General features: G+C 38.3%; 6 protein-coding genes across 10 annotated transcripts; 5 read left to right on the forward strand and 1 right to left on the reverse strand.

The window, feature by feature from the left end:
* Positions 1-17,407: 17,407 nt before the first annotated feature.
* On the forward strand, positions 17,408-21,349 carry LOC142964791 (uncharacterized). The gene is made up of 8 exons (XM_076105307.1): positions 17,408-17,480; positions 17,737-17,838; positions 17,988-18,538; positions 18,770-18,915; positions 19,393-19,637; positions 19,749-19,891; positions 20,484-20,593; positions 21,214-21,349. Exons 1-8 carry the CDS (start codon positions 17,408-17,410, stop codon positions 21,347-21,349), a joined length of 1,506 nt encoding a protein of 501 aa, XP_075961422.1.
* A 5,380-nt stretch (positions 21,350-26,729) lies between these two features.
* LOC142964790 (uncharacterized) lies at positions 26,730-31,550 on the forward strand. The gene is made up of 6 exons (XM_076105306.1): positions 26,730-26,802; positions 27,059-27,160; positions 27,310-29,232; positions 29,344-29,486; positions 30,073-30,188; positions 30,729-31,550. Exons 1-6 carry the CDS (start codon positions 26,730-26,732, stop codon positions 30,862-30,864), a joined length of 2,493 nt encoding a protein of 830 aa, XP_075961421.1. The 3' UTR covers positions 30,865-31,550.
* Positions 31,551-36,319: 4,769 nt separating this feature from the next.
* On the forward strand, positions 36,320-41,067 carry LOC142964792 (uncharacterized). The gene is made up of 9 exons (XM_076105309.1): positions 36,320-36,387; positions 36,804-36,897; positions 37,154-37,255; positions 37,405-37,819; positions 38,591-38,844; positions 38,956-39,098; positions 39,689-39,798; positions 40,104-40,194; positions 40,440-41,067. Exons 2-9 carry the CDS (start codon positions 36,825-36,827, stop codon positions 40,527-40,529), a joined length of 1,278 nt encoding a protein of 425 aa, XP_075961424.1. The 5' UTR covers positions 36,320-36,387; positions 36,804-36,824; the 3' UTR covers positions 40,530-41,067.
* Positions 41,068-46,390: 5,323 nt separating this feature from the next.
* Positions 46,391-51,032, forward strand: LOC142964708 (uncharacterized). Its single transcript, XM_076105193.1, has 7 exons — positions 46,391-46,463; positions 46,720-46,821; positions 46,970-47,530; positions 47,594-48,640; positions 48,752-48,894; positions 49,606-49,715; positions 50,354-51,032. The coding sequence occupies exons 1-7, from the start codon at positions 46,391-46,393 to the stop codon at positions 50,487-50,489; spliced, it is 2,172 nt and encodes a 723-aa protein (XP_075961308.1). The 3' UTR covers positions 50,490-51,032.
* A 3,170-nt stretch (positions 51,033-54,202) lies between these two features.
* Positions 54,203-58,856, forward strand: LOC142964795 (uncharacterized). Of its 2 annotated transcripts, XM_076105314.1 has the most exons (7): positions 54,203-54,268; positions 54,705-54,798; positions 55,055-55,156; positions 55,306-56,472; positions 56,584-56,726; positions 57,319-57,428; positions 58,064-58,856. In XM_076105314.1, the coding sequence occupies exons 2-7, from the start codon at positions 54,726-54,728 to the stop codon at positions 58,197-58,199; spliced, it is 1,731 nt and encodes a 576-aa protein (XP_075961429.1). In that variant the 5' UTR covers positions 54,203-54,268; positions 54,705-54,725; the 3' UTR covers positions 58,200-58,856. The 2 variants fall into 2 exon arrangements, with proteins under 2 accessions (XP_075961429.1, XP_075961427.1); XM_076105312.1 differs by having other exon boundaries at positions 54,217-54,798.
* A 1,987-nt stretch (positions 58,857-60,843) lies between these two features.
* Positions 60,844-68,761, reverse strand: LOC142964803 (uncharacterized). Of its 4 annotated transcripts, XM_076105328.1 has the most exons (8): positions 66,001-66,061; positions 65,443-65,520; positions 64,945-65,038; positions 64,587-64,688; positions 63,523-64,437; positions 63,269-63,411; positions 62,599-62,708; positions 60,844-61,918 (listed from the first exon to the last, which is right to left on the reverse strand). In XM_076105328.1, exons 3-8 carry the CDS (start codon positions 65,015-65,017, stop codon positions 61,783-61,785), a joined length of 1,479 nt encoding a protein of 492 aa, XP_075961443.1. In that variant the 5' UTR covers positions 65,018-65,038; positions 65,443-65,520; positions 66,001-66,061; the 3' UTR covers positions 60,844-61,782. The 4 variants fall into 4 exon arrangements, 3 of the variants coding, with proteins under 3 accessions (XP_075961443.1, XP_075961442.1, XP_075961440.1); XR_012957572.1 differs by lacking the exons at positions 60,844-61,918; positions 62,599-62,708; positions 63,269-63,411; positions 63,523-64,437; positions 64,587-64,688 and adding exons at positions 66,671-66,813; positions 66,925-67,839; positions 67,989-68,090; positions 68,347-68,761 and having other exon boundaries at positions 64,990-65,038; positions 66,001-66,110; XM_076105327.1 differs by lacking the exons at positions 62,599-62,708; positions 63,269-63,411; positions 63,523-64,437; ... (1 more) ...; positions 64,945-65,038; positions 65,443-65,520 and adding exons at positions 66,671-66,813; positions 66,925-67,839; positions 67,989-68,090; positions 68,347-68,761 and having other exon boundaries at positions 66,001-66,110.
* Between the last annotated feature and the right edge of the window lie 1,851 nt (positions 68,762-70,612).

The following is a 70,612-nucleotide window of genomic DNA, read 5'->3' on the forward strand; positions in this document are numbered from 1 at the left end:
TTCCCAGAATGCCTTGCAGCCGTGCCACAGAGCGCCGTCGAAGCCCCTAAATCTCCGGCTGCTCTCTGCTGACGAGCCAAACATGTCCGTCTCCCACAGACACAAGTAATTAGGTTTTCACCCGGGCCTTACACAGCAAACTGGGAGAATACTCTGCTGCTCCCTGGCCCTCACCAGCTCCCAGTCTTCCTTTCTTTCGCCTCCAATCAAACTACCTCCAGCTCTCACAGCGATGAGGCTTGTGTGTGTGTCTGTTTGTGAGACACAAGAGAGACAACAAGGAAAAAGACGACACAGAAAGCTGCACAGAATGAACGGCAGCGATGCACGAAACTCCCACAGCTAATAATGATTTGTTACAGTAACGGCCAAAACATCTCATCGAGCAAACGAGTGTGGGAGTGGAGCCCTTAATGCGGTTATATAATGAATAAAATGCAGCACTACAAGGCCAGCGCTAATCAAACTGCTGAGCGTTGAGCACTAAGAACAATCAGTCTGGAGTTTCTAATAATTCTAGTAAATGAGATCAGAAGGGAAGTTTGTTTTGTGTCACCTGAGTTTATATAATTTCAAATCTGAGGGACGCTTCAACTTCCATGAACCAGTCGTGATCAGCAACCGAGTCATTTGGTGTTTTTGTCAACTTTTACAGAGGAGCAAAAGAACGCATCCTGACTGGAAACATTATAAAATGGCATGGGATGTGCACGGGCCCAGGACAGGAGGGCTCTACAGCGGGGGATCAAAATTGGCTAGAACATCATTGATGCCCATCTACCCATCTATCGGTGGTGTTGGTGACAAGAGGTGCCTGCAAAGAGCCGAAAGGATGTTAAAAAGACAATACCCACCCGAGTCACATATCAGTATCAGCCGCTGTACCACCAGGCGTCGGACTACAAACAGCATTTTGATTCGCAACCCTGTTTTGTACAATGACAATGAATGAAACCTTGAATTTGAACCTTGAAGGGACGGACCAAAAAACTGACCAGTCACAGCAGGTCCAGGTGTTGTATATATGTATAGATATGATTTTTGTACTGCAAATGTTACAGAGCCTACATACAGAAGACAAGACTAGTTTAAGCCGCTCGCTTAGATGAAGCTACAGAAGAAAAGTGTACTGAGTTGGACATTATGGATCCTGGAGAGCCGTTTGTATTCTGACATACTTGGATTGAGAAAACAAACATGTGAGTTCTGCCCCTTCGTCTTTTCAGGCCATTCGTCATAAGAAGGGCAAAAGGAGGTTACACAGCACTTTTCAAAAGGATGTTTGAAACGCACACACTTTCTGGCCAGACGTGATGTTTTTGGTTCTGTCGCTGAAAAATGTGAAATGTTGCATCTCGCCGTGTGTATTTTCTAGGCCAGGACTGTACGCCACATCCACAGCGAGTCCCGCCACGAAGTGGGAACCAATTTATCTTGGCACTTACGTCCTGGCCACAGCAGAACAAGTCTTCACTGCATCCTCTAGCTGTCGACTAGTTTCTGCAAGATGACAAAAATACTAGATGTTATCTAGCATGGAGTTAGACATAGTCTGTTTTGTGTGCGTGTGTGTGTGTGTGTGTGTGTGTGTGTGTGTGTTAGTGTGAATATGTGAAAGAAGTGAAGAAAAACTGAAAACTGTCAGTTGAGGTGCGCGTTCTTCCAAACTTGTGAACAAACTTGTTTTATTGCCATAAACAAATGGCTAAAAAAGTTTCCATTCACTCAAATTGTGTGTTACACACCGACAGGTGTTCTTTTATTTTGTCAGTTTTCTGAACCCAAAGTTGCCACCTGGTCAGGTTAGTCTGCTGTTTGGTGCAAATATACACAGAAAAAAAAATTACCCCACACTCGGATTTGCATGACTAAAGTTTGCTTTGGGTTCTGCTTGACCAAACCTTTTGCTACAGATAAGATTATTTATTAAAGGAAAAACATAAGTGGAGAAACATAACAAATGCAGATGATGGCATTCAGGTCACAATAATAATATGCTATATAGTCACCAGCATACATCGGGAGATTTTAAATGTATGTTACACAGTGCTCTACACCACCGCCACCATCAAAATATTATAAAAATAAAGATTAATTAATCATAACATGAGCCTGGTATTCTTTAATCCTGAAAACTGACTTTGTGGAGAGACATAAGGCGTTTACAGCAGCAGCCACAAACAGACGAGTGAGTGGAGAAATAATGTGGAAAGCGAGGGGAGGGGCTGAGAAAAAGATCTGCCAGCTGACAGCCTCCATTAGAGAGAGACTGGGCTGCAGACCGGGGTTAACTGGTGCAGATCCAGCTGATAAGGCACACCTGCTGCTTTCTCATCCGCCGTCTGCTCTGTGCAGCGCTGCTCCACCAGGCTCTTTACTGTTAGAATGAGACTATATGCATGTCTAAAGACAAACCGTTGGTACCACTCTGTGTAGAGTCATACATCAGCTGAAGCAAGTCTCAGCTACATCTTTGGTGCTCATGCTCGTGATTTCATTAATTAAAAAGCATGTTTTATTTAGTGTGTAGTCACTTTGAAAACAACATTTGTTGTGTTTTTGCTTGTGTGTGCAGGTCATGTTCTGCAAAGGAGGAACAAACTTTCTCCTGCTCGTGTTTTCAGTTTTCAGCAAATACCTGAAAGAGGAAAATGTAAATGACTTGGTGTTTACATGAAGGTGTAACTGAGCAGCAGTGACCCTGATATATCATGGCATTTTATTTCTGCTTCCCGTCCCACCTTTTTTTTTAATGAATGAATTATTTGAGCAAACTAAAGCTGGATACAGGTCGAGATCAAAAGGAATATTTTATCATACATTACAGGTGGGCGTGTTAGAGGCTGTGACATTGAATCCCCCGCACTCGACTTGGGAGGTTGCAGTTATGTACAACCCCCGACATCTCCACTCTTTTTATTCCTCTCTGTTGGAGTGGAGGCTTGTACGGTGTACATGGTGAACACTGTGTCTTCAGTGGAAGAAGCAGAAGAAGGTGTCACAATGTCAAGGTGTAGCACATGTGAACACATTTGTCATGCCAACTTGTCAACCTCAGCTAGGTGCGAACATTTGTTGTGATATTTCAGCTTTTCCCACATTTCAGTTATTTCCATGTGTTTAAAGCTAGGGTTGGTAATCGTGACAAACTAGCAAGAGTACGTAAGAATTAAAAAAATATTTAACCGAAAACCCAGTCCGTTGTTGCCAACTCTTTTTCCAATGAAAGTAGCTAGCAGCAGTAGCTCCAAAAGTCGCTAATCTACCAAGAAAGTCGTCAAGTCAGCAATATTGACAGCCCGTCCTTCCTTGGACGGACTTCGTACAGTCCTGCGACAGACACAGATGGCTGATAGTTTTTCTTTTTTTCAGATGCATACGATTCATTTATTGATGTCAAGATGTAATGTGAAGGTCAACAAAAATATCAAAAAATGTTTTTAAAGAAGATTACCAACCATGCCTTTACCTGCAGAGATAAAGCTGCACTCAACCGCTTAGCACCCTTTAGTGTCTGTGTGACACGCACCGGGCTTTCAAATGTAAACCCATCCGCGGCAATATTAGACTCTCAGAGCAGCTCCTCCAGAAGTCAGATGATGTAAAGAGCCACAGAGGCAGGAGGTCGGGGTGAATGGATCAAACACACACGGTGCCTTCACCCAAGAGACTGATGTTTGTGTCGTGAAACCAAAAGTAATCATCGATTTATTTTAAGTATCTTTTACTAAAATAGTTGTGAGTATATAATGCTAGCGGGTACCACGTGTGTTAAAAACATCTGTACATGTTAGGCTCACACTGTGTCTACCCAGTTCTCTAATCTAGTCCAAACTAAATGCTTTTTCTCTTCTTCTGCAGCTGTTGACTTCCGAGCTAAATCAGTCACATTATCAAGCCGTTTCTGCCAAGGTTGGATGCTGCAAAGGGAAATTCAGCTACATTTAAACTAGACCTTGGTAGGCATTTGAGCGTAGTGTGAGTGTGTATGTGTGTGAGTGTGTATGTGTGAGTGTGTGAGCCATTACTCTTTCATGTGTATTCATGCAGATTGTAATCGGTCTCACCCATTTCTGTGATTCATATTTCAGGGGCCTTAGATAGAATCATTTCAGGCTATGCTGTTTCTATTTTCGAGGCCTCCTCCGACTGTGAAGGCCCAAAGACAATATGTGAAACCCCGTTTGAACCGCTGAAGCAAGAGTGGATGGAGAATAGAAAGAAAACGTAGAAAATGCAACTAATAGTTATTTTACTTTACTGGAAAGAATCGGCCAGGTTACATTGATCAACGTGACCAACGAGTTGCTGATTTGTGAACCAAACCTTAGTCTCATATTTAATTCCACAGCATGCAGCGACACCAGTTATTTCAAGATTCACCACCTCAGGATCATTTTCTGCAGCTTTCAGTGAAACACGAGCACATGTGGTGGAAAAGACTCCCACAGAGTGAAGAGAACAAAGCTCAGTTTTTATATTAAATAGCTCTCTGATGGAAAATCTGTGTCGAAATAAAACCGTACAATCCACAGTGGTCAGAAATATCTCTTTAAGACAAACCTCTGACGTCCATCTGTAATTCTTTCCCTGACTGTTTTTGGAACTGAAGCAATGAAATACTGAACTTTTTTTTTAAACTTTTATTTTATTACTATGTCTATTTTTCTGCAGCTCAGAATAAGCTTGTATTTGTCTGAACTTTCTGTTTGATGGTTTAGTTCAGCCGTGATGAAACAGGCAAGACTCCGAGGTCCGTTGATCCTCTGACTGTGCTGAGACCTGCTGAGACCTGCATAGAAAAGCAGAACAGTGACTAACTTTAGCCCAGAGCTGCTAATTACGTTAGCATTAGCAACCCTGGTAAGCACCGGTGAAAAAAACAATGTACATTTGAGATTTACTAGTTCAGTGCCCATTTGGGGCATGGCTGTTTGGGGCGCACGCCAGTTCTGAGTGTGCTGATTGCTTGATTTGGCCCCCGGAAGTGCTGCTGGCTGAATTATTGAGAACTGCTCATCACTCATTGAAGAGTTCAGTTGTAATGTTAATATATCCAGACATCCAGCAGCAAAACGTGATTTGCAGTTAATAAGATTTGTGTATACTCGCGCTTGGCACCGTAGCACGAGCCACCGCTGATGGCGCGCGAGCTCAGAGCATGCGCGAAGACGATTATGCTGAATACGCTGTTGGTTGCATTATTCTCCAAAATGCCAAAGGGCATACAAATAAATATACTGTGAATAAGCAAGAAGACAATGTAACCAACACAACGTCATAAACCAACCTCCACAATGCAGAGGAGCGATTGTAATTATCAGGAAACTCATATCTCATATTCATGGACTACTTTATTGCCTTTGTACAAGCCCTGTAAAATAAATAAGTCAAGTATTAAATGCATTGTAAAGAAGCAAAGGTTGAATATCCTGTAAACTATTTGATTTGGCTGCAAAATACTTAGTATGCTTTTGTCATTGAACTGTTGGTGACTGTGTGAAAAGGTCTGATCGTGCTTATTAAATGCGCCCCAAGATAAAAAAATGAAAAGGTGCACGACCAAGCGCCGCAACCACTTGCGGACCGTGTAAGCACGACACACCGGCCTTAATTACGTCATTATCTGGCGTGCGTGCCTCGCGCCGCCTTCACTACGGCGACCATTAACTCAGCCTAAAGGCCCGCTGCAAACAACATGGGCAATGCACTCAACAGAGCCCTGAAGCCCCGGCTGCTGCACAGAGCACCATCGTTTGTTTATTCCAAGTTTATTAATATTGCACTAACTTGAGATCTTTAAACCCTCACGCGCACTTGGTGGACACAAGGCCAAGTCTCCTACAGTCGTTGCTCCCTCACTTCTCTGTTGCATTTTTTAAATATGCTGCAAGGATGTTCTAGCAGAATGTGAGGCTGTAGTTACCCTTTAAAACAAAACAAAAAAACCCAACCACCAGACAACAGGAGCTGCTGCGACTTGCAGCTCGTGCGGCGCCATTTTTTCATGCACCGAGTGAAGGCAATGACATGACATGTCGAGGGCAGATATGTCAAACGTCTGTTGTGATGATTCACATCTCCTCCCTTTCCCCTTCAACCTTGGATCGGGTCCTCGCTGTATATTTGTTTTGACTACAGCGGATCAGATTCTATCTGTAAGGAGAGACAACTCTTTCCACATCTGCTAACCTCAGAGAGAGAGTTCACGTGTGGGGCCACCTCTCAAATAACAGTCTACAGTTGTAGTCAACACTTAGCGATAAAATAAGAAACACCAAAGTAGCTGTGTGTCATGAACAGCAAGGGTTTCGAAAGAGCTTGCTTGATGGGCCTCTCACCCACACAGAACTAAAAAGATGATTTGATTTTACAGCAGGAATTGCTTCACAAAAATATAAAGCTCAAAAAAGCTCAAAGCGTTAAAATATTCTATGTATGTTTCTATTCACTACAGCAGGAAGAATTATGAGTTACACCTCAAACTAATTCCTCAAATCATGCAAAATCTACTCAAAACTGACTGAAATAATACTTTCACACCTAATTTGAGTTTGTTTATGTTTTCATCAGTCTTCCCTCTGACATGTGGAGATTGCAGTTTTTTTCTTGTGGTTGACAGAGCATCTGTTCTCGCTATGCTGTGCCGGGCTTTTGTTCCAATCAATAATGATTTTTTTTTCGCCCACATACTGTTCATTGAATTGAAACACTAAGGTGACTAATCAACCATCCAGACGGTCCGAATGAACGTCTTTCTTCTTCATGTCGACCTTACTTAAGATATAACTCAGCCAGGATCGCATGGTCGAACACGGTCAGAGCTTCTGAACTAACTTGTTTTCTGATGTGGGTAAAAAAAACGTGGGTGGATTTTAGCCACTTTAGTGTGTGATTAAGGGTGAGCAGTATCCTGTCCAAGACCACAAGCATAAAGACAGATGCTATGTGCAATAAGGCAAACCAACAGTTGCTTTTTAAAGGAAGTTGTGAAGTTTTAATGTGGGCATGACACTGGTGAAAATGATTGTGTCTTATGTTGTGTGCACATTTATAAGCTGACCTGAACTAACCTTTGTCAGTTATATGCAAATAAATCTCACCATGTGTTGTAGCTGCCCCGGCAGGTGGGAGTGGCCACATGAATCAGAAACTCAGACACTTTTCCTGTTATTGTCTTAACTTCCTGGTGCTCTTTGTATTATGCTCCGTGGTCGATCCCACCCATCCATTATGGAGGTTAAAACTAACAAGAATCACTTTACTCTTTTGTTCAAATATTTTTTTGTGAACGCACACTGTTCACCAAGGATGTCAGAAGTGTCACAATGATTCAGAAACATCTCAGGTTTGACTCCAGACTCATTCTTGTTTTAGAACGAGCTTTCTTCGCTTGGCCTCGCTATATTTGCGTTACTCAGTGCTGCGTGTAGCATTTTCGTAGCTTCCTCTTGGCTGTCTGCTCACGATCTGGCACCTGGTTGCTACGTTTTTATAAAGGTTGATGCCCAAAAGCATCCCAGCAAAATAAGAAACTACAGGCAGAGGGCAGGGTCTCTGCACCATCATGCAGTTCTCGTGTGTCATAAAATGATTGAGATGAATCCTTTTTGTATGACACATTGTTTGTTAGGAAAAAAGGTTTAAAACACCACCCAACAACCACTAGTTGGACAACCGGTTATAGAAAGTTGCATAAATAGCACGACATTTCCCAATATTTTCTGTCATTAATACTCATTTTAGGCTTTCCACATGTCACTTAACGCCACGTAAAGCAAATGTGACGGCGGCTGTTATGTTTAGGCAAAAAGAACACTGAGTTAGCTTTAAGAAAAACATCATGGTTAGGCTTAAAATAAGACAACACAAAGATTGTAAGAGGAAAACACATCATAAACGTCACTAATATAACTTAAAAAAAATAAAAAGTAGGACACAAGTCTCAAACAATGGTCTCCTGGTTGCGAGCCTTGCAGGTTGACCTCAGGGCCAAGGCGGGGAACCGACGCCACACATCGCTCACAACACCGTAATCACACGGAGAAAAACACGTCAAGCAAAGGAAGGTGAGAGTTCACTCAATAAAAACTGACACATGCAGCAAAGACACATCCCATCAGGCATCACATGCTGTAAGAAGTTTCAGAATAAATCAACCTAAAAATGCATTTAAAAGATAGCAAATGGCAAAGTATTTACCTCTAGGTAGAATTAAAAGTTAATGTTTACTCATCCCGTACAGGATGAGCCCCAGCCCTCTAAATCCTCTGTACAAACAGAGAAAGAGCCTTTAACAAAGCATGAAACCAAATACAATGAGCCCATTTTCACGGCAGACACTTTGACTTGTCGTAGCAAGAAAAGCACAGGTGGAACCAATGGCATTCATTTAAACGTACTAGTAAGCCAGCACGTACACAGCCCCCGGAGGTGCACCTGAAGGGAATGTAGCCATTATTAATGTTGTTATGTACACCTGTGGCTTTCCTGCTATGACAGGTCAAAATGTCTGCTGTAAATAAATGCTTTTTATCTTTCAGAACTGGTCAAATACCTTTCATAAGGTTTGTGAAGGGGCCAGGCTATATCAAGCTTTACTTTAAGCTGGCAGTTTCCCCCTACTTCTAGTCTTCATGCTAAGCTAAGCTAGTTGCCTCCTGGCTCTAGCGCCATACTTAACACACAAACAAGTGATACAGATTTTCTCGCTTGACTCTTGCCAAAAAAAATGAATAAAATGAATTAATTAGCGATTCCTGAAAATGAAAAACCACTCATTTAAATCAGAACTCTGTTTTGCAGCAGCACTATTCCTTATGCTTTATCTTACCTGCATTTGGCCAGCACCAATTGCTTTGTTATGGATATTAAAAATGTAACTATCATAAGCATACCTCTTGGTGGCAAATGTAAACCTACCAATAAAAAGGACTGAGGCTGGGAACATGAAAAATTAAGCTCCACACACTCTCACCACTAACGAGCACTAACGAGCTCTAACGAGCTGCAGGTGAGAGATGCCACTTCCTGAGCCACAGGGAGAATGAAGTGGACAGTGTTCTGGGAAAGGGACAGGGATACTATCAAAGGCCAAACAATTAATGATAGTAAGTAGCATTTTTTTAATGAAATTTCCAGTCTATTAATAATTAAACATGTATGACATTGAAAGATTGCATTCTTCTTCAAAGCCCCTTGAAAGCCAGCTATTACTTTCAGCAAAGTAAAGGCTCGGTGCTCCAGAGGATAGACCCGCCCTGCTCCTGTAAATCAATCCTCGCTGATTGAACTCGACAGGTACTTAGGCATCGGACACGCGGCGGAGAATACACGTCTTCCACAGCGCGTTATCCCAGACAGGATCTGCCTGCTGCAAATCAGCAGATTGAATTCTGCTCTCCGTCCGCTGATGGAGTCCGGCAGTATTAATTGAGTTGTTTAGCGTCTTCACACTGGCAATCTAATCCTGGTGTTGGTGTCAAAGGCTGGAAGGGTGGAGGCGGGAGGCTGATTTTAATTCACAGGTTTAAAAACAGGGAAACTCAGCTGAGCGTTAATTACAAGTGATTATCATTCACAGGCTGCTGAATCCCTGGAGGCCGGAGTTATTGAATCTGTCTTTCAAAGGGGAGTTGAATTTTAGATTGACTGCACAATTTGATGGTGAAAAATAATAAATTATCTGTGAAAAAAAAACGTTTTTCGATCCAAGCACTTGAAATGGAAACAAAAGCAGTCACAGATCGCTGAAGATTGTCTTCAACTCCTATCAGACTGGCTTGATGAAGCCAAGATAGCTGAATTTCGGGAATATAGTAGCATAGAGACAAGTTTTGCAAGCAACCATGTGAAAAAAATCTAAAATATCTCACTCAAAATGTTTAATTTAAAGCTTGAAAACTTAAAGGTACAGTGTGTCGGATTGGGCAGCATCTATCGGTGTAGTTGCAGATTGCAGCCAACGGAATGGTTCTCCGCTCACTCCTCCCATTCCAAGACTGCATCAGCCGCCGACTGCAAAGCCGTGGTAAAGCCGTGGTAACGCCGAGAAGTGACGTAGAGACACGGTATATGGCTCTGGTAGAGGCAGCGACCTGTCAATCATAAAGTGGCCCCGCTCCTAAAGCATACCTTGCTTTATGGTCTATTTGACTCTAAATGGAACATAGTTTACTAAATGAACATCATGCTGTATTGAAGAAGACACTAGACACTAGAAACTAGAGATTGAGACCATAAACTCATGTTTACAATTTTTACTGAGGTAATAAATCAAGAGAGAAGTAGAGTCAGGAGTCGCCCCCTGATGGTCAGTAGAGAGAATGCAGGTTTAAGACACTTGAGCATTGGCTTCACTCGGCAGCTGCCTTGTAAAAACATGAAATGCTCTCTCTAGAGCCAGACTTTGGTTTGTCCGTTCTGGGCTACTGTAGAAACATGGCTAAACTAATGAATACACAACTATTCGATTTTACTCCAGTAAAACATTTGAGTTTAACAGTCAAAACTCATTTTATCTTCTGCATCAGGACTGTGTGAGTGTGGTTTGATCGGATTCGAGTGACATTCTGATTCAAATATTGCTCCATCATGATTAGCACACAGAAGTATGAGACACAATCCTGGTCACTCAAGGACTCTGCGATGTCAATCCCCGTGTCCCAGGGGAAATGTAGACAACAGCTCACATCATGCACATCAATAGACAAAGTATAATTTCATTAGTTTGATCCACCGTGAAATCACCTTTATTTCAATCTTGTAAAACACATTCAAAAGAGATGAAGCATACAGATTCGATGCAGACAACTTATAAAAAATATTGTATTTTAAATTGGAATTTTCTTTTTTTTATCTGTATAGTGACAGAAACATGGCAGCTTCCATCTGATTTGAATGTAACATGGGGCTTGAGAAAGAAGTTTACTTTGGTGTTTTTTTTTTTTTCTATCACTGGTGGTAAACCGACCTGTATTTGTAGTTTGAGAGTCTGATGACCATTTACAATGTACAGATAATACTTTAGAATCGTACTTTCCACGGTTGCACCACTAATTACACCCCAGAAAAGAAAACATACCCATAATTGATCTTGTCACGAAAAAGCAGCACTGAGGCTTTAATAATACAGCAGGGTTGCACATGAATTATGGTGCCGTTAATTTGATACAGAGTGATCCCTCTCCAATATGGATTCCCTTCGGCTCTCCAGCTCCCAAATTGGAGCCCACAGGGTGTTGTTGTTCATATAAATGTGGCCAGTCCAAACAGCAGGGACCTGATCCAGCTGTGATCTGACCACCGACACATCTGTCTAACCCCCCCCTCCCCCACTACCCCTTATTTTACCTCTATTCCTCTATAAGAACTGTCTTGTCTGAACATGTCTTCCATCTGTCTCCTTGCGTCGCTACATTCAAACTGCAGCTAAAAATGTCACATTTCTGATATTTTTCCCTTCACATGTGACGCAGACATGATGTTCTCTAATAAGTGTGAAGAGTGAAAGGCTGCACTGCGTCTCTTCTTTTAAATATGGCAAACAAAACCGCAGAATGACACGCTGAGACAGGACTCGACGTGTTTTTGTACCCCTGTGAACAGTGTTGTGATGGTACCTGAGACAGTTGTCATCGGTTTTGACACCAAGACGTTGTCAGCTTGTCTGAATCAGCATCAGCGTATAAAGAGCAGTGTTTCTCAAACTTTTATTTTCTGGGGACCCACTTTTTAAAAGTGACAAACTATCGCGACCCACTTCACAAAAGGCCTCGTCTATTAATCGTGAGGCGAGCGAATTTGTGCGTAAATGAACGTTGCTGACCATTTTTTATTGTCATATCCGCATCACCTTATATTATCTTCAATAGATAAACCAGCCATTCTCAAGGGATATACATTTTATGCATGTTATTGAATACATTTAAACATGTTAAATACTTTATAAATGAATGCATTTCAGCAGCATTAACAAGTTATATTCATTTCCTCTCATTGGTTCAACAAACTAGCTTTCCTAATAGATTCAACGTTGTAAGCTACAATTATCAGAACATCCAGGCTCCCTTGTGTGGCTCAAAAGTGTACTGCAGATATAAATGTTAAATAAAAGACTGAATAAAATCCCTTGACTGGCATGGAGGACAAAAATAGAGAAATAGTGACTTCTCTGTTTGACTGTTGAGACTATTCAAAGAATTCAAATTCATTCAATTTCTTCAATTCATTAAATAAATAGTTCAACATTTTAGGACATTTGTATTCTTGTTTAGAGTTGGCTGAGAAAATTGATATCACTTCTACTTGTGCTCAGAACAAATGCTGAGCTCCTTTATATCCACCCTGACCGGCAAGAAAGAGAATAAAGGTTTTCCCCCCAATATGTTTAATTTTAGTTAAATATTTTAAGTCACATTTGAAAGTAGTTTTCTGCTCTCACTCTGTGACATTCTGGAACCAGATGTGTGTCTCCCCAAAGACACCACACATTATTTTGAATGTCTTTTAATTAGCTGAATTTGTCTCAACGGCTTTGACAGAAAGCCAAGATGGAATATAAATGTAATGCTGTTTTTTCACCAAAACTTAATTTGGCTTTATATTGTGTTATTTGTACACTTTATGAAAAAACAATAAACCTCAAGCAAATAAATAAATTGTCTCTTCTGTGTTTTTTTAATCTCTTTTTCTTTTTCCTGTAAAACATTTTGTATTTTCTGTTTAGAAAACAATTCGCTTGCTTGCTTTTTACAGTATATTTCAAAAATGTTTTTGGATCTGGTTCATATTAAATTGTGGTATCATAATCAGAAGTTCATAAATATACGATGAACACAATCTCTTTAGTACTCACCCTTGCTCTCTCTCTCTCTTTCGCTCCCTCACTTCGGAGGCGTCTAATTGGCCACACTGTCAGGTTAGCTCGCCCTCCTCCATGACGCCTGCCTGGTGGGCATACATCAGCTCAGGATTAACGGCAGACGGAGGTCAGCACATAATCACCCCTGATGAATATGGAGGAGGGGCCTTTGGGTTTACATGGGACGATTGCCAAATATGATAACGACCCCTCCTCCAGTACCTCCTCTGGGATCCATACGCTCTCATCTCAAGGTTGTAACTAAAACAGTGGCGGTGCCTTTATAGGGGGGAGCGGCGTCGGAGCCTCTCTGCCTCTTAAGTCATGAGCTAATGTGATATAGACAAAAAAACGCCCTGGGTATGTTTTGAAATGTGATCTGTGCAGTAAAGGGTGAATGCAATAGCAGGAGACAAAGCCATTCAAAATTCATGCATGCAACATTTAACTGTATTCAAACATTTTAAAGAAAGGATACAGACATTTTGCAGCAAAAGAGAATTGTGCAGAGTTAAAATGTAATTTGTTTGATCAATTGTAGAATGCTAAGCCACATTTGTGACTGTTTTACCCCCATTTGTCACAAGGAGCAGCAATGAGCGTGTCAATTTGGACAGATTTAGGCTTTATCGGAGGCAAGTAGTGGCAGGGCAATTTTGCCGGCCACTCCACTAAAGCTCAATTTTCCAATTATTCCATCCACAACAAAACAATATACTGTCTTAAAACGGAGCAATATACCACTTTTAGTTGAAGCAAATGTGTTAAGAAATAATCCACTGACAATAGCAACTCACAGCCTGAAGGCATTAAAGGTCGGTCTGAAAAGGTTTGCAGCATTCTCCTTTTCTGAGAACAGCAGCTGAAGTCTGCAAGGCAGCTCCACTTGATGGAGCACTGAGGAGGATCTGGCTCAACCACCACCAGACTCTGGAGTACTGCCTCATGGGCCTACGCTTAGTGAAAATGTGTCAGGGTCGAATCACCAAAGTCCTTCTCTCTCCTCAAAAAACAACATTACACAATCATTTAATAATGCTGACAAACTGTTTTGGTTAAACATATGATTATGTGGCGTATACTCATCTGTCATTGTTGAATTCCATTTTTACTTGAATCCAAGCAGATTGCCGCTGCATGCTATCCTCCACGAGGGAGCAATCTAAAAACTTTTGGCATGGCAACATGGCAATGGAAAGCCGACAGCTCACAGCTAACGGTGCTAAGAGCGCTAACAGAGCAGACTACAGTGAAAGTGCTAACAGAGCTCACAGTGTTTACATGAGGGGGAACCGGACGATGGGTGCTACGCTCCCATGAAGAGGATGTCGGTCGGGACGGCGTTATCAGCTCAAACCAGTTGGGCACACTCACATGCACTAGCATTAGCAAACCAAACATTCAATTGAAACCATCAAAATTGTGCCAGCTTTAGCTAAAGCATATTTACTTGATGATTTAGGAAGCTAGTGTTAGCATTATAGTTATGAAGCTAATAATTAGTATAGTATACTGTATAGTTGTTTGCTAACTATGTCCTAAACATAAGAAACCACCATTTTAGGTAGCTAGCATTAGCAGGACTGCTAGCAAGCTAATAATTAAATTACATGGATTAAGGTAATTCGGCAGACAGTCAAAAGCTCCTTATTAAGCTAAATATGTTACGAATGTTACTAAAAAATAACCTTTTAAGAATCAAATAAAATTAAAAAATTAAAAAGTTATTTCTTGGGCTTATTATGATCTTAGTTTTGTCCATATCAACATGCTTGTGTCATATCAAAGAGGTAACACACACCACTGTGTTGTTTTTGTGTAGAGCTCTGACAAGTCGATAAGTCCTCTCCTCTTTTTTGAAGAGGGAAGTGGTGGTTTCAGAACAGCTCATGAGTTATCGAAGCTCATTAATATGGGTAGTGCAGGGTGTGACAGGCTGAAGGATGGCGTCCCTCAGCAATAGTCATTTCCCCTTATCTCCATCAGACACTCAGCAACTTCACCCTCCTCATTCACACCCTCCCTTTGGCTAAAATGGAAGACGGCTGCATGATAATGGTCACTGGGGTCACAAACTGCTGCATAAAAAAAACGAAAAACAATGATGATATGATTTGGAGCTATTTTCCACCACTGGCATGTTTTGGACGCTCTACCATTATGTTACTGATAATTTACTATTCAATATTCAGGCAGGAGTCCTGGAGGTGATTACAATTATATATTCAGACCAGCCTCTAAAAATAGACTTGTGTTTTCTGTCAGCTGAATTAGTATCATGCTTTCTGAGTGGCTGAGCTCAGTTACAGCCACAGCTTCTTCAAGCTGTCAAGAGAAAGAGACAAATCAAGAGAGCAAGGTGACTGATATTTACTCCCTAAAAGAGTAAACATACAATACATAAATTATATTAATATATGATCTGGTCATTCTCTGACTTTCCCTCTATAGTGCCATCAATGTGTTCTCATATCCAGTACAATATCTCAACACATACTGGATAGATTGCTGCGAAATTGTAGTACAAACATTCGTGTCAATGTAAATTGTAAGAACTTTGGTGATCCGTTACTGTAACCTTTCATCTGGCTCCATCATTAGGTCAACATTTTAGTTTTTCTGGGACTAAGAAAACATAAAGTTGAATCAGCTACAGATACAACAGAAACATGTCTGTTGTTTTCCAAAAAAACCTTTTGCCAATAAGAACAATTAAATTCTAGTTACAGAAAACTTCGACATATGGGAGCTTTAGATTTTAGCAGAGAAAAAATATTTGTATATATTTTAGTTTAAGCCTCCCGAGGATTTATAAGAAGTAATACACAAGTTAATAAATAGGTTATACCACGGTGTTGTCTAGTTGTAAACAGATATAAGGACATTTTTTTATTCTCTATAGATTTGTTAATATGATTTGTCAACAGTTTCGATGACGCATCCATTACTGGTGTACAAACAGTTAATAACAAACTAAGTTTTTTTGTGTAATTATATGTAGCCATTTTATACAGTGTTATCAAGCATTTGTTAACTGTTTGTCATTTCAGTTATGTATACTTGATAAAAATGATTTAAAGTAGTTTACAATAGTTTTAACAAAAACTACAACTACATTATGAAGTGTTTTAGTGCTATAGTGTTTATATACTGCTTAAAAATGTTAACTGAGGGGGGGGGGGGGGGTGTTAAAATTAAGTGTCACCAAGTCAGTTATTCTGTATCTTTATTCTAAACAAAACTGCATTTTAGATATTATTTGAAACAGAACTTGGATAAAAACAATCAACCTAAACTTGTGTCTTCAACCCAGCAGATAAATGTGAGTTGACCCGTATAAACAGACTGCTGGGGACGCCCATCACCTTCAATCTGGCTCCAAGGCTTTAGATCTTGTACCACTGCCAGGCTAAATCATTTGTCTGCAAGGGTAGATCAACGATAATCTATTTCACGCCATTCAGCAGCAACAGGGTGTGTGAACGGCATCAGTGACTGATAACGCTCTTACAAACAAAGCCCCTTTTTAGAGACGTGAATTCATCTTTACACAATGAAACGGAGCAAAAACTCATCTTAATTTCATTGCTGACAACTGATTTTTCCATGTGCATGTAATTCTGTCGACATAATCTATGTAGCTTCATTATTCATCCAACTCAAAATCAAGCACAACAAAGCTGAGTTTGCATTTTTGAAATTTGCAATATGACTTACCTTGTACCTCAGTCATGTGAAACACTGTCACTCGTTTGACCTCAGTGGGAATCTAATCTGTGGGAAAATAGAAGAGAAACCACAGAAGAAGAGAGTCCGGATCGAAAATGACCTGTAATCTAAGTTGAGAGTGTGGACACGACAGGTCAAGATCTGCTCTGACCAATCAGAGTTAAAGATTTTGATGACATGGGCAAAAAGAACATCCTGTTTTCTCCCTGATAAATAACGATGCATCAACTTTTATTTTCGCAGTTTGTTATAAATCAGGAGCATCTTAATGTGAATGCAGTCGTATTGATACTGACTTCATCTCACCGTCTCAGATGAAAGGTAAGTATTTACAACTCTAATTCATTTTCACTCTGTTTTATTTAAAGTGGTTGTGCAGATTATTATTCCATCAAATTCCTGTTCAATTTAATGATCGTTTTCAAATTTAAATACTTGGATTACCTCAAGCATTTAATTATTTTTTTAAAATTTAGATTACCTCAAGCAATCTTAATGTCTGTACACGCTAAAAAGGCAAATCACAAATGGGATTACAGATTTTTGTTCAATCCTTGCAGATGATTTAGAATCTTCTTTATGTTAAAAGCAATGTTTGTACTAATTAAACTGGATTTTCATGTAAATGTCACATCTGACTAGACTAAACACTAGTAAATGTAGTCAAGCACAAGTAAGCACAAATAATTAATCAGAGCGTACTTATGAATACTGATTTAAGAAGAGTGTCAAAAAGTTGTAAAAACTAACTTTGTTGGTCTACATAGTAAAAATAAATAAATGTCTCCTCAACAGGGAAAACAGACCATTATCAGAATGGATTCAATGGAAATTGATGACAGCTTTTATATAAATAAGAACCTCACAATGGAAGGCATCGTTACCAAAGGTACAGTATCAACCTGAAAACATATCAACAAACAGAATATTAAGAACATTAGATACAACTAGTAAACCATGTTAACAAAGTGCTACTAAACTGTTGATCAATTTGAATATTTAAAGAATAATCTTTTTCATATAAATTCCATTTGTGCTGCTTTGTATTAGTAGTTCATAAAAGCTTTTATATTTAGGTTTCCAGAAATCTATCAGTGTGAATCTGTGAGAAGTTACATTTAACTGTTCTTGTGATTTTGTTTTAGTGGATTTTCAGAGAAGAAAGCAGCCCTCTAGATGTGTGACCGTGTGTCTGGGGTTACTGTGTGCTGTCCTCTCGGCTGGTAACATAGGACAGTTTATCTACTGTAAGTGAACTATTTGTTGTCACTGAAAGTAGGAATAATGTATAACGCAACTGTCAACATGTAATGTTTGAGAAACCAGGTGACAGAAACGATCTTTTCAAAATCCAATGACCGAAGCAAATATTTTAAATTTCTTTTTGATTTCACAGATGAGATAATCAGCCGTCTCACGTCAGCAGACCCGACACAGGCCAGCCTCCAGTTTCAAGGAGACCGACTGCAGGACAGTTATGATGCTTCAACTGCAGAGAGAAAACAGTTAGAGGCCAAACTGAGTAACCTGACTGAAGAAAAAGGCCAGCTGCAGCAGAGTTACACAGCTTTGACTACTGAAAGGGATGAGTTCAAGGCCAGTTTCAACAATCTGACAAACGACAACGACCAGCTACAAGCAAGTTATTACACCTTAAAACGAGACAGTGATCAGTTACAGACGAGCTATAACAACATGCAGAAGAGTCTTGAGGGGCTACAGGCTAATCACAAAAATCTAAAAGCAACAAAAGACCAGCTACAGACCAATAACAGAAACCTGCAAAGAGAAAAAGATGAGTTACAGACTTTGTCTATTACGCTGAGAGCAAACAGAGATCAGTTAGAGAGCAATTGCTCTTCATTGAAGATGAACAAGGACCAGTTGCAAGCAAGTTACAACACCTTAAAACGAGAGAACGATCAGTTACAGACGAGCTATAACAACATGCAGAGGAGTCACAATAATCTGACAGCAACAAAAGACCAGCTACAGACCAATAACAGAAACCTGCAAAGAGAAAAAGATGAGTTACAGACTTTGTCTATTACGCTGAGAGCAAACAGAGATCAGTTAGAGAGCAATTGCTCTTCATTGAAGATCAACAAGGACCAGCTGCAAGCAAGTTATAACACCTTAAAACGAGAGAGCGATCAGTTACAGACGAGCTATAACAACATGCAGAAGAGTCTTGAGGGGCTACAGGCTAATCACAAAAATCTAAAAGCAACAAAAGACCAGCTACAGACCAATAACAGAAACCTGCAAAGAGAAAAAGATGAGTTCCAGACTTTGTCTATTACTCTGAGAGCAAACAGAGATCAGTTAGAGAGCAATTGCTCTTCATTGAAGATCAACAAGGACCAGTTGCAAGCAAGTTATAACACCTTAAAACGAGACAGTGATCAGTTACAGACGAGCTATAACAACATGCAGAAGAGTCTTGAGGGGCTACAGGCTAATCACACAAATCTAAAAGCAACAAAAGACCAGCTACAGACCAATAACAGAAACCTGCAAAGAGAAAAAGATGAGTTACAGACTTTGTCTATTACGCTGAGAGCAAACAGAGATCAGTTAGAGAGCAATTGCTCTTCATTGAAGATGAACAAGGACCAGTTGCAAGCAAGTTACAACACCTTAAAACGAGAGAACGATCAGTTACAGACGAGCTATAACAACATGCAGAGGAGTCACAATAATCTGACAGCAACAAAAGACCAGCTACAGACCAATAACAGAAACCTGCAAAGAGAAAAAGATGAGTTACAGACTTTGTCTATTACTCTGAGAGCAAACAGAGATCAGTTACAGAGCGATTACTCGTCATTGAAGAGGAACAAGGACCAGTTGCAAATAAGCTACAATACACTGAGTACACGTAAGGACGACCTTCAGATCAGGTACAATTCATTGACGAACGACAAAGATCGATTGCAATCCAGTTATAATTCTCTGCAGAATGACAAAGAGCAGTTACAGAACAAGTACAACAGTTTGGTCAAAGTTAAAGATGAGTTAGAGAAGGAGATCAACAAATTGAGAGGTGAGATATTTATTATAAAGGTTTGATTGATTTATTGTTCCGTTATAGCAGTCTGTGTTATCTTTAGCCCTTTTGTGATATGTTGTTCCTCTCCATGTTTCCAACTTGCAGGCAAACCCTGTCAGAGAGGCTGGAGTATGTTCGAGAAGAGCTTCTACTTTCTTTCAACTGAGAGGAAGAACTGGGTGTCGAGCAGAGAAGACTGCATCGCAAAAGGAGCAGATCTGGTCACCATAGACAGCAGGGAGGAACAGGTGAGAAGAAATGAAAGAAAGAATAAACTTGGAGAGATCAAAAAACATGTTGTTCACACAGGAGACTGCTAATAGTGCCGCATGCAGGATGAAACAACGTTGATTTATTTGTCACGTAACATCCATACTTAAGTAAAGTTACTTACGTAGTTATTTTGTCCCAAACAACAACCTTTTTTAAACCTAACTAAATAGTTTTGTTGCTTAAATCTGAGTAAATTGTTTCTTGTGAAGACGGAAGTTTATTTTGAAAGACTTCTGAAATTGACTTGTGTCGCTGGACTTTTGAGGATACGTTGCAGACACATGAATGAAGATAAAGAACAAACCAGAAGCACTGAGTGAAAGCTTGTGTTTTTTTTTGTCATAACAAAAGTACAGTAAGTGAGAAATGTAATAATGTGGTGGATAGTTTTGCATGGAGTAGAAACTAGAGAAGAAGAAACGTCGCTTACTGTTTGTTTTATAATAAATTTGTTGACATTTGTCAGGTGCTGTAACCAATAACATAATAGTTGAAAACAATGAAACAGTGACTCAAATAATTTCTTGGTTTGATCGTTCCTGTCTTCTCTCTGTGCTACACTAACAGGTGTTTGTCAAAGGGTTACTGACATCAGGTCAATTCGCTTGGATCGGTCTGACTGACAGTGTTACAGAGGGGACCTGGATGTGGGTGGATGGGACTCCAGTCACCACAACGTAAGCTTTAATGGCAGAGTGTGGATTTAAATATCTCATAGAATCATCATATTAGACAACACAACAATTGGACGTGTTTCTTAATTAATCATATTTTCCTTTATGAAGAACTCTGCATTGTTTTTACATTCCATTTATTTCACTGTTTATACCCTTTTATTGTTATACTACAGTTAAACTAAGGATCAGAGGTAAATTTAACCTTGTATCATGTTGAAGACAGAGGTCTGATGTGAACTGAACTCTAATTTCTGTCAAAATCTGTTTTGGCTTCGATCCGTCATGAAACAATGCAGAAGTAGAAAATGTGGAGGAAGGTTTTCAATGCATTACACCACGAAGTACAGCTCATTCAGTTCAAAGATCTATCAGGAGGTGATGTGCTGTCAAACTGATATATTAAACATTATCATGTGTGAATGTGTTTCACACATGCAGTGGTGGTGAAGGGGGCGCTTTAAAAAACTACATTCTGTTACTTCTTTGTAGATTTGACTTAAATCAAAAGACAAATTGGGTTACAATCTCCTCAGTCACAGTTTGGTTCAAAATCAAAGATCAGAGCAGTTGAGAAACAAAAACTGTGTGCTGTAAAAAAACATTCATGTCTCCATTATCAGGTACTGGATCACCGGCCAACCCGACAGCTACGGTGGGAACCAGGACTGTGGAGTAATTTGGCATTGGTCAATAGGAGTGGAAACGTGGGCCGATCAAAGCTGTTCTTATAATCGGATATTTATCTGTGAGCAATAAGATCACATTGATTTACGCAGTTAATGATGGTGTGTGGCTTTGGACTGTGGTTATACATAAATATATATATATTATATATATATGCTTAAAGACAGCCAAATCCTAACAATTGTTTATTTTTGCTTTTATGATTTCAGACAAGTAGATTTTGTTGTATAACATTGTTCGAATTTCAATGAATGTACTATTTAGTGGATGATTAGGGTTTGATGTTTGGGAATATGAATTTCTTGATTGCAAAACAACATATGTAGCTATAAATGTATAAATACTCTACTCCAGTTTTATTTAGCCGTTGGCATGGTCTTAGAAATGTTTGCAAATTGCATCAGTTTGATTCGTTCATATGTTTGAAAATGAATGTATATGACAAATAATGTCAAAGCACATACATAGAACCTTTGCATATGTCATTAATGATTTACTTCACTTTGTAATGATTACAAGCAACTGCACGCAAATAAAATTCCATCTTTGTATTTTTTGAAAACAAATCACTGTTTGTGTTTGAGGTGTTTGTTCATTGGCAAAATTAATCACGTATTGAGAGAAACAATCTTCTCATTTTACTTGTTTGTAGTAAATTCAATCAACAGAACTAAAGAAAGATTATGACATAATGTGCTGAAAATGTCTTTATTTTGTTTTTTCAGTGTGGCTTTGTAGCACAAAGTGTGCCAAAGCCACACTGTATATAATCCATCCGGCTTAATAATGTTTATCCAAAAGGTTTGCCGCGCTTCTCCTCACACAGCGTTGTCAACACCTGCGCAAAAAATACATACAAATGTGCAGTCTGATTGGGAATTGTGCGCTATCTATTTTCTAGAAAGATTCGCCCAGCGGTTTTCCCGAAAATCCCAAAAAACTAAGCAAAATTTCTCTATTTAGTTGAATGGGGTTTCGGCGTGAAGACAGCAAAAAAAACACTTAAAACCTCTTAAGCTCGCAGCCGTTTTTGAGGTCTCTGAGCGAAAAAGCATAGCCCTACAAAACTGACCATAGCTCTGTAACTACAAGGTCGATTTTAATAATTTTTGTTGATATAATCAGATCACAACACCTGTGACATAGTTTACATAGGTGATATTGTGAATATGTTGCTGGTTAATATAGAAAATAAGACATAACACAGCTGAAATTGAAAATATTCAGCCTCGCCTGGGAAAAATGCACTTTCAGTGATAAAAGGTTATTGAAATAATGCAGCTAGCCCCCTGAAACTTTCCCAAGTCATAGCATAACTGATCAGTAGTTATTAAAAAAAGGTTAAAGTGGAATAAAGTGGAATAAAGTTAAGAATAAGAGGTTTTAGTCAGGCGAGGACATCATTTTCGAACCAGCTGTTGCAGCTCTTACATTGTACTTTTATACACTATATAACTATATATTTCACTTTCTTTATCACTCATATGATTCAATACATCCAAATACAGATAATAGGAATCATATTCATATTCATAACATCATCAGAGCCAGTTTTGGCTGTCATCTGTAGGATTTTCTCATTTCATGTGTGTGTATGTGGCTGCATGGCAGCCTATCCTCGGTCGATTTCCAAAAACAACCCCTCCTTCGACGCGTCACAGTCTGAGGAAGACTCATGCCAAGATTGGTGGTGATCGTCAAAAGATTTCATACAATAAAGTTGCCAGAAGTGACGCGTGTACCCCGGCGGAAATTTCCGGTCGCAGGCAGTCTGACCACTCGCCCAAGCCTGCTTGACCGCTCTTATTCTGGAAACAAGTCGGAAGTCAACAGTATGCAGTTGGCAGCAATGACTACAGCTTTGGAACGGAAATTCCGCGACGTTATTATCCATATTTTCATAAAACTTGGGCGCATACCCACGATTTTTGTCGGCGAAGTTCAGCATGAAGGTACGTTTGATCGCCCACAACGGTTTAGTGTTTGTACGGATCGTAAAACAGAAGTTAGTTACGTGTTCCGCCACGTGTGCTAATGCTATTACATGCTTTGTATGACTGGGTAGCCGTTAGCATGAGGGTACAAACATTGATTTACTGTACTCATAGCGCCGATTTCTGGCCCGGATTTGGTGCGTTTATGCCACGATATTTATCTGCTTATGTGAGTACCCTATAGCTGTGTTGGGAGTGTGTCAGAAGTGACTTATATGATGTTGTTGTCCATACGTTGCTCTTTCATCGAAAAAAAAAATTAGCCACATACATGCTACTGGCTAATAATCATGCTATTTTCCGCATGTGAGTTTGAGGGGTTCTGAGCCCGAGTGCCCCCAAATTTGGGGGCGTCGAGCTTAAGAGGTTTTTGGGCCCATATTGACTAGGCATACATTAAGGTAGAAAAATTATTCAAAGTTTAAAACGTAGACAAAACGCTGCACTTTATTGAGCCAAATGGACATTTTGATAGCTAGCACTCTTTTCATTAAGTCAACGTTTAACTTTCAGGAAAATGTTGGGTCCGTTTCAGATTTTATAATGGTGTGTATTGCACGGAATGTTCAGCGCTAGATTGAGGACATAACTGTTAAGGTGGAGCAGAGCAGGAAAAAATTCTGTGATTTTTCCAAACTAAAATGCTCCAGGTCCCATTATTTTTACTCTTTATACACCATTTTTGGCCAAAAAGCTTGGAGATGTGCTGTCGCACACAGATGTCATTGGGATCCAACAGACTTACACATTTGGCTCAAAGAGCCGCAGAGCGACATGAACTCCAACCAACTGCTCCATTAGACTCCATGTTAAATCTGAAAGCAGACGGTACCAGTTTTGTATATTGCTCTAGAGCTCACATTTTTAACACCACAAAAATTTAAAACCACATCAGCGCGTTCGGCAGAGTCGTATCTTTCTCATGGTACCCATATTTTGGCACCCAGACTCCTGCTTTTTGTTAAAAGGAGGAAGGGGTTTTGTTCAAAATCACTGTTTACTGTAACGTTTCTTAATCAGTCTGCCTCTAACACCAGGTGCGTCCTCACCATGGCAACCAGTTACACACACGCACGCAGGCTCTCTCTATCTGTCTGTCTGTCCTTCTGTCTCTCTCTCAATGTGTGTGTCAAACATGATTCCTTCTCCTCTCCTCCTCTCTCACCCACCCAGTCCCACCCTTTCAAAATAAAAGCCCCTTGGAGTAAGCATATCTTAACATTAAGCTCAGAATTAGCTTAGTTGTTTTTGAATTTTTTTTCTATTAAAATGTGTACACTGCACTCTGGTCCTGCCTTGTATGAATTTGTGGTTACTTGTAAGCCCAAGTGGTTACTTGTAAGCGGATTGGGTGTAGTTATGCATGATACATTGATAATACATTTTAAAAAACATTCTTTCAGTGATTAATTTCCTGTTGCAATGGTAATTAAACAAGGCAATACAACCATTGTATTCTCTACATGTCTCTCACAGTGAAACACACAGAGCATGTGGTGTACCTTGAAAATACATGGTTAGTTACTTCCGGTAATATCGGCGTGTATATATATTGCGACGTCTTCAGGCAGTAGCAGCAACACTGTCAAAATTTCCTGCGGAATTTTCTAGTTTATATTGAAATCCAACGATAATGACGACATTCACACAGTATCTGTAGTAGTAGTAGAAGTTAACTTAAAGCTGTCGCTTTAGCTGTGCAAGAGTGAAAAATTAAATGTAATTGTAACAAAATAAACTTCCGTCTCCTCTGGATGTTTTGGGTTCAGGAAACAAAACCACTTACGTTTAGTGAAAGAGTGTGAGTGGACATCATAAAATGTGGGCGTAGGCTTTGTGACGGCTACGTTTGATTCGTGGACTGACGTATTAAAGCCTCGAGTTTGTCATTTTGGCAGTCGCCATCTTGACTTTTTGAAGCCAGTGAACGGAAGTGACCATATTTGGACTGCAGAGGAGTGACGTAGAGACACCGTAAACAGCTCTGGTAGGGCAGCGACCTGTCAATCACAGTAAGCCCCGCCCTAAAGCATACCCTGCTTTATGGTCTATTTGACTCTAAATGGACCATAATTTACTAAATGAACATCATGCTGTATTGAAGAAGACTTGAAACTAGAGATTGAGACAATAAACTCATGTTTACAATGTTTAAATAAATCAAGAGAGAAGTAGAGTCATTTTCTCATAGACTTCTATACAACCACAGGAGTCGCCCCCTGATGGCCATTAGAAATAATGCAAGTTGACACTTCCGCATTGGCTTCACTCTTCATAACTGGAGGTTGCCACCTGGTTTATGTTAACTTGACTTACTAACAACTCTCCTGACTAGCGAGTGACAAATGAGTCACGTGACTAGAGACTCACTTGAGTCAAGTGACTGATAACGCTCTTACAAACAAAGCCCCTCTTTAGAGACGTGAATTCATCTTTACACAATCAAACGGAGCAAAAATTCATCTTAATTTCATTGCTGACAACATATTTTTCCATGTGCATGTAATTCTGTCGACATAATCTATGTAGCTTCAATATTCTTCCAACTTCTGAGGGTTAATCTCAAATCAAGCACAACAAAGCTGAGTTTGCATTTTTGAAATTTGCAATATGACTTACCTTGTACCTCAGTCATGTCAAACACTGTCACTCGTTTGACCTCAGTGGGAATTTAATCTGTGGGAAAAGAGAAGAGAAACCACAGAAGAGGAGAGTCCAGATCCTGAGAGAGAACACGTGAAAACTAAACACATCTGGTGATTTCCAGTTTTTTCTTTTGAATAATTTTGCCGAAAATGACCCGTAATCTAATTTGAGAGTGTGGACACTACAGGTCAAGATCTGCTCTGACCAATCAGAGTTAAAGTTTTTGATGACATGGGCAAAAAGAACATCCTGTTTTCTCCCTGATAAATAACGATGCATCAACTTTCATTTTTGCAGTTTGTTATAAATCAGGAGCATCTTAATGTGAATGCAGTCGTATTGATACTGACTTCATCTCACCGTCTCAGATGAAAGGTAAGTGCTTTCAACTCTTAATCACTTTCACTCAAGTTTTATTTAAAGTGGTTGTGCAGATTATTATTCCATTTAATTATATATATTTTTAATTTAGATTACCTCAAGCAATCTTAATGTCTGTACACGCTAAAAAGGCAAATCACAAATGGGATTACAGATTTTTGTTCAATCCTTGCAGATGATTTAAAATCTTCTTTATGTTAAAAGCAATGTTTGTACTAATTAAACTGGATTTTCATGTAAATGTCACATCTGACTAGACTCAATACTAGTAAATGTAGTCAAGCACAAGTAAGCACAAATAATTAATCAGAGCGTACTTGTGAATACTGATTTAAGAAGAGTGTCAAAAAGTTGTAAAAACTAACTTTGTTGGTCTACATAGTAAAAATAAATAAATGTCTCCTCAACAGGGAAAACAGACCATTATCAGAATGGATTCAATGGAAATTGATGACAGCTTTTATATAAATAAGAACCTCACAATGGAAGGCATCGTTACCAAAGGTACAGTATCAACCTGAAAACATATGAACAAACAGAATATTAAGAACATTAGATACAACTAGTAAACCATGTTAACAAAGTGCTACTAAACTGTTGATCAATTTGAATATTTAAAGAATTATCTTTTTCATATAAATTCCATTTGTGCTGCTTTGTATTAGTAGTTCATAAAAGCTTTTATATTTAGGTTTCCAGAAATCTATGAGTGTGAATCTGTGAGAAGTTACATTTAACTGTTCTTGTAATTTTGTTTTAGTGGATTTCCAGAGAAGAAAGCAGCCCTCTAGATGTGTGACCGTGTGTCTGGGGTTACTGTGTGCTGTCCTGTTGGCTGGTAACATAGGACAGTTTATCTACTGTAAGTGAACTATTTGTTGTCACTGAAAGTAGGAATAATGTATAACGCAACTGTCAACATGTAATGTTTGAGAAACCAGGTGACAGAAACGATCTTTTCAAAATCCAATGACCGAAGCAAATATTTTAAATTTCTTTTTGATTTCACAGATGAGATAATCAGCCGTCTCACGTCAGCAGACCCAACACAGGCCAGCCTCCAGTTTCAAGGAGACCGACTGCAGGACGGTTATGATGCTTCAACTGCAGAGAGAAAACAGTTAGAGGCCAAACTGAGTAACCTGACTGAAGAAAAAGGCCAGCTGCAGCAGAGTTACACAGCTTTGACTACTGAAAGGGATGAGTTCAAGACCAGTTTCAACAATCTGACAAACGACAACGACCAGCTACAAGCAAGTTATTACACCTTAAAACGAGACAGTGATCAGTTACAGACGAGCTATAACAACATGCAGAAGAGTCACAATAATCTGACAGCAACAAAAGACCAGCTACAGACCAATAACAGAAACCTGCAAAGAGAAAAAGACGAGTTCCAGACTGTGTCTACTACTCTGAGAGCAAACAGAGATCAGTTACAGAGCAATTACTCTTCATTGAAGATGAACAAGGACCAATTGCAAATAAGTTATTACACCTTAAAACGAGAGAGCGATCAGTTACAGACCAGCTATAACAACATGCAGAAGAGTCTTGAGGAGCTACAGGCTAATCACACAAATCTAAAAGCAACAAAAGACCAGCTACAGACCAATAACAGAAACCTGCAAAGAGAAAAAGACGAGTTCCAGACTGTGTCTACTACTCTGAGAGCAAACAGAGATCAGTTACAGAGCAATTGCTCTTCATTGAAGATCAACAAGGACCAGTTGCAAGCAAGTTATAACACCTTAAAGCGAGAGAGCGATCAGTTACAGACGAGCTATAACAACATGCAGAAGAGTCATGAGGAGCTACAGGCTAATCACAATAATCTAAAAGCAACAAAAGACCAGCTACAGACCAATAACAGAAACCTGCAAAGAGAAAAAGACGAGTTCCAGACTTTGTCTATTACTCTGAGAGCAACCAGAGATCAGTTACAGAGCAATTGCTCTTCATTGAAGATCAACAAGGACCAGTTGCAAATAAGTTTCAACACCTTTAAACGAGAGAACGATCAGTTAAAGTTGAGCTGTAACAACATGCAGAAGAGTCTTGAGGAGCTACAGGCTAATCACACAAATCTAAAAGCAACAAAAGACCAGCTACAGACCAATAACAGAAACCTGCAAAGAGAAAAAAATGAGTTACAGACTTTGTCTATTACGCTGAGAGAGAACAGAGATCAGTTACAGAGCAATTACTCGTCATTGAAGATCAACAAGGACCAGTTGCAAGCAAGTTATAACACCTTAAAACGAGAGAACGATCAGTTACAGACGAGCTATAACAACATGCAGAAGAGTCTTGAGGAGCTACAGGCTAATCACAAAAATCTAAAAGCAACAAAAGACCAGCTACAGACCAATAACAGAAACCTGCAAAGAGAAAAAGATGAGTTCCAGACTTTGTCTATTACTCTGAGAGCAAACAGAGATCAGTTAGAGAGCAATTGCTCTTCATTGAAGAGGAACAAGGACCAGTTGCAAGCAAGTTATAACACCTTTAAACGAGAGAATGATCAGTTAAAGTTGAGCTATAACAACATGCAGAAGAGTCTTGAGGAGCTACAGGCTAATCACAAAAATCTAAAAGCAACAAAAGACCAGCTACAGACCAATAACAGAAACCTGCAAAGAGAAAAAGATGAGTTCCAGACTTTGTCTATTACTCTGAGAGCAAACAGAGATCAGTTACAGAGCGATTACACGTCATTGAAGAGGAACAAGGACCAGTTGCAAATAAGCTACAATACACTGAGTACACGTAAGGACGACCTTCAGATCAGGTACAATTCATTGACGAACGACAAAGATCGATTGCAATCCAGTTATAATTCTCTGCAGAATGACAAAGAGCAGTTACAGAACAAGTACAACAGTTTGGTCAAAGTTAAAGATGAGTTAGAGAAGAAGATCAACAAATTGAGAGGTGAGATATTTATTATAAAGGTTTGATTGATTTATTGTTCCGTTATAGCAGTCTGTGTTATCTTTAGCCCGTTTGTGATATGTTGTTCCTCTCCATGTTTACAACTTGCAGGCAAACCCTGTCAGAGAGGCTGGAGGAAGTTCGACATGAGCTGCTACTTTGTTTCAACTGAGAAGAAGAACTGGGTGTCGAGCAGAGCAGACTGCATCGCAAAAGGAGCAGATCTGGTCATCATAGACAGCAGGGAGGAACAGGTGAGAAGAAATGAAAGAAAGAGTAAACTTGGAGAGATCAAAAAACATGTTGTTCACACAGGAGACTGCTAATAGTGCCGAGTGTGGGACGAAACAACGTTGATTTATTTGTCACGTAGCATCCATACTTAAGTAACGTTACTTACATAGTTATTACTTCCCAAACCACGACCTTTTTTTAACCTAACTAAATAGTTTTGTTGCTTAAATCTGAGATCTGAGAATCTTGATTTTGAAAGACTTCTGAAATTGACTTGTGTCGCTGGACTTTTGAGGATACGTTACAGACACATGAATGAAGATAAAGAACAAACCAGAAGCACTGAGTGAAAGCTTTTGGGTTGACATGTTGTTTTTTTGTCATAACAAAAGTACAGTAAGTGACAAATGTAATAATGTGGTGGATAGTTTTGCATGGAGTAGAGACTAGAGAATAAGAGATGTCTGTTATTGTGTGTTTTTTAATACATTTGCTGACATTTGTCAGGTGCTGTAACCAATAACATAAAAGTCGAAAACAATGAAACTGACTTGAATAATTTATTGTCTTAATCGTTCCTGTCTTCTCTCTGTGCTACACTAACAGGCGTTTGTCAACGGGTTACTGCCACCACGCAAAAGCGAGGAATTTTGGATCGGTCTGACTGACAGTGTTACAGAGGGGACCTGGATGTGGGTGGATGGGACTCCAGTCACCACAACGTAAGCTTTAATGGCAGAGTGTATGAAAAAAAATATCTCATAGGATCATGATATTAGACGACACAACAATTGGACGTGTTTCTTAATTAATCATATTTTCCTTTACTATAGGAACTCTGCATTCTTTTTACATTCCATTTCTTTCACTGTTTACACCCTTTTATTGTTAGACTACAGTTAAACTAAGGATCAGAGGTAAATTTAACCTTGTATCATGTTGAAGACAGAGGTAACGTGATAACAATCTGATGTGAACTGAACTCTAATTTCTGTCAAAATCTGTTTTGGTTTCGATCCGTTATGAAACAATGCAGAAGTAGAAAATGTGGATTAAGATTTTTAATGCATTACACCACGAAATACAGCTCATTCAGTTCAAAGATCTATCAGGAGGCGATGTGCTGTAAATTTGACTTAAATCAAAAGTAAAATTGGGTTACAATCTCCTCAGTCACAGTTTGGGCTAAAAACCAAAGATCAGAGTAGTTGAGAAACAAAAACTGTGTGCTGTAAAAAAAACATTCATGTCTCCATTATCAGGTACTGGGAGGCCGGCAAGCCCGACAGCTATGGTGGGAACCAGGACTGTGGAGAAACTGTGCAAAGGTCATCGGGAGTGGGAGAGTGGAACGATGAACGCTGTAATTATAATCAGAACTTTATCTGCGAGCAATAAGATCACATTAATTTACGCAGTTAATGATTGCGTGTGGCTTTGGACTCTGGTATATATATATATATATATACTGTATATATCTTTAATGAAATGATTCTGCTATCAAAGAACACTGGAGTTTATTTTGAGTCACATATTCATCCGACAGCTGGAAATATTCACTAGACTACATATTGTGTATTAATCAACAGATGAAAATAGTCCCCAACTAATACACTATTCACTCCAGTTTGAGTAACATTTGCTAAAATCTACAATGACTCTCTGAGATGTCTGCTTAAAGACAGATAAATCCTAATATTTGTTTTATTTTTGCTTTAATGATTTTAGATATGTAGATTTTGTTGTATAACATTGTTAGAATTTCAATGAATGTACTATTTAGTGGATGATTAGGGTTTGATGTTTGGGAATATGAATTTCTTGATTGCAAAACAACTATGTAGCTATAAATGTATAAATACTCTACTCCAGTTTTATTTAACCGTTGGCATGGTCTTAGAAATGTTTGCAAATTGCATCAGTTTGATTAGTTAATGTGTTTGAAAATGAATGTATATGACAAATAATGCCAAAGCACATACATAGAACCTTTGCATATGTCATTAATGATTTAATTCACTTTGTAATGATTACAAGCAACTGCACGCAAATAAAATTCCATCTTTGTATTTTTTGAAAACAAATCACTGTTTGTGTTTGAGGTGTTTGTTCATTGGCAAAATAAATCACTTATTGAGAGAAACAATCTTCTCATTTTACTTGTTTGTAGTAAATTAAATTAAAAGAACTAAAGAAATATTATGAAATAATGTACTGAAAATGTCTTTATTTTGTTTTTTCAGTGTGGCTTTGTAGCACAAAGGCAGTAAAACTGCCTGTGCCAAAGCACGCTGTGTATAATCCATCGGGCTTAATCATTTTTATCCAAAAAGTTTGCCGCGCTTCTCCTCACACAGCGTTGCCAACACCTGCACAAAAAAATACATACAAACGTGCAGTCTGATCGGGAATTGTGCGCTATCTATTTTCTAGACAGATTCGCCCAGCGGTTTTCCCGAAAATCCCAAAAAACTAAGCAAAATTTCTCTATTTACTTGAATGGGGTTTTGGCGTGAAGACAGCAAAAAAAACACTTAACTTTGGGGCCATATTGACTCGGCATACATTAAGGTAGAAAAATGATTCAAAGTTTAAAACGTAGAGAAAACGCTGCACTTTATTGAGCCAAATGGGCATTTTGATAGCTAGCACTGTTTTCATTAAGTCAACGTTTAACTTTCAGGAACATTTTGGGTCCGTTTCAGATTTTATAATGGGTGTGTATTGTACGGAATGTTCAGCGCTAGATTGAGGACATAACTGTTAAGGTGGAGCAGAGCAGGAAAAATTCTTTGATTTTTCCAAACTAAAATGCTCCAGGTCCCATAATTTTTACTCTTTATACACCATTTTTGGCCAAAAAGCTTGGAGATGTGCTGTCGCACACAGATGTCATTGGGATCCAACAAACTTACACATTTGGCTCAAAGAGCCGCAGAGCGACATGAACTCCAACCAACTGCTCCATTAGACTCCATGTTAAATCTGAAAGCAGACGGTACCAGTTTTGTATATTGCTCGAGAGCTCACATTTTTAACACCACAAAAATTAAAAACCACATCAGCGCGTTCGGCAGAGTCGTATCTTTCTCATGGTACCCATATTTTGGCACCCAGACTCCTGCTTTTTGTTAAAAGGAGGAAGGGGTTTTGTTCAAAATCACTGTTTACTGTAACGTTTCTTAATCAGTCTGCCTCTAACACCAGGTGCGTCCTCACCATGGCAACCAGTTACACACACATGCTCTCTTTCTCTGTCTCTCTCTGTCTGTCCCTCTCTCTCTGTCCGTCTGTCTGTCTCTCTCTCAATGTGTGTGTCAAACATGATTCCTTCTCCTCTCCTCCTCTCTCACCCACCCAGCCCCACCCTTTCAAAATAAAAGCCCCACAGAGTGAATTATAACTGGAATGCTTGTGATGAAGCCTGTAATTTCATAACCTCTGTGTATGTGTGTCAAACATTATGATTCCGTCTCCTCTCGCCCGCCCAGTCCCACCCTTTCAAAAATAAAAGCCCCTTGGAGTAAGCATATCTTAACATTAAGCTCAGAATTAGCTCAGTTGTTTTTGAATTTTCTTTCCTATTAAAATGTGTACACTGCACTCTGGTCCTGCCTTGTATGAATTTGTGGTTACTTGTAAGCCCAAGTGGTTACTTGTAAGCGGGTTGGGTGTAGTTATGCATGATACATTGATAATACATTTAAAAAAACATTCTTTCAGTGATTCATTTCCTGTTGCAATGGTAATTAAACAAGGCAATACAACCATTGTATTCTCTACATGTCTCTCACAGTCAGTGGTGTATAAAGTACCCAAAAGCCATACTTGAGTAAAAGTAAAGATACCTTACTGGAAAATGACTCCAGTAAAAGTAAAAGTCACCGATTAGAATACTACTTGAGTAAAAGTCTTAAAGTATCTGATATTTATTGTACTTAAGTATCAAAAGTAATTTTCTGATATTAAATGTACTTAAGTATTGAAAGTAAAAGTACAAGTAAATGCTGTTAATAAAAAAGCAAAGGGTCAGAATTTTGAGAATTATGAAGTTTATTCTTTTAAGTGCTGTGGCACCATGACCAAGGACATGGAGCTGTGTTGACAATAATTGGGTTGGCTGTGATCCATCCAGGAGCAACAATGTTCAACATAATATATTGTACATAAGTATACTTTTGCATCTACTATGAACTTATCATCATAATTCTCTGAAAAGCAATATGACACTATGAAGGAGTTGTAACAGTGCGTTTATAAGTATGCTCATTCCGACGAGAGGATGTAGAGGCCAAATGCATAATATTGTGTTCAGCAAAGAATATCCACTTGATGCATCAGGTCAGTGTTTAGAGAAAGGACACCTGCCTTGTAAACTCCTATGGGCCTGATTTGAACACAATAGGCAAAGGTTTTGCTCAAGCTGAATCTGCAATTGGGTGACTGCTACCATCATAACTCCATCTGATCATCCACAAAATGACTCAAATATCAAAACATGATCAATACTAAAGCAGCACCGAAAGTAACAACCCAGTCATTACTTGAAACTGAAAAATGTCCTGTTCATCTTCAAAAGAAGTTGGTTTTCAAAATTGCGAGAATTCAGTCTCGCTCTTCTTGGGCTGAAGACTAGTCCTGCGATGCTAAACAGCCTTTCACAGGCCGCTGAGGCAGGTAGAGATGTGTTCAGCTGCACAGACAGCTTGCGCACAGCTGGGAAGGATTTCCCTAATGCTGCGCTCTCGCGGCTCCTGTCAATCATATGGTGTGGTGGCTAGCTAACGTTAACTTAGCTAACGTTAGCCAACTAGTGCTGCAATGATTATAGCTAAGATGACTCAAATCAACAAAATCTCACAACCGTCAACACTTCCTCAGCTCACTAACTCGCTAGCGATCCACGGGTGTTGGTCTTCGTCACCACCGTAGATTGTTTCGGAAGTAGAAGGTGCTTCCATTTCTGCTTCCGTCATGAAATCAGTCATCATAGAGTGGAATTCTGCTCATGTAGCTTTGAGAGCACTTGTTTGCAATTGCGCATTAACGTGATTAACCAATGATTTAACTTGCAAGCTAGGACCACTGATTCGCCAAACCTCCTTGCTTGCAGTCTGTGTTCCACCACAGTCCCCGACGTTGGTCTCGTGATTCATTTTTTTTCTAAAGATAGATTTGATTTTGTAGCGAGTAACGAAGGTTTCAGGGGAAATGTATCAGAGTAAAAGTATCAGTTTTCTTTGCAAAATGATGTGAAGTAAAAGTAAAAGTCAACAGAAATATAAATAGTAAAGTAAAGTACAGATATCCAAAAAAACGACTTAAGTACAGTAACAAAGTATTTCTACTTCGTTACTATACACCACTGCTCACAGTGAAACACACAGAGCATGTGGTGTGGCTTGAAAATACATGCTTAGTTACTTCCGGTAATATCGGCGTGTATATATATTGCGACGTCTTCAGGCAGTAGCAGCAACACTGTCAAAATTTCCTGCCGGAATTTTCTAGTTTATATTGAAATCCAACGATAATGACGACATTCACACAGTATCTGTAGTAGTAGTAGAAGTTAACTTAAAGCTGTCGCTTTAGCTGTGCAAGAGTGAAAAATTAAATGTAATTGTAACAAAATAAACTTCCGTCTTTTCTGTAAGTTTTGGGTTCAGGAAACAAAACCACTTACGTTTAGTGAAAGAGTGTGAGTGGACATCATAAAATGTGGGCGTAGGCTTTGTGACGGCTACGTTTGATTCGTGGACTGACGTATTAAAGCCTCGAGTTTGTCATTTTGGCAGTCGCCATCTTGACTTTTTGAAGCCAGTGAACGGAAGTGACCATATTTGGACTGCAGAGGAGTGACGTAGAGACACCGTAAACAGTTCTGGTAGGGCAGCGACCTGTCAATCACAGTAAGCCCCGCCCTAAAGCATACCCTGCTTTATCGTCTGTTTGACTCTAAATGGACCATAATTTACTAAATGAACATAATGCTGTATTGAAGAAGTATTGAAACTAGAGATTGAGACAATAAATTCATGTTTACAACGTTTAAATAAATCAAGAGAGAAGTAGAGTCATTTTCTCATAGACTTCTATACAATCAGAGGAGTCGCCCCCTGGTGGCCATTAGAAATAATGCAAGTTGACACTTCCGCATTGGCTTCACTCTTCATAACTGGAGGTTGCCACCTGGTTTATGTTAACTTGACTTACTAACAACTCTCCTGACTAGCGAGTGACAAATGAGTCACGTGACTAGAGTCTCACTTGAGTCAAGTGACTGATAACGCTCTTACAAACAAAGCCCCTCTTTAGAGACGTGAATTCATCTTTACACAATCAAACGGAGCAAAAATTCATCTTAATTTCATTGCTGACAAGTGATTTTTCCATGTGCATGTAATTCTGTCGACATAATCTATGTAGCTTCAATATTCTTCCAACTTCTGAGGGTTAATCTCAAATCAAGCACAACAAAGCTGAGTTTGCATTTTTGAAATTTGCAATATGACTTACCTTGTACCTCAGTCATGTCAAACACTGTCACTCGTTTGACCTCAGTGGGAATCTAATCTGTGGGAAAAGAGAAGAGAAACCACAGAAGAGGAGAGTCCAGATCCTGAGAGAGAACACGTGAAAACTAAACACATCTGGTGATTTCCAGTTTTTTCTTTTGAATAATTTTGCCGAAAATGACCCGTAATCTAAGTTGAGAGTGTGGACACTACAGGTCAAGATCTGCTCTGACCAATCAGAGTTAAAGCTTTTGATGACATGGGCAAAAAGAACATCCTGTTTTCTCCCTGATAAATAACGATGCATCAACTTTCATTTTCGCAGTTTGTTATAAATCAGGAGCATCTTAATGTGAATGCAGTCGTATTGATACTGACTTCATCTCACCGTCTCAGATGAAAGGTAAATGCTTACAACTCTTAATCACTTTCACTCAAGTTTTATTTAAAGTGGTTGTGCAGATTATTATTCCATTTAATTATATATATTTTTAATTTAGATTACCTCAAGCAATTTTAATGTCTGTACACGCTAAAAAGGCAAATCACAAATGGGATTACAGATTTTTGTTCAATCCTTGCAGATGATTTAAAATCTTCTTTATGTTAAAAGCAATGTTTGTACTAATTAAACTGGATTTTCATGTAAATGTCACATCTGACTAGACTAAACACTAGTAAATATAGTCAAGCACAAGTAAGCACAAATAATTAATCAGAGCGTACTTGTGAATACTGATTTAAGAAGAGTGTCAAAAAGTTGTAAAAACTAACTTTGTTGGTCTACATAGTAAAAATAAATAAATGTCTCCTCAACAGGGAAAACAGACCATTATCAGAATGGATTCAATGGAAATTGATGACAACTTTTATATAAATAAGAACCTCACAATGGAAGGCATCGTTACCAAAGGTACAGTATCAACCTGAAAACATATGAACAAACAGAATATTAAGAACATTAGATACAACTAGTAAACCATGTTAACAAAGTGCCACTAAACTGTTGATCAATTTGAATATTTAAAGAATTATCTTTTTCATATAAATTCCATTTGTGCTGCTTTGTATTAGTAGTTCATAAAAGCTTTTATATTTAGGTTTCCAGAAATCTATGAGTGTGAATCTGTGAGAAGTTACATTTAACTGTTCTTGTAATTTTGTTTTAGTGGATTTCCAGAGAAGAAAGCAGCCCTCTAGATGTGTGACCGTGTGTCTGGGGTTACTGTGTGCTGTCCTGTTGGCTGGTAACATAGGACAGTTTATCTACTGTAAGTGAACTATTTGTTGTCACTGAAAGTAGGAATAATGTATAACGCAACTGTCAACATGTAATGTTTGAGAAACCAGGTGACAGAAACGATCTTTTCAAAATCCAATGACCGAAGCAAATATTTTAAATTTCTTTTTGATTTCACAGATGAGATAATCAGCCGTCTCACGTCAGCAGACCCGACACAGGCCAGCCTCCAGTGCCAAGGAGACCGACTGCAGGACGGTTATGATGCTTCAACTGCAGAGAGAAAACAGTTAGAGGCCAAACTGAGTAACCTGACTGAAGAAAAAGGCCAGCTGCAGCAGAGTTACACAGCTTTGACTACTGAAAGGGATGAGTTCAAGACCAGTTTCAACAATCTGACAAACGACAACGAGCAGCTACAAGCAAGTTATTACACCTTAAAACGAGACAGCGATCAGTTACAGACCAGCTATAACAACATGCAGAAGAGTCTGGAGGAGCTACAGGCTAATCACACAAATCTAAAAGCAACAAAAGACCAGCTACAGACCAATAACAGAAACCTGCAAAGAGAAAAAGATGAGTTACAGACTTTGTCTATTACTCTGAGAGCAAACAGAGATCAGTTACAGAGCAATTGCTCTTCATTGAAGATCAACAAGGACCAGTTGCAAGCAAGTTATAACACCTTAAAGCGAGAGAGCGATCAGTTACAGACGAGCTATAACAACATGCAGAAGAGTCATGAGGAGCTACAGGCTAATCACAATAATCTAAAAGCAACAAAAGACCAGCTACAGACCAATAACAGAAACCTGCAAAGAGAAAAAGACGAGTTCCAGACTTTGTCTATTACTCTGAGAGCAACCAGAGATCAGTTACAGAGCAATTGCTCTTCATTGAAGATCAACAAGGACCAGTTGCAAATAAGTTTCAACACCTTTAAACGAGAGAACGATCAGTTAAAGTTGAGCTGTAACAACATGCAGAAGAGTCTTGAGGAGCTACAGGCAAATCACACAAATCTAAAAGCAACAAAAGACCAGCTACAGACCAATAACAGAAACCTGCAAAGAGAAAAAAATGAGTTACAGACTTTGTCTATTACGCTGAGAGAGAACAGAGATCAGTTACAGAGCAATTACTCGTCATTGAAGATCAACAAGGACCAGTTGCAAGCAAGTTATAACACCTTAAAACGAGAGAACGATCAGTTACAGACGAGCTATAACAACATGCAGAAGAGTCTTGAGGGGCTACAGGCTAATCACAAAAATCTGAAATCAACAAAAGACCAGCTACAGACCAATAACAGAAACCTGCAAAGAGAAAGAGATGAGTTACAGACTTTGTCTATTACTCTGAGAGCAAACAGAGATCAGTTACAGAGCGATTACTCGTCATTGAAGAGGAACAAGGACCAGTTGCAAATAAGCTACAATACACTGAGTACACGTAAGGACGACCTTCAGATCAGGTACAATTCATTGACGAACGACAAAGATCGATTGCAATCCAGTTATAATTCTCTGCAGAATGACAAAGAGCAGTTACAGAACAAGTACAACAGTTTGGTCAAAGTTAAAGATGAGTTAGAGAAGGAGATCAACAAATTGAGAGGTGAGATATTTATTATAAAGGTTTGATTGATTTATTGTTCCGTTATTGCAGTCTGTGTTATCTTTAGCCCTTTTGTGATATGTTGTTCCTCTCCATGTTTCCAACTTGCAGGCAAAACCTGTCAGACAGGCTGGAGTAAGTTCGAGAAGAGCTGCTACTTTCTTTCAACTGAGAAGAAGAACTGGGTGTCGAGCAGAGCAGACTGCATCGCAAAAGGAGCAGATCTGGTCATCATAGACAGCAGGGATGAACAGGTGAGAAGAAATGAAAGAAAGAATAGACTTGGAGAGATCAAAAAACATGTTGGTCACACAGGAGACTGCTAATAGTGCCGCATGTAGGATGAAACAACGTTGATTTATTTGTCACGTAGCATCCATACTTAAGTAGTACTTGCGTAGTTATTTCTTTCCAAACCACGACCTTTTTTTAAACCTAACTAAGTAGTTTTGTTGCTTAAATCTGACTAAGTTGTTTCTTGTGAAGACGGAAGTTCATTTTGAAAGACTTCTGAAATTGACTTGTGTCGCTGGACTTTTGAGGATATGTTGCATTCACATGAATGAAGATAAAGAACAAACCAGAAGCACTGAGTGAAAGCTTGTGTTTTTTTTTGTCAAAACCAAAGTACAGTAAGTGAGAAATGTAATAATGTGGTGGATAGTTTTGCATGGAGTAGAAACTAGAGAAGAAGAAACGTCGCTTACTGTTTGTTTTATAATAAATTTGTTGACATTTGTCAGGTGCTGTAACCAATAACATAATAGTTGAAAACAATGAAACAGTGACTCAAATAATTTCTTGTTTTGATCGTTCCTGTCTTCTCTCTGTGCTACACTAACAGGCGTTTGTCAACGGGTTACTGACATTACGCCAATTCGCTTGGATCGGTCTGACTGACAGTGTTACAGAGGGGGTTTGGATGTGGGCGGATGGGACTCCAGTCACCACAACGTAAGCTTTAATGGCAGAGTGTATGAAAAAAAATATCTCATAGGATCATGATATGAGACAACACAACAATTGGACGTGTTTCTTAATTAATCATATTTTCCTTTACTATAGTAGGAACTCTGCATTGTTTTTATATTCCATTTCTTTCACTGTTTATACCCTTTTATTGTTAGACTACAGTTAAACTAAGGATCAGAGGTAAATTTAACCTTGTATCATGTTGAAGACAGAGATAACCTGATAACAATCTGATGTGAACTGAACTCTAATTTCTGTCAAAATCTGTTTTGGCTTCGATCCGTCAGGAAACAATGCAGAAGTAGAAAATGTGGAGGAAGGTTTTCAATGCATTACACCACGAAGTACAGCTCATTCAGCTCAAAGATCTATCAGGAGGTGATGTGCTGTCAAACTGATATATTAAACATTATCATGTGTGAATGTGTTTCACACATGCAGGGGTGGTGAAGGGGGCGCTTTAAAAAACTACATTCTGTTACTTCTTTGTAGATTTGACTTAAATCAAAAGACAAATTGGGTTACAATCTCCTCAGTCACAGTTTGGTTCAAAATCAAAGATCAGAGCAGTTGAGAAACAAAAACTGTGTGCTGTAAAAAAACATTCATGTCTCCATTATCAGGTACTGGAACACCGGCCAACCCGACAGCTTCGGTGGGAACCAAGATTGTGGAGAGATTTGGTCATCGGGAGTGGGAGTGTGGAACGATGAAAGCTGTTCTTATAATCAGATCTTTATCTGTGAGCAATAAGATCACATTGATTTACACAGTTAATGATGGTGTCTGGCTTTGGACTGTGGTTATACATAAATATATATATATTATATATATATATATATGCTTCAAGACAGCCAAATCCTAACAATTGTTTATTTTTGCTTTAATGATTTTAGACAAGTAGATTTTGTTGTATAACATTGTTAGAATTTCAATGAATGTACTATTTAGTGGATGATTAGGGTTTGATGTTTGGGGATATGAATTTCTTGATTGCACAACATATGTAGCTATCAATGTATAAATACTCTACTATAGTTGTATTTGGCCGTTGGCATGGTCTTAGAAATGTTTGCAAATTTCCATCAGTTTGATTAGTTCATATGTTTGAAAATTAATGTATATGACAAATAATGTCAAAGCACATACATAGAACCTTTGCATATGTCATTAATGATTTACTTCACTTTGTAATGATTACAAGCAACTGCACGCAAATAAAATTCCATCTTTGTATTTTTTGAAAACAAATCACTGTTTGTGTTTGAGGTGTTTGTTCATTGGCAAAATTAATCACGTATTGAGAGAAACAATCTTCTCATTTTACTTGTTCGTAGTAAATTCAATTAAAAGAACTAAAAAAAGATTATGAAATAATGTGCTGAAAATATCTTTATTTTGTTTTTTCAGTGTGGCTTTGTAGCACAAAGGCAGTAAAACTGCCTGTGCCAAAGCACGCTATATATAATCCATCGGGCTTAATAATTTTTATGCAAAAAGTTTGCCGCACTTCTCCTCACACAGCGTTGCCAACACCTGCGCAAAAAAATACATACAAACGTGCAGTCTGATTGGGAATTGTGTGCTATCTATTTTCTAGAAAGATTCGCCCAGCGGTTTTCCGAAAATCCCAAAAAACTAAGCAAAATTTCTCTATTTACTTGAATGGGGTTTTGGCGTGAAGACAGCACAAAAAACACTTAACTTTGGGGCCATATTGACTCGCTATACATTAAGGTAGAAAAATGATTCAAAGTTTAAAACGTAGACAAAACGCTGCACTTTATTGAGCCAAATGGGCATTTTGATAGCTAGCACTGTTTTCATTAAGTCAACGTTTAACTTTCAGGAAAATTTTGGGTCCGTTTCAGATTTTATAATGGGTGTGTATTGCACGGAATGTTCAGCGCTAGATTGAGGACATAACTGTTAAGGTGGAGCAGAGCAGTTAAAATTCTTTGATTTTTTCCAAACTAAAATGCTCCAGGTCCCATAATTTTTACTCTTTATACACCATTTTTGGCCAAAAAGCTTGGAGATGTTGTGCTGTCGCACACAGATGTCATTGGGATCCAACAAACTTACACATTTGGCTCAAAGAGCCGCAGAGCGACATGAACTCCAACCAACTGCTCCATTAGACTCCATGTTAAATCTGAAAGCAGACGGTACCAGTTTTGTATATTGCTCTAGAGCTCACATTTTTAACACCACAAAAATTAAAAACCACATCAGCGCGTTCGGCAGAGTCGTATCTTTCTCATGGTACCCATATTTTGGCACCCAGACTCCTGCTTTTTGTTAAAAGGAGGAAGGGGTTTTGTTCAAAATCACTGTTTACTGTAACGTTTCTTAATCAGTCTGCCTCTAACACCAGGTGCGTCCTCACCATGGCAACCAGTTACACACACACGCTCTCTTTCTCTGTCTGTCTGTCCCTCTCTCTCTGTCCGTCTGTCTGTCTCTCTCTCAATGTGTGTGTCAAACATGATTCCTTCTCCTCTCCTCCTCTCTCACCCACCCAGCCCCACCCTTTCAAAATAAAAGCCCCACAGAGTGAATTATAACTGGAATGCTTGTGATGAAGCCTGTAATTTCATAACCTCTGTGTATGTGTGTCAAACATTATGATTCCGTCTCCTCTCGCCCGCCCAGTCCCACCCTTTCAAAAATAAAAGCCCCTTAGAGTAAGCATATCTTAACATTAAGCTCAGAATTAGCTCAGTTGTTTTTGAATTTTCTTTCCTATTAAAATGTGTACACTGCACTCTGGCCCTGCCTTGTATGAATTTGTGGTTACTTGTAAGCCCAAGTGGTTACTTGTAAGCGGATTGGGTGTAGTTATGCATGATACATTGATAATACATTTAAAAAAACATTCTTTCAGTGATTCATTTCCTGTTGCAATGGTAATTAAACAAGGCAATACAACCATTGTATTCTCTACATGTCTCTCACAGTCAGTGGTGTATAAAGTACCCAAAAGCCATACTTGAGTAAAAGTAAAGATACCTTACTGGAAAATGACTCCAGTAAAAGTCACCTATTAGAATACTACTTGAGTAAAAGTCTTAAAGTATCTGATATTTATTGTACTTAAGTATCAAAAGTAATTTTCTGATATTAAATGTACTTAAGTATTGAAAGTAAAAGTATAAGTAAATGCTGTTAATAAAAAAGCAAAGGGTCAGAATTTTGAGAATTATGAAGTTTATTCTTTTAAGTGCTGTGGCACCATGACCAAGGACATGGAGCTGTGTTGACAATAATTGGGTTGGCTGTGATCCATCCAGGAGCAACAATGTTCAACATAATATATTGTACATAAGTATACTTTTGCATCTACTATGAACTTATCATCATAATTCTCCGAAAAGCAATATGACACTATGAAGGAGTTGTAACAGTGCGTTTATAAGTATGCTCATTCCGACGAGAGGATGTAGAGGCCAAATGCATAATATTGTGTTCAGCAAAGAATATCCACTTGATGCATCAGGTCAGTGTTGTGAGAAAGGACACCTGCCTTGTAAACTCCTATGGGCCTGATTTGAACACAATAGGCAAAGGTTTTGCTCAAGCTGAATCTGCAATTGGGCGACTGCTACCATCATAACTCCATCTGATCATCCACAAAATGACTCAAATATCAAAACATGATTAATACTAAAGCAGCACCGAAAGTAACATCCCAGTCATTACTTGAAACTGAAAAATGTCCTGTTCATCTTCAAAAGAAGTTGGTTTTCAAAATTGCGAGAATTCAGTCTCGCTCTTCTTGGGCTGAAGACTAGTCCTGCGATGCTAAATAGCCTTTCACAGGCCGCTGAGGCAGGTAGAGGTGTGTTCAGCTTCACAGACAGCTTGCGCACAGCTGGGAAGGATTTCCCTAATGCTGCGCTCTCGCGGCTCCTGTCAATCATATGGTGTGGTGGCTAGCTAACGTTAAGTTAGCTAACGTTAGCCAACTAGTGCTGCAATGATTATAGCTAAGATGACTTAAATAAACAAAATCTCACAACCGTCAACACTTCCTCAGCTCACTAACTCGCTAGTGATCCACGGGTGTTGGTCTTCGTCACCACCGTAGATTGTTGTGGGAGTAGCAGGTGCTTCCATTTCTGCTTCCGTCATGAAATCAGTCATCATAGAGTGGAATTCTGCTCATGTAGTCGCTCGCTAGCTATAGCATATAGCATCCTGGGCATCACTGGGAATCAAAACGCCGCGGCTTTGAGAGCACTTGTTTGCAATTGCGCATTGACGTGATTAACCAATGATTTAACTTGCAAGCTAGGACCACTGATTCGCCAAACCTGCTTGCTTGCAGTCTCTGTTCCACCACAGTCCCCGACGTTGGTCTCGTGATTCATTTTTTTTCTAAAGATAGATTTGATTTTGTAGCAAGTAACGAAGGTTTCAGGGGAAATGTATCAGAGTAATAGTATCAGTTTTCTTTGCAAAATGATGTGAAGTAAAAGTAAAAGTCAACAGAAATATAAATAGTAAAGTAAAGTACAGATATCCAAAAAAACGACTTAAGTACAGTAACAAAGTATTTCTACTTCGTTACTATACACCACTGCTCACAGTGAAACACACAGAGCATGTGGTGTGCCTTGAAAATACATGCTTACTTACTTCCGGTAATATCGGCGTGTATATATATTGCGACGTCTTCAGGCAGTAGCAGCAACACTGTCAAAATTTCCTGCCGGAATTTTCTTGTTTATATTGAAATCCAACGATAATGACGACATTCACACAGTATCTGTAGTAGTAGTAGAAGTTAACTTAAAGCTGTCGCTTTAGCTGTGCAAGAGTGAAAAATTAAATGTAATTGTAACAAAATAAACTTCCGTCTTTTCTGTAAGTTTTGGGTTCAGGAAACAAAACCACTTATGTTTAGTGAAAGAGTGTGAGTGGACATCATAAAATGTGGGCGTAGTCTTTGTGACGGCTATGTTTGGTTCGTGGACTGACGTATTAAAGCCTCGAGTTTGTCATTTTGGCAGTCACCATCTTGACTTTTTGAAGCCAGTGAACGGAAGTGACCATATTTGGACTGCAGAGGAGTGACGTAGAGACACCGTAAACAGTTCTGGTAGGGCAGCGACCTGTCAATCACAGTAAGCCCCGCCCTAAAGCATACCCTGCTTTATGGTCTGTTTGACTCTAAATGGACCATAATTTACTAAATGAACATCATGCTGTATTGAAGAAGACTTGAAACTAGAGATTGAGACAATAAACTCATGTTTACAATGTTTAAATAAATCAAGAGAGAAGTAGAGTCATTTTCTCATAGACTTCTATACAACCACAGGAGTCGCCCCCTGATGGCCATTAGAAATAATGCAAGTTGACACTTCCGCATTGGCTTCACTCTTCATAACTGGAGGTTGCCACCTGGTTTATGTTAACTTGACTTACTAACAACTCTCCTGACTAGCGAGTGACAAATGAGTCACGTGACTAGAGACTCACTTGAGTCAAGTGACTGATAACGCTCTTACAAACAAAACCCCTCTTTAGAGACGTGAATTCATCTTTACACAATCAAACGGAGCAAAAACTCATCGTTATTTCATTGCTGACAACTGATTTTTCCATGTGCATGTAATTCTGTCGACATAATCTATGTAGCTTCAATATTCTTCCAACTTCTGAGGGTTAATCTCAAATCAAGCACAACAAAGCTGAGTTTGCATTTTTGAAATTTGCAATATGACTTACCTTGTACATCAGTCATGTGAAACTCTGTCACTCGTTTGACCTCAGTGGGAATTTAATCTGTGGGAAAAGAGAAGAGAAACCACAGAAGAGGAGAGTCCAGATCCTGAGAGAGAACAAGCGATAACTAAACTCATCTGGTGATTTCCAGTTTTTTCTTTTGAATAATTTTGGCCGAAAATGACCCGTAATCTAATTTGAGAGTGTGGACACTACAGGTTAAGATCTGCTCTGGCCAATCAGAGTTAAAGATTTTGATGACATGGGAAAAAAGAACATCCTGTTTTCTACCTGATAAATAACGATGCATCAACTTTCATTTTCGCAGTTTGTGATAAATCAGGAGCATCTTAATGTGAATGCAGTCGTATTGATACTGACTTCATCTCACCGTCTCAGATGAAAGGTAAATGCTTACAACTCTTCATCACTTTCACTCAAGTTTTATTTAAAGTGGTTGTGCAGATTATTATTCCATTTAATTATTTTTTTTAAATTTAGATTACCTCAAGCAATCTTAATGTCTGTACACGCTAAAAAGGCAAATCACAAATGGGATTACAGATTTTTGTTCAATCCTTGCAGATGATTTAAAATCTTCTTTATGTTAAAAGCAATGTTTGTACTAATTAAACTGGATTTTCATGTAAATGTCACATCTGACTAGACTCAACACTAGTAAATGTAGTCAAGCACAAGTAAGCACAAATAACTAATCAGAGCGTACTTATGAATACTGATTTAAGAAGAGTGTGAAAAAGTTGTAAAAACTAACTTTGTTGGTCTACATAGTAAAAATAAATAAATGTCTCCTCAACAGGGAAAACAGACCATTATCAGAATGGATTCAATGGAAATTGATGACAGCTTTTATATAAATAAGAACCTCACAATGGAAGGCCTCGTTACCAAAGGTACAGTATCAACCTGAAAACATATGAACAAACAGAATATTAAGAACATTAGATACAACTAGTAAACCATGTTAACAAAGTGCCACTAAACTGTTGATCAATTTGAATATTTAAAGAATTATCTTTTTCATATAAATGCCATTTGTGCTGCTTTGTATTAGTAGTTCATAAAAGCTTTTATATTTAGGTTTCCAGAAATCTATCAGTGTGAATCTGTGAGAAGTTACATTTAACTGTTCTTGTAATTTTGTTTTAGTGGATTTTCAGAGAAGAAAGCAGCCCTCTAGATGTGTGACCGTGTGTCTGGGGTTACTGTGTGCTGTCCTGTTGGCTGGTAACATAGGACAGTTTATCTACTGTAAGTGAACTATTTGTTGTCACTGAAAGTGGGAATAATGTATAACGCAACTGTCAACATGTAATGTTTGAGAAACCAGTTGACAGAAATGAGCTTTTCAAAATCCAATGACCGAAGCAAATATTTTTTTTTTTTTTTGATTTCACAGATGAGATAATCAGCCGTCTCGCATCAGCAGACCCGACACAGGCCAGCCTCCAGTGCCAAGGAGACCGACTGCAGGACAGTTATGATGCTTCAACTGCAGAGAGAAAACAGTTAGAGGCCAAACTGAGTAACCTGACTGAAGAAAAAGGCCAGCTGCAGCAGAGTTACACAGCTTTGACTACTGAAAGGGATGAGTTCAAGGCCAGTTTCAACAATCTGACAAACGACAACGACCAGCTACAAGCAAGTTATTACACCTTAAAACGAGACAGCGATCAGTTACAGACGAGCTATAACAACATGCAGAAGAGTCTGGAGGAGCTACAGGCTAATCACACAAATCTAAAAGCAACAAAAGACCAGCTACAGACCAATAACAGAAACCTGCAAAGAGAAAAAGATGAGTTCCAGACTTTGTCTATTACTCTGAGAGCAACCAGAGATCAGTTACAGAGCAATTACTCTTCATTGAAGATCAACAAGGACCAGTTGCAAATAAGTTTCAACACCTTAAAACGAGAGAGCGATCAGTTACAGACGAGCTATAACAACATACAGAAGAGTCACAATGATCTGAAAGCAACAAAAGACCAGCTACAGACCAATAACAGAAACCTGCAAAGAGAAAAAGATGAGTTACAGACTTTGTCTATTACTCTGAGAGCAAACAGAGATCAGTTAGAGAGCAATTGCTCTTCATTGAAGATCAACAAGGACCAGTTGCAAGCAAGTTATAACACCTTAAAGCGAGAGAGCGATCAGTTACAGACGAGCTATAACAACATGCAGAAGAGTCTGGAGGAGCTACAGGCTAATCACACAAATCTAAAAGCAACAAAAGACCAGCTACAGACCAATAACAGAAACCTGCAAAGAGAAAAAGATGAGTTACAGACTTTGTCTATTACTCTGAGAGCAAACAGAGATCAGTTAGAGAGCAATTGCTCTTCATTGAAGATCAACAAGGACCAGTTGCAAGCAAGTTATAACACCTTAAAGCGAGAGAGCGATCAGTTACAGACGAGCTATAACAACATGCAGAAGAGTCTGGATGAGCTACAGGCTAATCACACAAATCTAAAAGCAACAAAAGACCAGCTACAGACTAATAACAGAAACCTGCAAAGAGAAAAAGATGAGTTCCAGACTTTGTCTATTACTCTGAGAGCAACCAGAGATCAGTTACAGAGCAATTACTCTTCATTGAAGATCAACAAGGACCAGTTGCAAATAAGTTTCAACACCTTTAAACAAGAGAGCGATCAGTTAAAGTTGAGCTATAACAACATGCAGAAGAGTCTTGAGGAGCTACAGGCTAATCAGAAAAATCTAAAAGCAACAAAAGACCAGCTACAGACCAATAACAGAAACCTGCAAAGAGAAAAAGATGAGTTACAGACTTTGTCTATTACTCTGAGAGCAAACAGAGATCAGTTACAGAGCGATTACTCGTCATTGAAGAGGAACAAGGACCAGTTGCAAATAAGCTACAATACACTGAGTACACGTAAGGACTATCTTCAGATCAGGTACAATTCATTGACGAACGACAAAGATCGATTGCAATCCAGTTATAATTCTCTGCAGAATGACAAAGAGCAGTTACAGAACAAGTACAACAGTTTGGTCAAAGTTAAAGATGAGTTAGAGAAGAAGATCAACAAATTGAGAGGTGAGATATTTATTATAAAGGTTTGATTGATTTATTGTTCCGTTATAGCAGTCTGTGTTATCTTTAGCCCGTTTGTGATATGTTGTTCCTCTCCATGTTTCCAACTTGCAGGCAAACCCTGTCAGAGAGGCTGGAGGAAGTTCGACATGAGCTGCTACTTTGTTTCAACTGAGAAGAAGAACTGGGTGTCGAGCAGAGCAGACTGCATCGCAAAAGGAGCAGATCTGGTCACCATAGACAGCAGGGATGAACAGGTGAGAAGAAATGAAAGAAAGAATAAACTTGGAGAGATCAAAAAACATGTTGTTCACACAGGAGACTGCTAATAGTGCCGCATGTAGGATGAAACAACGTTGATTTATTTGTCACGTAACATCCATACTTAAGTAGTACTTGCGTAGTTATTTCTTTCCAAACCACGACCTTTTTTTAAACCTAACTAAGTAGTTTTGTTGCTTAAATCTGAGTTGATTTAGAAAGGCTTCTGAAATTTACATGTGTTGCTGGATTTTTTTAGGAAAATGCACGGGAATTGAGGAATAACTTGCATACGAACTGTTGCATTCTTGTTTCTTGCATTCTTGCATTGAAGTTGTTTCTTGTGAAGACGGAAGTTTATTTTGAAAGACTTCTGAAATTGTCTTGTGTTGCTGGACTTTTGAGGATACGTTGCAGACACATGAATGAAGATATAGAACAAACCAGAAGCACTGAGTGAAAGCTTGTGTTTTTTTTTGTCATAACAAAAGTACAGTACGTGAGAAATGTAATAATGTGGTGGATAGTTTTGCATGGAGTAGAAACTAGAGAAGAAGAAACGTCGCTTACTGTTTGTTTTTTAATAGATTTGCTGACATTTGTCAGGTGCTGTAACCAATAACACAATAGTTGAAAACAATGAAACAGTGACTCAAATAATTTCTTGTTTTGATCGTTCCTGTCTTCTCTCTGTGCTACACTAACAGGTGTTTGTCAAAGGGTTACTGGCATCACGCCAATTCGCTTGGATCGGTCTGACTGACAGTGTTACAAAGGGGACTTGGATGTGGGTGGATGGGACTCCAGTCACCACAACGTAAGCTTTAATGGCAGAGTGTATGAAAAAAAATATCTCATAGGATCATGATATGAGACAACACAACAATTGGACGTGTTTCTTAATTAATCATATTTTCCTTTCCTATAGTAAGAACTCTGCATTGTTTTTATATTCCATTTCTTTCACTGTTTATATCCTTTTATTGTTAGACTACAGTTAAACTAAGGATCAGAGGTAAATTTAACCTTGTATCATGTTGAAGACAGAGGTAACCTGATAACAATCTGATGTGAACTGAACTGAATTTCTGCCAAAATCTGTTTTGGCTTCGATCCGTCATGAAACAATGCAGAAGTAGAAAATGTGGAGGAAGGTTTTCAATGCATTACACCACGAAGTACAGCTCATTCAGCTCAAAGATCTATCAGGAGGTGATGTGCTGTCAAACTGAGATATTAAACATTATCATGGGTGAATGTGTTTCACACATGTAGGAGTGGTGAAGGGGGCGCTTTAAAAAACTACATTCTGTTACTTCTTTGTAGATTTGACTGAAATCAAAAGACAAATTGGGTTACAATCTCCTCAGTCACAGTTTGGTTCAAAATCAAAGATCAGAGTAGTTGAGAAACAAAAACTGTGTGCTGTAAAAACATTCATGTCTCCATTATCAGGTACTGGAATGCCGACCAACCCGACAACGAAGATGGGGACCAGGACTGTGGAGAAATTTGGCATTTGTCATCGGGACTGGGAGTGTGGAGCGATGAAAGCTGTTCTTATAATCAGATCTTTATCTGTGAGCAATAAGATCACATTGATTTACGCAGTTAATGATGGTGTCTGGCTTTGGACTGTGGTTATAGATAAATATATATATATATTATATATATATATATATGCTTGAAGACAGCCAAATCCTAACAATTGTTTATTTTTGCTTTAAATGATTTTAGACAATTAGATTCTGTTGTATAACATTGTTTGAATTTCAATGAATGTACTATTTAGTGGATGATTAGGGTTTGATGTTTGGGAATATGAATTTCTTGATTGCAAAACAACATATGTAGCTATCAATGTATAAATACTCTACTCTAGTTTTATTTGGCCGTTGGCATGATCTTAGAAATGTTTGCAAATTGCATCAGTTTGATTCGTTCATATGTTTGAAAATGAATGTATATGACAAATAATGCCAAAGCACATACATAGAACCTTTGCATATGTCATTAATGATTTAATTCACTTTGTAATGATTACAAGCAACTGCACGCAAATAAAATTCCATCTTTGTATTTTTTGAAAACAAATCACTGTTTGTGTTTGAGGTGTTTGTTCATTGGCAAAATTAATCACTTATTGAGAGAAACAATCTTCTCATTTTACTTGTTTGTAGTAAATTCAATTAAAAGAACTAAAGAAAGATTATGAAATAATGTGCTGAAAATGTCTTTATTTTGTTTTTTCAGTGTGGCTTTTTAGCACAAAGGCAGTACAACTGCCTTTGTGCCAAAGCACGCTGTGTATAATCCATCGGGCTTAATAATTTTTATCCAAAAAGTTTGCCGCGCTTCTCCTCACACAGCGTTGCCAACACCTGCGCAAAAAAATACATACAAACGTGCAGTCTGATCGGGAATTGTGCGCTATCTATTTTCTAGAAAGATTTGCCCAGCGGTTTTCCCGAAAATCCCAAAAACTAAGCAAAATTTCTCTATTTACTTGAATGGGGTTTCGGCGTGAAGACAGCACAAAAAACACTTGACTTTGGGCCCATATTGACGAGGCATACATTAAGGTAGAAAAATTATTCAAAGTTTAAAACGTAGAGAAAACGCTGCACTTTATTGAGCCAAATGGGCATTTTGATAGCTAGCACTGTTTTCATTAAGTCGACGTTTAACTTTCAGGAAAATTTTGGGTCCGTTTCAGATTTTATAATGGGTGTGTATTGCACGGAATGTTCAGCGCTAGATTGAGGACATAACTGTTAAGGTGGAGCAGAGCAGGAAAAATTCTTTGATTTTTCCAAACAAAATGCTCCAGGTCCCATCATTTTTACTCTTTATACACCATTTTTGGCCAAAAAGCTTGGAGATGTTGTGCTGTCGCACACAGATGTCATTGGGATCCAACAGACTTACACATTTGGCTCAAAGAGCCGCAGAGCGACATGAACTCCAACCAACTGCTCCATTAGACTCCATAATAAATCTGACCACTAATTTCTCAAAGAAAGCAGACGGTACCAGTTTTGTATATTGCTCTAGAGCTCACATTTTTAACACCACAAAAATTAAAAACCACATCAGCGCGTTCGGCAGAGTCGTATCTTTCTCATGGTACCCACATTTTGGCACCCAGACTCCTGCTTTTTGTTAAAAGGAGGAAGGGGTTTTGTTCAAAATCACTGTTTACTGTAACGTTTCTTAATCAGTCTGCCTCTAACACCAGGTGCGTCCTCACCATGGCAACCAGTTACACACACGCACGCAGGCTCTCTCTATCTGTCTGTCTGGCCGTCTGTCTCTCTCTCAATGTGTGTGTCAAACATGATTCCTTCTCCTCTCCTCCTCTCTCACCCACCCAGCCTCACCCTTTCAAAATAAAAGCCCCAGAGAGTGAATTATAACTGGAAGGCTTGTGATGAAGCCTGTAATTTAATAACCTCTGTGTATGTGTGTCAAACATTATGATTCTGTCTCCTCTCCCCCTCTCTCGCCCACCCAGTCCCACCCTTTCAAAATAAAAGCCCCTTGGAGTAAGCATATCTTAACATTAAGCTCAGAATTAGCTTAGTTGTTTTTGAATTGTTTTTTCTATTAGAATGTGTACACTGCACTCTGGCCCTGCCTTGTATGAATTTGTGGTTACTTGTAAGCCCAAGTGGTTACTTGTAAGCGGGTTGGGTGTAGTTATGCATGATACATTGATAATACATTTTAAAAAACATTCTTTCAGTGATTCATTTCCTGTTGCAATGGTAATTAAACAAGGCAATACAACCATTGTATTCTCTACATGTCTCTCACAGTGAAACACACAGAGCATGTGGTGTACCTTGAAAATACATGGTTAGTTACTACCGGAAATATCGGCGTGTATATACAGTATATTGCGACGTCTTCAGGCAGTAGCAGCAACACTGTCAAAAATTTCCTGCAGAATTTTCTAGTTTATATTGAAATCCAACGATAATGACGACATTCACACAGTATCTGCAGTAGTAGTAGTAGAAGTTAACTTAAAGCTGTCGCTTTAGCTGTGCAAGAGTGAAAAATTAAATGTAATTGTAACAAAATAAACTTCCGTCTCCTCTGGATGTTTTGGGTTCAGGAAACAAAACCACTTACGTTTAGTGAAAGAGTGTGAGTGGACATCATAAAATGTGGGCGTAGTCTTTGTGACGGCTACGTTTGATTCGTGGACTGACGTATTAAAGCCTAGAGTTTGTCATTTTGGCAGTCGCCATCTTGACTTTTTGAAGCCAGTGAACGGAAGTGACCATATTTGGACTGCAGAGGAGTGACATAGAGACACCGTAAACAGTTGTGGTAGGGCAGCGACCTGTCAATCACAGTAAGCCCCGCCCTAAAGCATACCCTGCTTTATGGTCTGTTTGACTCTAAATGGACCATAATTTACTAAATGAACATCATGCTGTATTGAAGACTTGAAACTAGAGATTGAGACAATAAACTCATGTTTACAATGTTTAAATAAATCAAGAGAGAAGTAGAGTCATTTTCTCATAGACTTCTATACAACCAGAGGAGTCGCCCCCTGATGGCCATTAGAAATAATGCAAGTAGACACTTCCGCATTGGCTTCACTCTTCATAACTGAAGGTTGCCACCTGGTTTATGTTAACTTGACTTACTAACAACTCTCCTGACTAGCGAGTGACAAATGAGTCACGTGACTAGAGACTCACTTGAGTCAAGTGACTGATAACGCTCTTACAAACAAAGCCCCTCTTTAGAGACGTGAATTCATCTTTACACAATCAAACGGAGCAAAAACTCATCTTAATATCATTGCTGACAACTGATTTTTCCATGTGCATGTAATTCTGTCGACATAATCTATGTAGCTTCAATATTCTTCCAACTTCTGAGGGTTAATCTCAAATCAAGCACAACAAAGCTGAGTTTGCATTTTGGAAATTTGTAATATGACTTACCTTGTACATCAGTCATGTGAAACTCTGTCACTCGTTTGACCACAATGGGAAGTTCATCTGTAGGAAAAGAGAAGAGAAACCACAGAAGAGGAGAGTCCAGATCCTGAGAGAGAACAAGTGAAAACTAAACACATCTGGTGAATTCCAGTTTTTTGTTTTGAATAATTTTGGCCGAAAATGACCCGTAATCTAATTTGAGAGTGTGGACACTACAGGTCAAGATCTGCTCTGACCAATCAGAGTTAAAGATTTTGATGACATGGGCAAAAAGAACATCCTGTTTTCTCCCTGATAAATAACGATGCATCAACTTTCATTTTCGCAGTTTGTTATAAATCAGCAGCATCTTAATGTGAATGCAGTCGTATTGATACTGACTTCATCTCACCGTCTCAGATGAAAGGTAAGTATTTACAACTCTAATTCACTTTCACTCCGTTTTATTTAAAGTGATTGTGCAGATTATTATTCCATCAAATTCCTGTTCAATTTAATTATCGTTTTAAAATTTAAATACTTGGATTACCTCAAGCAATCTTAATGTCCGTGCACGCTCCGAAGGCAAATCACAAATGAGATTACAGATTTTTGTTCAATCCTTGCAGATGATTTAAAATCTTCTTTATGTTAAAAGCAATGTTTGTACTAATTAAACTGGATTTTCATGTAAATGTCACATCTGACTAGACTCAACACTAGTAAATGTAGTCAAGCTCAAGTAAGCACAAATAATTAATCAGAGCGTACTTATGAATACTGATTTAAAAAGAGTGTCAAAATGTTTTTAAACTAACTTTGTTGGTCTACATAGTAAAAATAAATAAATGTCTCCTCAACAGGGAAAACAGACCATTATCAGAATGGATTCAATGGAAATTGATGACAGCTTTTATATGAATAAGAACCTCTCAATGGAAGGCCTCGTTACCAAAGGTACAGTATCAACCTGAAAACATATGAACAAACAGAATATTAAGAACATTAGATACAACTAGTAAACCATGTTAACAAAGTGCTACTAAACTGTTGATCAATTTGAATATTTAAAGAATAATATTTTTCATATAAATTCCATTTGTGCTGCTTTGTATTAGTAGTTCATAAAAGCTTTTATATTTAGGTTTCCAGAAATCTATGAGTGTGAATCTGTGAGAAGTTACATTTAACTGTTCTTGTAATTTTGTTTTAGTGGATTTCCAGAGAAGAAAGCAGCCCTCTAGATGTGTGACCGTGTGTCTGGGGTTACTGTGTGCTGTCCTGTTGGCTGGTAACATAGGACAGTTTATCTACTGTAAGTGAACTATTTGTTGTCACTGAAAGTAGGAATAATGTATAACGCAACTGTCAACATGTAATGTTTGAGAAACCAGGTGACAGAAACGATCTTTTCAAAATCCAATGACCGAAGCAAATATTTTAAATTTCTTTTTGATTTCACAGATGAGATAATCAGCCGTCTCACGTCAGCAGACCCGACACAGGCCAGCCTCCAGTTTCAAGGAGACCGACTGCAGGACGGTTATGATGCTTCAACTGCAGAGAGAAAACAGTTAGAGGCCAAACTGAGTAACCTGACTGAAGAAAAAGGCCAGCTGCAGCAGAGTTACACAGCTTTGACTACTGAAAGGGATGAGTTCAAGGCCAGTTTCAACAATCTGACAAACGACAACGACCAGCTACAAGCAAGTTATTACACCTTAAAACGAGAGAGTGATCAGTTACAGACGAGCTATAACAACATGCAGAAGAGTCACAATAATCTGACAGCAACAAAAGACCAGCTACAGACCAATAACAGAAACCTGCAAAGAGAAAAAGATGAGTTCCAGACTTTGTCTATTACTCTGAGAGCAAACAGAGATCAGTTACAGAGCAATTGCTCTTCATTGAAGATCAACAAGGACCATTTGCAAATAAGTTATAACACCTTAAAGCGAGAGAGCGATCAGTTACAGACGAGCTGTAACAACATGCAGAAGAGTCATGAGGAGCTACAGGCTAATCACAATAATCTAAAAGCAACAAAAGACCAGCTACAGACCAATAACAGAAACCTGCAAAGAGAAAAAGATGAGTTACAGACTTTGTCTATTACGCTGAGAGCAACCAGAGATCAGTTACAGGGCAATTGCTCTTCATTGAAGATCAACAAGGACCAGTTGCAAATAAGTTTCAACACCTTAAAGCGAGAGAGCGATCAGTTACAGACGAGCTATAACAACATGGAGAAGAGTCTTGAGGAGCTACAGGCTAATCACATTAATCTGACAGCAACAAAAGACCAGCTACAGACCAATAACACAAACCTGCAAAGAGAAAAAGATGAGTTACAGACTTTGTCTATTACTCCGAGAGCAACCAGAGATCAGTTACAGAGCAATTGCTCTTCATTGAAGAGGAACAAGGACCAGTTGCAAATAAGCTACAATACACTGAGTACACGTAAGGACTATCTTCAGATCAGGTACAATTCATTGACGAACGACAAAGATCGATTGCAATCCAGTTATAATTCTCTGCAGAATGACAAAGAGCAGTTACAGAACAAGTACAACAGTTTGGTCAAAGTTAAAGATGAGTTAGAGAAGAAGATCAACAAATTGAGAGGTGAGATGTTTATTATAAAGGTTTGATTGATTTATTGTTCCGTTATAGCAGTCTGTGTTATCTTTAGCCCTTTTGTGATATGTTGTTCCTCTCCATGTTTCCAACTTGCAGGCAAACCCTGTCAGAGAGGCTGGAGGAAGTTCGACATGAGCTGCTACTTTGTTTCACCTGAGAGGAAGAACTGGGTGTCGAGCAGAGCAGACTGCATCGCAAAAGGAGCAGATCTGGTCACCATAGACAGCAGGGATGAACAGGTGAGAAGAAATGAAAGAAAGAATAAACTTGGAGAGATCAAAAAACATGTTGTTCACACAGGAGACTGCTAATAGTGCCGCATGTAGGATGAAACAACGTTGATTTATTTGTCACGTAACATCCATACTTAAGTAGTACTTACGTAGTTATTTCTTCCCAAACCACGACCTTTTTTAAACCCTAACTAAGTAGTTTTGTTGCTTAAATCTGACTACGTTGTTTCTTTTGAAGACGGAAGTTTATTTTGAAAGACTTCTGAAATTGACTTGTGTCGCTGGACTTTTGAGGATACGTTGCAGACACATGAATGAAGATAAAGAACAAACCAGAAGCACTAAGTGAAAGCTTTTGGGTTGACATGTTGTTTTTTTGTCATAACAAAAGTACAGTAAGTGAGAAATGTAATAATGTGCTGGATAGTTTTGCATGGAGTAGAAACTAGAGAAGAAGAAACGTCTGTTATTGTGTGTTTTTTAATAAATTTGCTCAGGTGCTGTAACCAATAACACAAAAGTTGAAAACAATGAAACAGTGACTCAAATATTTAGTTGTTTTGATCGTTCCTGTCTTCTCTCTGTGCTACACTAACAGGCGTTTGTCAACCGGTTACTGACATCAGACCTAAACGCCTGGATCGGTCTGACTGACAGTGTTACAGAGGGGACCTGGATGTGGGTGGATGGGACTCCACTCAGCACAACGTAAGCTTTAATGGCAGAGTGTATGGATTAAAATATCTCATAGGATCATGATATTAGACGACACAACAATTGGACGTGTTTCTTAATTAATCATATTTTCCTTTACTATAGTAAGAACTCTGCATTGTTCTCTCCATTTATTTCACTGTTTACACCCTTTTATTGTTAGACTACAGTTAAACTAAGGATCAGAGGTAAATTTAACCTTGTATCATGTTGAAGACAGAGGTAACCTGATAACAATCTGATGTGAACTGAACTCTAATTTCTGTCAAAATCTGTTTTGGCTTCGATCCGTCATGAAACAATGCAGAAGTAGAAAATGTGGAGGAAGGTTTTCAATGCATTACACCACGAAGTACAGCTCATTCAGTTCAAAGATCTATCAGGAGGTGATGTGCTGTCAAACTGATATATTAAACATTATCATGTGTGAACGTGTTTCACACATGCAGCAGTGGTGAAGGGGGCGCTTTAAAAAACTACATTCTGTTACTTCTTTGTAGATTTGACTTAAATCAAAAAAAATTGGGTTACAATCTCCTCAGTCACAGTTTGGGTCAAAATCAAAGGTCAGAGCAGTTGAGAAATAAATACTGTGTGCTGTAAAAAAACATTCATGTTTTCACTATCAGGTACTGGAACACCGGCCAACCCAACAACTTAGGTCGGGACCAGGACTGTGGAGAAACTAAGCAAAAGTCATTGGGAGTGGGAGTGTGGAACGATGACGACTGTTCTTCTAAAAAGAACTTCATCTGCGAGCAATAAGATCACATTGATTTACGCAGTTTATGATGGTGTGTGGCTTTGGACTCTGGTTATACATACATATATATATACATCTTTAATGAAATGATTCTATCAATCCTATTCCTTCACAATCATCAACACTGGAGTTTATTTTGAGTCACATACTCATCCGACAGCTGGAAATATTCACTAGACTACCTATTGTGTATTAATCCACAGATGAAAATAGTCCCCAACAAACACACCATTCACTCCAGTTTGAGTAACATTTGCTAAAATCTACAATGACTCTCTGAGATAAGTCCTAATATTTGTTTTATTTTTGCTTTAATGATTTTAGACAAGTAGATTTTGTTGTATAACATTGTTCGAATTTCAATGAATGTACTATTTAGTGGATGATTAGGGTTTGATGTTTGAGAATATGAATTTCTTGATTGCACAACATCATATTTAGCTATCAATGTATAAATACTCTACTATAGTTTTATTTGGCCGTTGGCATGGTCTTAGAAATGTTTGCATCAGTTTGATTCGTTCATATGTTTGAAAATGAATGTATATGACAAATAATGTCAAAGCACATACATAGAACCTTTGCATATGTCATTAATGATTTAATTCACTTTGTAATGATTACAAGCAACTGCATGCAAATAAAATTCCATCTTTGTATTTTCTGAAAACAAATCACTGTTTGTGTTTGAGTGCAAAATTAATCACTTATTGAGAGAAACAATCTACTCATTTTACTTGTTTGTAGTAAATTCAATCAAAAGAACTAAAGAAAGATTATGACATTATGTGCTGAAAATGTCTTTATTTAGTTTTTTTCATTTAAATCCAACGATAATGACGACATTCACACAGTATCTGTAGTAGTAGTAGGAGTTAACTTAAAGCTGTCGCTTTAGCTGTACAAGACTAAAAAATGAAATGTAATTGTAACAAAATAATAAGAAGAAGAAACATTCCTTTATTAGTCCCACAGCAGGGAAATTACTCTCCGCATTTGACCCATCCCTGTATATATAGGGAGCAGTGGGCTGTCAATTACAGGCACCCAGGGAGCAGTTAGGGGTTCAGTGTCTTGCTCAGGGACACTTCAACACAGGACAGCCGAGGATCAAACCAGTGACCTTTCGGTTGGCGGACAACCCTCTCTACCCGGTAAGCCACGGAACGTACACTTTTCAGCCTCCAGTTAAAAATATGTCTTCTTTCTTGTTCCATCCCTTTACTGTTCTGTATACAAAGTACTTGCTACTGTCTTGCTATATACTGTAAAGTATAACCTCATTTATTTAAATATATTAAGTCACATGCAACACCCTTTTAACTGTTCTTCAAACCCTTTCTTTCTGCTCTGAGTCTAACCAGACCAACATGTCTGGTTGAGGCTCCTTGATCTTTTATTTTTAGTCAGTCCCGGGGGGGGGAACCCCATCTCGCCACCCGACCACAGACGGTTTGGACCGGACTCATCTCTGTGGGGAATGAAAAGGCTAAGTCCAATTAAGGGTTGAGATGTCCCCATCAAGAGCAGCCGCACTCAATGCAACCGCCACCACACCCAAAAGGAGCCACATGCCAGAGCATGGTGTCTCTGCCCGCTAAATACAGCTGCCCTGTAAACTGCTCACATGTTAGTGATTCTAAAACGTGCTGCGTCTCCTTCTGACGCCGCGTTACGTAACATTTAGTCTGCTGTGGCTGCAGAGCGCGTTGTCAGCGGCCGCTACGTGTCAGTGCATTATTGCCATCAGGTGCAGCAGGGTGACGAGCAGAGGTGGACGCGGTAGGAGCAACACCTGCATGATATGATGCAATCCAAGGCAACGCCTCTGCAATAACTGCTATCCATCCGACTTCATTGTGTTCAGTGTGTGTCGTTCTTCAACAGTGAGGCACTGATTTAACTCCTTGAGTTAAAGCTGAGGTCGTTTTGTGACGTTGCTGTAATAATTGTTCCAACCTCTACCCTCAGTCATATTTTATGCATTTTTATTATTTTTTTTATAAAATTAATTTTGCCACATTAATAATTTATTCTACCCAGTTCCAATCACCTTTCTCTGTGGATATATATATTTCTAATCAGGGGAAATATCAGAAGTTTGTAATGGGTCAGTTTATTGTATGATGTATGAATGATATTACATATTTCAGTATATTTCACCGTTAAAAATCAACTAACTTATACAAGTGACCACCGAAAAAAGACCTTTTTACAAAGGGGAGTAGGCCATGAGGTGTTAACAGATTTGTATAAACTAGATTATTATTACCTGTTTATGACATCTGCGTGTTGACCCCAATAAAGGCTACTTGAGGAACCAGGTAAAAGATAAATCATTTGAACAACTAGCTGTTCTCAAAATGTCCCCATGATGCAAAACACCAGATCTACTCCACCGCAGCCTCAATCTGTTTCCTCTGTGGTGAATATGAGTATCTGTGCATTTTCTGTTTAATCCTCAACAGAAAAAGACATCTTCATGAAGCTTGTATTCTAATATTTTAAGACATCTTCAAGTTCTATAACATTACAGTACCATTTAGCTAAGAGAAAACTGGATTTTACCAGTATCATGTATTTATTACAGAGTGGTATGGTAAATAATTCATATTCAAATGGTGTATATATGTGCTTTGTTAGATACAGTTTTTGTAGTAGATGTTTATTTTCATACATATTAATAATCAAACAGATTTGCAATCATTTCTAAAGCTAGATAGAGTATTTAGACAAATCCGTTATTGTACAACCAATACATTTATATTCCTTTACATCAAATTCTAATCATCAGCTAACTTTTATATTTATGAACAATGTCTATTTGTCTAAATCTTGTCTAAATCTTTAATGCTAAAAAAAAAAAAAATTAAACATACTATGATTTGGTTGTCTGCAACTACAATTGTGATGATTTTTATAGAAATGTATAGAAAAGGGTTGGGCCACCCAAATTAAATTAAATTAAAAATTAAAAACAGTGGTGACAGCAATAAAAATAAAAGCCACTAGGACTACTTTCTGTCCGAGAAACAGTCCTATAAAAACTGATATTGTTTTCTGTTGGTTAGACAGAATAACAGAGATTGTTTCTGATAAAAGATGTTGCTTTTGCCATTTTTCAGTGTTGTTAACACCACAAATGCAAATGTTTTGATCATCATTGTATTGGAGTGGAGGCGACCATCTCAGAGATAAAAATCCAAAACGTTCTACATTGCGAGAAATGGAAATATGTTAAATTGTAATTTGGGTGAACTGACCCTTTAACAGTATCAAAAAAAGGCGGACATACAATATTTTTGTTGTCGTCTACAAATCCCGCGAAAAGATCAAAACCAATGTGTTAATCTGCATTGCAGTTTTTACCAAATGTTACTTAAACTGGAGTAAATTGTCAATTTGTTGGGGACTATTTCCAGCTGCGGATTAATACACAATTGGAAAAAATGGAATGAGATTCATGGAATATGTTAATAATAATATGATAACATAATAAATCACCAGAAATAAACATTGAAGATATATATTACAACCACCATCCAAAGCCACACACAATCATTAACTGCGTAAATTAATGTGATCTTATTGCTCGCAGATAAAGTTCTGATTATTTATACAGCCTTCATCGTTCCACTCTCCCACTCCCGGTGACCTTTGCATAGTTTCTCCACAGTCCTGGCCCCCAAAGTGGCTGTTGGGCTGGCCGGCCTCCCAGTACCTGATAATGGAGACATTCATGTTATCCATATCCAAACTGGGATTGTAACCCAATTGTTTGACCCAATTGCTTTTAGTATTTGGAGTCCTCATGTGGTCATGTAATTATTTTTAAATGACTCCATCGCCACCCCTACATGTTTTGAAACACATTCACACATGATGATGCTTAATATCTCCGTTTGACAGCATATCAGCTCCTGATGGACCTTTCAGCTGAATGTGCTGTATCTTTTGACAAAATGCATTGAAAAGCTTCCAAGAAAAGCAACATTTTCTACTTCTGCATTATTTCACGAAGGATCGAAAACAAAACAGATTTTGACAAAATTAGAGTTCAGTTCACATCAGATTGTTATCATGTTACCTCTGTCTTCAACATGATACACGTTTAAAATCACCACTGATCCTTGATATGAATTGCTTGATAACTGTCGGTAATATTAGTCCTGTATGAACTGTGCATCAGTTTCATTTTCTGTTTTAGGAGTTATTGATTTGCTTCCAAAACTACAATAAGAGGATATGAATAGTTAAAAAATGGAATTTAAAAGCAATGCAGAGTTCCTACTATAGTAAAGGAAAATATGATTAATTAAGAAACACTTCCAATTGTTGTGTCGTCTAATATGATGATCCTATGAGATATTTTAGTCCATACACTCTGCCATTAAAGCTTACGTTGTGGTGACTGGAGTCCCATCCACCCACATCCAGGTCCCCTCTGTAACACTGTCAGTCATACCGATCCAGGCGTTTAGGCGTGATGTCAGTAACCCGTTGACAAACACCTGTTAGTGTAGCACAGAGAGAAGACAGGAACGATCAAAACAAGAAATTATTTCAGTCACTGTTTCATTGTTTTCGACTTTTGTGTTATTGGTTACAGCACCTGACAAATGTCAGCAAATTTATTATAAAATACAATAACAGACGTTTCTTCTTCTCTAGTTTCTATTCCATGCAAAACTATCCACCACATTATTACATTTCTCACTTACTGTACTTTTGTTATGACAAAAAAACAACATGTCAACAGTTCGTATGATATTTTAATTAAAGTTATTCCTCAATTTCCGTGCATTTTCCGAAAAAAATCCAGCAACACATGTTAATTTCAGAAGTCTTTCTAAATCAACTCAGATTTAAGCAACAAAGGTACTAAGTTAGGTTTAAAAAAGGTCGTGATTTGGGACAAAATAACTACGTAAGTGGCGTTACTTAAGTATGGATGTTACGTGACATAAATCAACGTTGTTTCATCCTACATGCGGCACTATTAGCAGTCTCCTGTGTGAACAACATGTTTTTTGATCTCTCCCAGTTTATTCTTTCTTTCATTTCTTCTCACCTGTTCATCCCTGCTGTCTATGGTGACCAGATCTGCTCCTTTTGCGATGCAGTCTGCTCTGCTCGACACCCAGTTCTTCTTCTCAGGTGAAACAAAGTAGCAGCTCATGTCGAACTTCCTCCAGCCTCTCTGACAGGTTTTGCCTGCAAGTTGGAAACATGGAGAGGAACAACATATCACAAAAGGGCTAAAGATAACACAGACTGCTATAACGGAACAATAAATCAATCAAACGTTTACAATAAACATCTCACCTCTCAATTTGTTGATCTCCTTCTCTAACTCATCTTTAACTTTGACCAAACTGTTGTACTTGTTCTGTAACTGCTCTTTGTCATTCTGCAGAGAATCATAACTGGATTGCAATCGATCTTTGTCGTTCGTCAGTGAATTGTACCTGATCTGAAGATAGTCCTTACGTGTACTCAGTGTATTGTAGCTTATTTGCAACTGGTCCTTGTTCATCTTCAATGACGAGTAATCGCTCTGTAACTGATCTCTGTTTGCTCTCACAGTAATAGACAAAGTCTGTAACTCATCTTTTTCTCTTTGCAGGTTTCTGTTATTGGTCTGTAGCTGGTCTTTTGTTGCTTTTAGATTATTGTGATTAGCCTGTAGCCCCTCAAGACTCTTCTGCATGTTGTTATAGCTCGTCTGTAACTGATTGCTCTCTCGCTTTAAGGTGTTATAACTTGCTTGCAACTGGTCCTTGTTGATCTTCAATGAAGAGCAATTGCTCTCTAACTGATCTCTGGTTGCTCTCAGAGTAATAGACAAAGTCTGTAACTCATCTTTTTCTCTTTGCAGGTTTCTGTTATTGGTCTGTAGCTGGTCTTTTGTTGCTGTCAGATTATTGTGACTCTTCTGCATGTTGTTATAGCTCGTCTGTAACTGATCGCTGTCTCGTTTTAAGGTGTAATAACTTGCTTGTAGCTGGTCGTTGTCGTTTGTCAGATTGTTGAAACTGGCCCTGAACTCATCCCTTTCAGTAGTCAAAGCTGTGTAACTCTGCTGCAGCTGGCCTTTTTCTTCAGTCAGGTTACTCAGTTTGGCCTCTAACTGTTTTCTCTCTGCAGTTGAAGCATCATAACAGTCCTGCAGTCGGTCTCCTTGAAACTGGAGGCTGGCCTGTGTCGGGTCTGCTGACGCGAGACGGCTGATTATCTCATCTGTGAAATCAAAAAGAAATTTAAAATATTTGCTTCGGTCATTGGATTTTGAAAAGATCGTTTCTGTCACCTGGTTTCTCAAACATTACATGTTGACAGTTGCGTTATACATTATTCCTACTTTCAGTGACAACAAATAGTTCACTTACAGTAGATAAACTGTCCTATGTTACCAGCCAACAGGACAGCACACAGTAACCCCAGACACACGGTCACACATCTAGAGGGCTGCTTTCTTCTCTGAAAATCCACTAGAACAAAATCACAAGAACAGTTAAATGTAACTTCTCACAGATTCACACTGATAGATTTCTGGAAACCTAAATATAAAAGCTTTTATGAACTACTAATACAAAGCAGCACAAATGGCATTTAAATGAAAAAGATTATTCTTTAAATATTCAAATTGATCAACAGTTTAGTAGCACTTTGTTAACATGGTTTACTAGTTGTATCTAATGTTCTTAATATTCTGTTTGTTCATATGTTTTCAGGTTGATACTGTACCTTTGGTAACGAGGCCTTCCATTGAGAGGTTCTTATTCATATAAAAGCTGTCATCAATTTCCATTGAATCCATTCTGATAATGGTCTGTTTTCCCTGTTGAGGAGACATTTATTTATTTTTACTATGTAGACCAACAAAGTTAGTTTAAAAACTTTTTGACACTCTTCTTAAATCAGTATTCATAAGTACGCTCTGATTAATTATTTGTGCTTACTTGTGCTTGACTACATTTACTAGTGTTTAGTCTAGTCAGATGTGACATTTACATGAAAATCCAGTTTAATTAGTACAAACATTGCTTTTAACATAAAGAAGATTTTAAATCATCTGCAAGGATTGAACAAAAATCTGTAATCCCATTTGTGATTTGCCTTTTTAGCGTGTACAGACATTAAGATTGCTTGAGGTAATCTAAATTTTTAAAAAATAATTAAATGGAATAATAATCTGCACAAATAAAACTTGAGTGAAAGGGAATTAGAGTTGTAAATACTTACCTTGCATCTGAGAACTTGAGATGAAGTCAGTATCAATACGACTGCATTCACATTAAGATGCTCCTGATTTATAACAAACTGCGAAAATGAAAGTTGATGCATCGTTATTTATCAGGGAGAAAACAGGATGCTGTTTCTGCCCATGTCATCACAATCCTGATAGATCTTTCAGCTGAATAAGCTGAATGAGCTGTACTTCGTGGTGTAATGCATTGAAAACCTTCCTCCACATTTTCTACTTCTGCATTGTTTCATGACGGATTGAAGCCAAAACAGATTTTGACAGAAATTAGAGTTCAGTTCACATCAGATTGTTATCAGGTTACCTCTGTCTTCAACATGATACAAGGTTAAATTTACCTCTGATCCTTAGTTTAACTGTAGTCTAACAATAAAAGGGTGTAAACAGTGAAATAAATGGAATATAAAAACAATGCAGAGTTCCTACTATAGTAAAGGAAAATATGATTAATTAAGAAACACGTCCAATTGTTGTGTCGTCTAATATGATGATCCTATGAGATATTTTAGTCCATACACTCTGCCATTAAAGCTTACGTTGTGGTGACTGGAGTCCCATCCACCCACATCCAGGTCCCCTCTGTAACACTGTCAGTCAGACCGATCCAGGCGTTTAGGCGTGATGTCAGTAACCCTTTGACAAACGCCTGTTAGTGTAGCACAGAGAGAAGACAGGAACGATCAAAACAAGAAATTATTTCAGTCACTGTTTCATTGTTTTCAACTTTTGTGTTATTGGTTACAGCACCTGACAAATGTCAGCAAATTTATTATAAAATACAATAACAGACGTTTCTTCTTCTCTAGTTTCTATTCCATGCAAAACTATCCACCACATTATTACATTTCTCACTTACTGTACTTTTGTTATGACAAAAAAACAACATGTCAACAGTTCGTATGATATTTTAATTAAAGTTATTCCTCAATTTCCGTGCATTTTCCGAAAAAAATCCAGCAACACATGTTAATTTCAGAAGTCTTTCTAAATCAACTCAGATTTAAGCAACAAAACTACTTAGTTAGGTTTAAAAAAGGTCGTGATTTGGGACAAAATAACTACGTAAGTGGCGTTACTTAAGTATGGATGTTACGTGACATAAATCAACGTTGTTTCATCCTACATGCGGCACTATTAGCAGTCTCCTGTGTGAACAACATGTTTTTTGATCTCTCCAAGTTTATTCTTTCTTTCATTTCTTCTCACCTGTTCATCCCTGCTGTCTATGGTGACCAGATCTGCTCCTTTTGCGATGCAGTCTGCTCTGCTCGACACCCAGTTCTTCTTCTCAGTTGAAACAAAGTAGCAGCTCATGTCGAACTTCCTCCAGCCTCTCTGACAGGGTTTGCCTGCAAGTTGTAAACATGGAGAGGAACAACATATCACAAAAGGGCTAAAGATAACACAGACTGCTATAACGGAACAATAAATCAATCAAACCTTTATAATAAATATCTCACCTCTCAATTTGTTGATCTTCTTCTCTAACTCATCTTTAACTTTGACCAAACTGTTGTACTTGTTCTGTAACTGCTCTTTGTCATTCTGCAGAGAATTATAACTGGATTGCAATCGATCTTTGTCGTTCGTCAATGAATTGTACCTGATCTGAAGATAGTCCTTACGTGTACTCAGTGTATTGTAGCTTATTTGCAACTGGTCCTTGTTCCTCTTCAATGACGAGTAATCGCTCTGTAACTGATCTCTGTTTGCTCTCAGAGTAATAGACAAAGTCTGTAACTCATCTTTTTCTCTTTGCAGGTTTCTGTTATTGGTCTGTAGCTGGTCTTTTGTTGCTTTTAGATTTGTGTGATTAGCCTGTAGCTCCTCCAGACTCTTCTGCATGTTGTTATAGCTCGTCTGTAACTGATCGCTCTCTCGCTTTAAGGTGTTATAACTTATTTGCAAATGGTCCTTGTTGATCTTCAATGAAGAGCAATTGCTCTGTAACTGATCTCTGTTTGCTCTCAGAGTAATAGACAAAGTCTGGAACTCGTCTTTTTCTCTTTGCAGGTTTCTGTTATTGGTCTGTAGCTGGTCTTTTGTTGCTGTCAGATTATTGTGACTCTTCTGCATGTTGTTATAGCTCGTCTGTAACTGATCACTGTCTCGTTTTAAGGTGTAATAACTTGCTTGTAGCTGGTCGTTGTCGTTTGTCAGATTGTTGAAACTGGCCTTGAACTCATCCCTTTCAGTAGTCAAAGCTGTGTAACTCTGCTGCAGCTGGCCTTTTTCTTCAGTCAGGTTACTCAGTTTGGCCTCTAACTGTTTTCTCTCTGCAGTTGAAGCATCATAACAGTCCTGCAGTCGGTCTCCTTGAAACTGGAGGCTGGCCTGTGTCGGGTCTGCTGACGTGAGACGGCTGATTATCTCATCTGTGAAATCAAAAAGAAATTTAAAATATTTGCTTCGGTCATTGGATTTTGAAAAGATCGTTTCTGTCACCTGGTTTCTCAAACATTACATGTTGACAGTTGCGTTATACATTATTCCTACTTTCAGTGACAACAAATAGTTCACTTACAGTAGATAAACTGTCCTATGTTACCAGCCAACAGGACAGCACACAGTAACCCCAGACACACGGTCACACATCTAGAGGGCTGCTTTCTTCTCTGGAAATCCACTAAAACAAAATTACAAGAACAGTTAAATGTAACTTCTCACAGATTCACACTCATAGATTTCTGGAAACCTAAATATAAAAGCTTTTATGAACTACTAATACAAAACAGCACAAATGGCATTTAAATGAAAAAGATTATTCTTTAAATATTCAAATTGATCAACAGTTTAGTAGCACTTTGTTAACATGGTTTACTAGTTGTATCTAATGTTCTTAATATTCTGTTTGTTCATATGTTTTCAGGTTGATACTGTACCTTTGGTAACGAGGCCTTCCATTGTGAGGTTCTTATTTATATAAAAGCTGTCATCAATTTCCATTGAATCCATTCTGATAATGGTCTGTTTTCCCTGTTGAGGAGACATTTATTTATTTTTACTATGTAGACCAACAAAGTTAGTTTAAAAACTTTTTGACACTCTTTTTAAATCAGTATTCACAAGTACGCTCTGATTAATTATTTGTGCTTACTTGTGCTTGACTACATTTACTAGTGTTGAGTCTAGTCAGATGTGACATTTACATGAAAATCCAGTTTAATTAGTACAAACATTGCTTTTAACATAAAGAAGATTTTAAATCATCTGCAAGGATTGAACAAAAATCTGTAATCCCATTTGTGATTTGCCTTTTTAGCGTGTACAGACATTAAGATTGCTTGAGGTAATCTAAATTTTAAAAAAATAATTAAATGGAATAATAATCTGCACAAATAAAACTTGAGTGAAAGGGAATTAGAGTTGTAAATACTTACCTTGCATCTGAGAACTTGAGATGAAGTCAGTATCAATACGACTGCGTTCACATTAAGATGCTGCTGATTTATAACAAACGAAAATGAATGTTGATGCATCGTTATTTATCAGGGAGAAAACAGGATGCTGTTTCTGCCCATGTCATCACAATCCTGATAGATCTTTCAGCTGAATAAGCTGAATGAGCTGTACATCGTGGTGTAATACATTGAAAACCTTCCTCCACATTTTCTACTTCTGCATTGTTTCATAACGGATCGAAACCAAAACAGATTTTGACAGAAATTAGAGTTCAGTTCACATCAGATTGTTATCAGGTTACCTCTGTCTTCAACATGATACAAGGTTAAATTTACCTCTGATCCTTAGTTTAACTGTAGTCTAACAATAAAAGGGTGTAAACAGTGAAAGAAATGGAATATAAAAACAATGCAGAGTTCCTACTATAGTAAATGAAAATATGATTAATTAAGAAACACGTCCAATTGTTGTGTCGTCTAATATCATGATCCTATGAGATATTTTAATCCATACACTCTGCCATTAAAGCTTACGTTGTGCTGAGTCAAGTCCCATCCACCCACATCCAGGTCCCCTCTGTAACACTGTCAGTCAGACCGATCCAAGCGTTTAGGCGTGATGTCAGTAACCCGTTGACAAACACCTGTTAGTGTAGCACAGAGAGAAGACAGGAACGATCAAAACAAGAAATTATTTCAGTCACTGTTTCATTGTTTTCGACTTTTGTGTTATTGGTTACAGCACCTGACAAATGTCAGCAAATTTATTATAAAATACAATAACAGACGTTTCTTCTTCTCTAGTTTCTATTCCATGCAAAACTATCCACCACATTATTACATTTCTCACTTACTGTACTTTTGTTATGACAAAAAAACAACATGTCAACAGTTCGTATGATATTTTAATTAAAGTTATTCCTCAATTTCCGTGCATTTTCCGAAAAAAATCCAGCAACGCATGTTAATTTCAGAAGTCTTTCTAAATCAACTCAGATTTAAGCAACAAAAGTACTTAGTTAGGTTTAAAAAAGGTTGTGATTTGGGACAAAATAACTACGTAAGTGGCGTTACTTAAGTATGGATGTTACGTGACATAAATCAACGTTGTTTCATCCTACATGCGGCACTATTAGCAGTCTCCTGTGTGAACAACATGTTTTTTGATCTCTCCAAGTTTATTCTTCAGAATATCACAACAAAATGACCAGGGACACAAAAACACTGATCAGGACTGCATACTGAATGGATTCAACTTTTTTGAGAAACATCTTACTTCTTACTTGAACCGCCATCCTCACCATCTTGTCCTTGAACTGTTTGGCTATCTCAACGCAATCTTTTGATAAACCAAAGTAGTTTTGCTGCAGCAGGTCTTTCTCTTCAGTCAGGTTACTCAGTCTGCCCTCTAGTCGATCCCTTTCAGTGTTGTCTGCTGGACGGCTGGCATCTGTGAAATGAAAAGTTATTTAAAATATTTGCTTAGATTTGGATGATGAAAAGATTATCATTTCTGTCTCTTTTTTATGTCGTATATGTTTATCTACAACATCACCTGGTTTCTCAAACATTAAATGTCAGTTGTTAAATACATCATTTGTATTTTCAATGATTAAAACAAATCACTTACGGTAGATAAGCTGTCCTATGTTAGCAGCCAACAGGACAGCACACAATAATCCAAGACACATCACACGTCTAGAGGGATGCTTTATTCTCCGAAAATCCACCAAATCAAAAGGCAAAG

Source organism: Anarhichas minor, unplaced genomic scaffold, assembly GCF_050575085.1.
Source record: "Anarhichas minor isolate MPS153535 unplaced genomic scaffold, ASM5057508v1 ptg000031l, whole genome shotgun sequence".
Lineage (NCBI taxonomy): Eukaryota > Metazoa > Chordata > Actinopteri > Perciformes > Anarhichadidae > Anarhichas > Anarhichas minor.

Bases quoted from the DNA above. Each gene is read 5' to 3' on its own strand.
- LOC142964791 (XM_076105307.1), top strand. From the start codon at position 17,408: ATGGATTCAATGGAAATTGATGACAGCTTTTATATAAATAAGAACCTC. The intron at 18,539-18,769 runs ATGCAGAGGAGT...AGCTATAACAAC, and splicing joins TACAGACGAGCTATAACAAC to ATGCAGAAGAGTCTTGAGGG. The intron at 18,916-19,392 runs GTTAGAGAGCAA...GAGAGCAAACAG, and splicing joins CTGAGAGCAAACAGAGATCA to AGATCAGTTACAGAGCGATT.
- LOC142964790 (XM_076105306.1), top strand. From the start codon at position 26,730: ATGGATTCAATGGAAATTGATGACAGCTTTTATATAAATAAGAACCTC. The intron at 26,803-27,058 runs GTACAGTATCAA...ATTTTGTTTTAG, and splicing joins GGAAGGCATCGTTACCAAAG to TGGATTTCCAGAGAAGAAAG. The intron at 29,487-30,072 runs GTGAGAAGAAAT...CTACACTAACAG, and splicing joins TAGACAGCAGGGAGGAACAG to GCGTTTGTCAACGGGTTACT.
- LOC142964792 (XM_076105309.1), top strand. From the start codon at position 36,825: ATGGATTCAATGGAAATTGATGACAACTTTTATATAAATAAGAACCTC. The intron at 36,898-37,153 runs GTACAGTATCAA...ATTTTGTTTTAG, and splicing joins GGAAGGCATCGTTACCAAAG to TGGATTTCCAGAGAAGAAAG. The intron at 39,799-40,103 runs GTAAGCTTTAAT...TCGATCCGTCAG, and splicing joins GGGACTCCAGTCACCACAAC to GAAACAATGCAGAAGTAGAA.
- LOC142964708 (XM_076105193.1), top strand. From the start codon at position 46,391: ATGGATTCAATGGAAATTGATGACAGCTTTTATATAAATAAGAACCTC. The intron at 46,822-46,969 runs GTAAGTGAACTA...TTGATTTCACAG, and splicing joins CATAGGACAGTTTATCTACT to ATGAGATAATCAGCCGTCTC. The intron at 48,895-49,605 runs GTGAGAAGAAAT...CTACACTAACAG, and splicing joins TAGACAGCAGGGATGAACAG to GTGTTTGTCAAAGGGTTACT.
- LOC142964795 (XM_076105312.1), top strand. From the start codon at position 54,690: ATGTCTCCTCAACAGGGAAAACAGACCATTATCAGAATGGATTCAATG. The intron at 55,157-55,305 runs GTAAGTGAACTA...TTGATTTCACAG, and splicing joins CATAGGACAGTTTATCTACT to ATGAGATAATCAGCCGTCTC. The intron at 56,727-57,318 runs GTGAGAAGAAAT...CTACACTAACAG, and splicing joins TAGACAGCAGGGATGAACAG to GCGTTTGTCAACCGGTTACT.
- LOC142964803 (XM_076105327.1), bottom strand. From the start codon at position 68,455: ATGTCTCCTCAACAGGGAAAACAGACCATTATCAGAATGGATTCAATG. The intron at 68,091-68,346 runs GTACAGTATCAA...ATTTTGTTTTAG, and splicing joins GGAAGGCCTCGTTACCAAAG to TGGATTTCCAGAGAAGAAAG. The intron at 66,111-66,670 runs GTGAGAAGAAAT...CTACACTAACAG, and splicing joins TAGACAGCAGGGATGAACAG to GCGTTTGTCAAAGGGTTACT.